This window comes from Stomoxys calcitrans, chromosome 2, assembly GCF_963082655.1.
Source record: "Stomoxys calcitrans chromosome 2, idStoCalc2.1, whole genome shotgun sequence".
Lineage (NCBI taxonomy): Eukaryota > Metazoa > Arthropoda > Insecta > Diptera > Muscidae > Stomoxys > Stomoxys calcitrans.
Genome location: NC_081553.1, coordinates 43,946,777 through 44,018,865, shown reverse-complemented (window position 1 = coordinate 44,018,865; position 72,089 = coordinate 43,946,777). Strand labels below are relative to the sequence as shown.

General features: G+C 39.7%; 5 protein-coding genes across 6 annotated transcripts; 1 reads left to right on the top strand and 4 right to left on the bottom strand.

Annotated features, from left to right (window-relative positions):
* Nucleotides 1–21,263: 21,263 nt before the first annotated feature.
* LOC106093045 (uncharacterized) lies at nucleotides 21,264–22,461 on the top strand. Of its 2 annotated transcripts, none has more exons than XM_013260019.2 (3): nucleotides 21,264–21,418; nucleotides 21,490–21,969; nucleotides 22,025–22,461. In XM_013260019.2, the coding sequence occupies exons 1-3, from the start codon at nucleotides 21,350–21,352 to the stop codon at nucleotides 22,412–22,414; spliced, it is 939 nt and encodes a 312-aa protein (XP_013115473.2). In that variant the 5' UTR covers nucleotides 21,264–21,349; the 3' UTR covers nucleotides 22,415–22,461. The 2 variants fall into 2 exon arrangements, with proteins under 2 accessions (XP_013115473.2, XP_059219276.1); XM_059363293.1 differs by having other exon boundaries at nucleotides 21,475–21,969.
* A 21,143-nt stretch (nucleotides 22,462–43,604) lies between these two features.
* Nucleotides 43,605–44,622, bottom strand: LOC106093047 (uncharacterized). The gene is made up of 3 exons (XM_013260021.2): nucleotides 44,532–44,622; nucleotides 44,045–44,476; nucleotides 43,605–43,978 (listed from the first exon to the last, which is right to left on the bottom strand). The coding sequence occupies exons 1-3, from the start codon at nucleotides 44,595–44,597 to the stop codon at nucleotides 43,649–43,651; spliced, it is 828 nt and encodes a 275-aa protein (XP_013115475.1). The 5' UTR covers nucleotides 44,598–44,622; the 3' UTR covers nucleotides 43,605–43,648.
* A 7,946-nt stretch (nucleotides 44,623–52,568) lies between these two features.
* On the bottom strand, nucleotides 52,569–53,577 carry LOC106093046 (uncharacterized). Its single transcript, XM_013260020.2, has 3 exons — nucleotides 53,456–53,577; nucleotides 52,953–53,384; nucleotides 52,569–52,892 (listed from the first exon to the last, which is right to left on the bottom strand). The coding sequence occupies exons 1-3, from the start codon at nucleotides 53,513–53,515 to the stop codon at nucleotides 52,569–52,571; spliced, it is 816 nt and encodes a 271-aa protein (XP_013115474.2). The 5' UTR covers nucleotides 53,516–53,577.
* Nucleotides 53,578–59,689: 6,112 nt separating this feature from the next.
* Nucleotides 59,690–60,707, bottom strand: LOC106093042 (uncharacterized). The gene is made up of 3 exons (XM_013260015.2): nucleotides 60,618–60,707; nucleotides 60,084–60,554; nucleotides 59,690–60,019 (listed from the first exon to the last, which is right to left on the bottom strand). The coding sequence occupies exons 1-3, from the start codon at nucleotides 60,672–60,674 to the stop codon at nucleotides 59,690–59,692; spliced, it is 858 nt and encodes a 285-aa protein (XP_013115469.1). The 5' UTR covers nucleotides 60,675–60,707.
* Nucleotides 60,708–64,613: 3,906 nt separating this feature from the next.
* On the bottom strand, nucleotides 64,614–66,368 carry LOC106093041 (uncharacterized). Its single transcript, XM_013260014.2, has one exon. It carries the CDS (start codon nucleotides 66,366–66,368, stop codon nucleotides 64,614–64,616), a length of 1,755 nt encoding a protein of 584 aa, XP_013115468.2.
* Between the last annotated feature and the right edge of the window lie 5,721 nt (nucleotides 66,369–72,089).

Here is a 72,089-nt window from a genome sequence, read left to right as displayed (position 1 = left end):
AGGTTTATTCGACTATCATGACTATATGAGACTCAAATGAAAGGTATTTGGAAGCAGATTACGAATATGATCAGAAAGTAGGAATAGGCTTTATAATTTATTAATAACGGAAGGGGGCGGCCCCTCCACCGTTACCCCAAAAACATTAGCCAAAATCAACAAGTAAAAAGGCGTTAAGTTCGGCCGGGCCGAACTTTGGATACCCACCACCTCGGGTATATATGTAAACCACCTTTCATCAAAATTCGGTGAAAATTTCATACCTTGTGTCCCATATCAGTTATATCAAAATAGGTTCCGATTTGGACCAAATACTAATAAGTATACTAGCTAAATCTAAAAATAAACCGATCTGAACTATATACGACAAGGATGTCGAAAAGCCTAATGTAAGACACAGTGTCAAACTTCAGTGAAATCGGATTATAAATGCGCCTTTTATGGGGCCAAGACTTTAAATCGAGATATTGCTCTACATTGCAGCTATATAAAAATCTGGACCGATTTGGGACAAGTTGCATAAAAATTTCGAAGAGCCTAATACAAAGCACTGTCCCAAATTTCGGCGAAATCGGACAATAAATGCGCCTTTTATGGGGCCAATACTTTAAATCGAGATATCGGTCTATATGGCACCTATATCCAAATCTGGACCGATCTGTGCGATATTGCAGAAATATGTCAAGGCCCTTAACCTAACTTACTGTCCCAAATTTTGGCGACATCGGGCAATAAATGAGCATTTTATGGGCCCAAAACCATAAATCAAGAAATCGGTCTATATGGCAGCTATAACCAAATCTGAGCCGATCTGGACCAAATTGAAGAAAGATGTCGAAGGAGCTAACACAACTTATTGTCCAAAATTTTAGCAAAATCGAATAATAAATGTGGGTTTTATGGGCCTAACACCATAAATCGGAGGATCGGTCTATATGGCAGCTATATCCAAATCTGGGCCGATCTGAGCCAAATTGACGGAGGATGTCGATGGGCCTAGCACAATTGACTGTCCCAAATTTCAGCAAAATCGGTTAATAAATGTGGCTTTTATGGGCCTTAGACCCTAAATCGGAGGATCGGTCTATATGGCAGCTATATCCAAATCTGGACCGATCTGAGCAAAATTGACGAAGGATGTTGTAGGGCTTAACACAACTCACTGTCCCAAATTTCAGCTAAATCGAATAATAAATGTGGCTTTTATGGGCCTTACACCATAAATCGGAGGATCGGTCTATATGGCAGCTATATCCAAATCTGGACCGATCTGAGCCAAATTGACGGAGGATGTCGATGGGCCTAACACAATTGACTGTCCCGAATTTCATCAAAATCGGATAATAAATGTGGCTTTTGTGGGCCTAAGACTCCAAATCGGAGGATCGGTCTATATGGCAGCTATATCCAAATCTGAACCGATCTGGGCCAAATTAATGGAGGAAGTCGAAGGGCCTAACACAACTCACTGTCCCAAATTTCAGCAAAATCGGTTAATAAATGTGGCTTTTATGGGCCTTAGACCCTAAATCGGAGGATCGGTCTATATGGCAACTATATCCAAATCTGGACCGATCTGGGCAAAATTGACGAAGGATGTTGTAGGGCTTAACACAACTCACTGTCCCAAATTTCAGCAAAATCGGATAATAAATGTGGCTTTTATTGGCCTAAGACCCTAAATCGGCGGATCGGTCTATATGGGGGCTATATCAAGATATAGCCCGATATAGCCCATCTTCGAACTTAACCTGCTTATGGACAAAAAAAGAATCTGTGCAAAGTTTCAGCTCAATATCTCTATTTTTAAAGACTGTAGCGTGATTTCAACAGACAGACGGACAGACGGACGGACATGTCTAGATCGTCTTAGATTTTTACGCTGATCAAGAATATATATACTTTATAGGGTCGGAAATGGATATTTCGATGTGTTGCAAACGGAATGGCAAAATGAATATACCCCCATCCTTCGGTGGTGGGTATAAAAATGGACCGATATGGACAATATGGGTATCAAACGAAAAGAGTGCGGGAGTAGATAACGAATCTGGCATACAAATTCATGTAGAAGTATAGGGGATTATCCCACACCCACAAAAACGCCCAAAATGAGCACATTACCCAATCACGGATATATGGGACTCAGCTTATTTGTTCCGTATAGACTAAAAAACGTCAGAACCGATTTTCTCGAAATTTTCGCATATTGTGTAGGATAATATGGAAGGAAATATAGGCTATATAATTTGTCGGTATCGGAAGACCATCCTCCTTATGTGAAAAACACAATCGAAAATCAAAAGTGGAATGATCGGGACAATAACGGCATCAAATGAAAGGTATTGGAGAGCAGAAACGAATATGGTATTGAAATTTGAGTCTAAGTACCCATCAGGTCGACCCAACCCCAAAACTCCACCAACAGACATATTTGACGTTCACTTCAATATGGGGCTCAAATGAAAAGTATTAGGCAGTTGATTACAAATATGGCATAAACAAGTAAAAAGTCGTTGGATACCTACTACCTCGGATATATATGTAAACCACCTTTCATCAAAATCCGGTGAAAATTGTATACCTTATGTCCCATAGCATTTATATCGAAATATGTTCCGATTTGAACCAAATACTAATGAGTACAAGTCATTTTTTAATTGTGTATTGTTATACACATATGGGTCTTTCTAGTAGCTATATCTAAAAATAAATCGATCTGAACCATATACAATATGGATGTTATATATGTGAAATCGGATTATAAATGCGCCTTTTTTGAGGCCAAGACTTTAAATCGAGATATCGTTCTATATGGCAGCTAAATCCAAATCTCGGTCGATCTAGACCAAATTGCAAAAATATGTGGAGGGAACCTAACTCTCTGTCCCAAATTATGGCAAAATCGGACAATAAATGCTCCTCTTATGGATCCAAGACCATAAATCGAGAGATTGGTCTATATGGCAGCTATATCAAAATCTGAACCGATCTGAGTCAAATAGAAGAAGGATGTTGAAGGGCCTAACATACTCACTGTCCCAAAATTCGGCGACATCGGACAATAAATGCGCCTTTTATGGCTCCAAAACCTTAAACCGAGAGATCGGTTCATATGACAGCTATATCCAAATCTGAACCGATCTGAGTCAAAATGAAGAAGGATGTCGAAGGGCCTAACACAACTCACTGTCTCAAAATTCGGCGACATCGGACAATAAATGCGCCTTTTTTGGGCCCAAAACCTTAAATCGAGGGATCAGTCTATATTGCAGCCATATCCAAAACTGATCCGATCTGGCCCAAATTAAAGAAGGATGTCAAAGGGTCTAAGACAACTCACTGTTCCAAATTTCAGCAAAATCGGATAATAAATGTGGCTTTTATGGGCCTAAGACCCTAAATCGGAGGATCTGTCTATATATCAGCTATATCCAAATCTGGACCGAACTGGGCCAAATTGATGAAGGATGTCGATGGGCCTAACACAACTCAATGTTCCAATTTCAGCAAAATCGGAAAATAAATGTGGCTTTTATGGGCCTAAGATCCCAAAACGGAGGGTCGGTCTATATGGGGGCTATATCAAGATATGGTCCGATATAGCCCATCTTCGAACTTAACCTGCTTATAAACAAGAAAGAATCTGTGCAAAGTTTCAGCTCAATATCTCTATTTTTAAAGACTGTAGCGTGATTTCAACAGACAGACGGACCGACATGTCTATATGGTCTTAGATTTTTACGCTGATCAAGAATATATTTACTTTATAGGGTCGGAAATGGATATTTCGATGTGTTGCAAACGGAATGACAAAATGAATATACACCCATCCTTCGGTGGTGGGTATAAAAAAGTTTCGATTATTCCGCTATGATATGATCTGCTCCAAAGGAACGTTCAAAAGATCACACAGATCACAGAAGAACCGCCTTCCGAGAAAGGAGAACCTGCGTCCCTGCTGATCCGAACATGAATATAACAAGTGCCCGATAATTACTTGCTCATCATCCAAGACAACTGCTGAAGAAGTCATTGTGCGGTACTCCCATGCGGCCTATGGTACATTTCACGGTTATGACCCCTATCAAGGTACTCATCGACATCATTTCAAACGTCAGTAACTTCTTCGTTCTCCTCCGGTCGATGACACGCTTATCGCGCCACCAACCTCGCTTTGGCCATCTCATTTACTATGTTCAGTAGCTAGACAAATGACATGTAGACAAGACCGGCGACTGGTTCGCCCGTCGCAGACGAACTCCTTCAGGCGCATTCGTCCGCCACTTTATTACCTGGAATCCTTTCATGTCCGGGATCCAATATAAGAGTCGCATCGTGGAGCGGGATTCAGGGACTCCTCATCGTCCTCGAACCCAAGGCCTTGAGCGCCGCCATACTGTCCACATATATCTTGACTTTTGAAGGCGATAAATCCCTTACCAGAATTTTTTGCGACTGCTGTAATGGCACATACCTCCGCCTGAACGACTGTACATTCGTCCGGTATTCTCAGAGACATACCGATATTGAGTGCGTCGGAATAGAACTCTAATCAAGTCCGTGACTTGATCGTGAAGATCGAGATCTCATCTTCCTCAAACACGGCATACGCCCGCAATTCAACCCTCTCGGAAAAACGAATCCTTAACGTCTTTATCCCAATCTGTACGGATGCTAGATAGTGACCTCCGCATCCATGACTTCAGAATGGAACTGTGACTGCACCTGTCCTCCTTCATCATGCCGGGTTCCATCAGCCTAAGAGCGACCTTGGCAGCGGAATTCTGAATATGAGCATATCCGCTACCAGTCTTGCCTGCGTTGCAGGCCTCTGTGGCTCCAACTCAGATCAGTCTAGGGACTCTCTCGAACTTCCTTCCAATCGGTAGCGATACCAGATATTCGAAGATCCTCCTCAGTCTACCTTCCGCATCAATAGAAACCCGAATTCTAACGGACATCCTCCTGCAGGAGCAAAAAGTGCAAAGTGCCTTACGGCCCATTTCCTTCGCATTCCTTTTCCAGGACAGCTTCGCATTGAGCACTATGCTCATTGTCTGTTTAACACCTCAGCTTAAACCATATAAAATTTCGTGAAGATATCTTTATCCGTTCGCAAATGGCAGACTTAGGACACCATAAAGAATATATATCCTTGATCGTCTTGACATTCTGAGTCTAACTAGCCATGTCCGTCCGTGGGTCGAAATCACGATAGCGGTCGAACTCGTAAAACTAATAGCTTGAAATTTTGCACAGATACTTAATATTAATGTAGGTCGGCGAAGATTGCAAATGGGTCATATCGGTTCAGCTTTGGATATAAACCGATATCCCGATCTGACTTCTTGAGGTCCTGGAAGCCGCAATATATGTCCGATTTGGCTGAAATTTGCACATAGCCTAGTTCTGTTACGACTTGCAATAACTGTGCCCAATACGATCCGAATCGGTCAAGAACCTGATATGGTAAGGTTAGGTCAGAGGGTGCAGATATTATTCCTCACCATGCCACTATGGTCATACCCCAAAGCCAGTAATCGGCTTGTTGTGCACTATAAAGTATCCTCTAAAAAGAAAATTTTATGTTAGGAATTCCGTGCTACTTACAAAATTCTTAATTGTTTTCAATATCACTCCCTAAGTTGGTTCATGTCTGATATTGTGTCTCCACCTAAGTATCGGTATCTGTTGGACGCGAAAGCCGGGCAATGACAAAGGAAATGCTCCAATGTCTCATCATCTTTCCCGCATGCCCTACACATGCTATCACTTGCCGCACCGATTTTACATAACTGAGCTCGTAGTCCTATGTGTCCCGTTATGATACCAATAGCTATACTGACCTCCTTCTTGCTTCCTTTCAGTAATAGCCTAGTCTTCTCACTATCTGAATCCCCCCATAGGATTTTCGCCGTCCTACCGACCGTTTCGCTGTTCCACAATGTTGCATGCGCATTCGTCGCCCACGACCTTAACTCAGACTGCGTCGACCCGAAAGGCTTCGGGTTAACCAAGTTTATTGACTGCAGTCCTCTGGCCTTCACCTCCAAATCGTCTGCCCTTTCATTTCCCCTTACTCCGTTACGGCCTGGAACCCAAACGATGCGGATTTTGCCATCCTCAGAGAAGGCGTTAATCTCCTTCTTTCACTGCAAGACGTTCTGTTTTACCGTAGATAAAGATGTTCATACTCGACGTCCTCGAGTTAGCACCACACCACTTCACGCATTCCGTAATCGACCGGATCTCCGCCTGCAGAACCGTATTACGTTCAGGCAGTCTAAAACAGATCTCAGTCCCTGGGATCTCAATGTAAACCCCCAGGCCCACTCTGTCCTCTATCTTTGATCCATCCGTGTAACATGATCTTCCAGATGGCAATTCTAGGGTTCCGTCAAACCAAGACTGTCCCGATGGCAGCAGTGTCTCGCATTCCACCTCAAGTGTCGTCTCAGGTATCCGATCGAAAACCTCTTCCCTTCCTTCCAGTTTTCCTAGCGTCGCCTCAATTATACCGCGATGGTATGAGCTGCTTCCATCCTCACTCCATTCTCCCATCGCCTTAAGTCTCATAGCCGCAGTGGCTGCCTCATACTTAATCTGTATGTCAATGGGTCGAATATCTAGAATAGTCTCCTGTGCCCTAGTGGACGTGGTCCTCATCGCTCCACCTATGCTAAGACAAGATATTCTCTGAACCTGTTTCATGGTCCTTAGGTTGCGCTTTTTCTCCATAGCAGTCCACCAAACTACTGAGGTGTAAGTAAGTATTGGTCTAATAACGCTGCTGTAGAGCCAGTGGACTATCCTAGGATTCAGGCCCCATTTCGAGCCTACGACCCGTCTACATAGGGCCCAACATCTGTGAGCCTTCTCGATACGCTCCTTAATGTGACACTTCCAATTCAGTTTCCTGTCAAAGATCACACCTAAGTATTTGACCTTGTCAGATATCGAAATCGTCTTATTGAGGAAACGTGGTGCGTTAAATTAACCCACCTTCGTCTTCCTCGTGAACAGGCATATTTCAGTCTTCTCTGGGTTAACATTAAGACCTCTCTGCAAGACCCTTTCGGCCCTTCCGCATAGCTCGTTCGGATCCTTACCCCTTAGAAGTATTATAACATCGTCTGCATAGAAGGGTTCAAATCCCTCCTCAGTCAGCGTCCGTAATAGGTCATTTATGGTGGTCACCCATAAGAGTGGCGACAAAATAATTTGATATAGCTCCCATACAAACTGATTCTAGGATTTGACTTCTCTGCCCTGGAAGCCTCAATTTTCATCCGATTTGGCTGAAATTTTGCACATAGTGTTCTGTTATGACTTCTAACAACTGTGTCGGGTACAGTTCAAATCGGTTTATAACCTGATATAGCTCCGATATAAACGGAACTCCCGATTTGACTTCTTGAGCCCCTGGAAGTCCCATATTTTAGCAGAAGCCATGGTGGTGGGTTCCCTAGATTCGGTCCGGCCGAACTTAGCATGATTTTATTTGTTTTTTATCCCACTGTGCGTCATCCACCTCCGCCGAGATCCAACAGTATTTCGTTCATCATTAGGTTCCACAGTATCGGCGAGAACACCCCTTCCTGAGGCGTTCCTTTTCTCAAATGCCTCCCTCCTTTGCATTAATAATCTTGCCACAAAGCATATTATTAAGACTCTGGGGGATAATAGGGTGGATCCCCTTACGGTCCAGTGCGGCGAATATTGATCCTATCTACACATCATTGTAGGCCCTCTCAATATCCAAGAAGACCGCCATAGTGTACTGCTTGACCTCTCGTAGCCATTTGTGAAGGATCGTCTACACCTACCTGCCTTTGAGTCAATCATGTTGTGCCCCACATTCATAGGCAGGTTGAGATCGATGATGGGCTATATTGGACTTCATGTTAATATAGACCGATCTCCCAGTTTAATGCTTGAGACCCATAAAAGCCCTATGAATAACTCGATTTTGCTGAAACTTTGGCCAGTGAGTTATATTAGGACCCTTGGCACCCGTACCGAGCATGGTCCAGATCGCACTCTATTTGGATATACATAGCTACCAAATACATTGATCTCCCGATTTATTGTTTTGAGTCTATTGAGGGAACATTTATTTTCCGGCTACGCTGAAATCTAGCACAGTGAGTTGTGTATAGCTCCTTGACTTCCGTACAGAGTATTGTCCAGTCAGTTATATTAGACAACACACATCCTTTCCGAGCATGGAGCAGATCTGATCACAATTGGATGAATCTTTCAAAAAAAACCGATCAACGGTCTTTAACCCATATAAGGCCCGTTTATTTCCGATTTCTGTTTTTTTTCATCCGGGACTTCCATCTTCCTTCTTTCTCCTCCAACACTTTTTCTCACAGAGGTGTCTCTCTTTGATACGGATATCTATCTCCATCTCTCTCCATTATGTTGGGCTACCCATCCAACATTACTCACTAAAAATCTACTCTCTCCCAAATTGTATATGCCAATCATCTGGCAACTCCCTTTGACCAAAACATTTTATCCAAGACTCCACGTTTTGGTTTGTGGCATAGAAATATCAGTTTTACATTTGCCACGACTTCCCGTGGCGGTGAACAACATTAGGGTGTAGGAATGTGTCCATGTCAGTTGCCTGTTTGTTTGATGTTGTTTTTTTAACAAATGCGAATGTGATCTTAATTTTTGGCATCGTTTTGGCCATTACCATTGGCCACTGTTGGAATAAAACAAATCGAAGAAATTCGTTACAAGAGTCACACATATGGTGATATAATAATTGCCAAAAACCTACGCTTGCATAGTTATCATTGCCGCATGAGTTTTGTGGTGCAATGACTTGTTTTCACTTACCAACAAGAGGGACATGGAAATATTTTCAAAGGGGATATGTAAGGAGTGGGGGGGGGGTGGTATAACTAGTTAGAAGTTTTAATTGCATGTTTAGCAATTATGCATTCTGTCAAAAAAGATTTTGTGCAGGATAATTTTATTTAGGCTATCATTTGCTGTGATATTTTCTGCAGTAACTGCATATAAAAAAAATAAAAGTGTGCTAAGTTATGTCGGGCCGAATCTTATATATCCTCCACCATGGATCGTATTTGTCAAGTTCTTTGCCCGATATCTCTTTATAGGCAAACAAAAGATAATGGATGATAATTTCTATGATATTGGAGCTATACCAAGTTACGAACCGTTACGGTGTCGTACTTGGTTTGGCTAGACATTGTGCAAAATTTCAGTTAAATCGGAAAAGAATTGCGTCCTATAGTGGCTCAAGAAATTAAATCGGGAGATCTGTTTATATGAGAGCTATATCAGGTTATGAACCGATTCGGACCATACTTGGCAAAGCTGTGGGTGTCAAAACAAACAATTTCATGCAAATTTTCAGCCAAATCGGGTCATAATTGCGCCCTCTAGCGGCTAAATATATCAAGATTCGAGAACGGTTTACTCGTATATGGGAGTTATATCAGGATATGAACCAAAGTGAACCATACATGACACCGTTGTTGGAAGTTAAAACAAAACACTTTATGCAAAATTTCAGCAAAATCGGTAAATTATTGCGCCCTCTAGCGGAATAAGAAGTCAAGATCCGAAATCGGTTTATATGGGAGCTATATCAGGTAATGAACCGATTTGAAATCGTACCCGGCACAGTTATTGGAAGTCATAGCAAAACACTTCATGCTAAATTTCTGCCAATAAGAATTGATGATCCGATAAGAATAGCGCCCTCTAGAGGCGGTTTATATGGCAACTATATCAAAATATAGACCGATATAACCCAGTTACAATTCCGACCAACCCACACTAATAGGAAGTATTCGTGCAAAATTTCACACGCTCTGATGGAGAAAATCAACAAAGGCAAAATTCATATTGCCTTAATTCAGGAGCCATGGGCGACCCGGAACAACGTTTGTGGACTGAAACATATCAACTACCAATTATTCTACACTAGTACTCGGAAGACAACCTGCGTTATTGGTCATACAAATTTGAATTATATATTTTCCCTAGAGTCGTCAACGTCGAATGCAACAGTGGTGTGACAGGGAGACGGAGGAGCATACCTGGCATCACTTTATCAGTCATTCGACTCTCTGTCACCGCCACCCACCTCAGAGCTGCAACGGCTGGTGAGGAAAGCAAAACAGACAGGAAACGGTGTACTAATAGGGTGTAAACTCTCACCTCATTTCGTGGGGTAGTACCAACACTAAAAAGCGGGACCAAGCCCTGGCTGAGTTCTTGAATAATAACGACCTAATATTAACACCTTAATATTGGTAACATAGCTACCTTTGTTAATAGGATTAGGAAGGAGGTATTAGATGACAGATAGATAGATTGTCAAAGCATTGAAGATATTGACGAAAATGTTAAAAGGATTACAACTGTACTGGCGGAGTCCTTCGAAGATAGTTGTCTTCTTCGGGAAAGGAAATCAGCGCAAGAAAAACCCTGGATGACTGGGGAAATTCGCAATATTGGGAAAGAGGTCCGCAGACTTTTTACCAGAGCACATCTCAACGGAAATGCAAATTTTGTCCATGAACATTCCAATAAGGAACAGGGGCAAACTTCCCATATATCAATGAGTACAGTCCGATTTAAATTAAAGCTCAATGATAAGGGGCCTCCTTTGTATAGCCGAGTCCGAACGGCGTGCCGCAGTGCTACACCTCTTTGGAGAGAAGTTTTACATGGCATAGTACCTCACAAATGTTGCCAGCATTAGGAGAGGAAAACATCCGCTGAACATTTTTCTTATGGTCTCGCCAGGATTTGAACCCAGGCGTTCAGCATCATAGGCGGACATGCTAACCTCTGCGCCACGGTGGCCTCAAGGAATACAATTAGATAACCAGAGCGGCAAGACATGCCTCCTGGAAGCTTTTCTGGGACAGTATTAATAACTCCTCCAAGATAAAAAGTTTCCCTCAAAAACACATGTCCAAACTGAAGCGACGACATGACAAAAAGACGACATGAGAGTGATAGGAGAACGGATGACATGTTGAGGCTTTTTATGAAAACCCATTTTCACAGGATACGACGAGACACCTGAATCTTAAAATAATGAGGTTGATCAAAGATTTAGCATAACGGAATTTATGGGCAAGGAAGCCTTGAGGGGCTTCAAACCATTTAAGTCACCCGGACCTGATGGAATATTTCCGGCGTTACTGCAGAAGGAGGCAGACTATCAAGCGCCCCACCTTCACAGCGTGCCTGGGACTTGCATATACTCCGAAAGCCTGTCAAGAGGCAATGGTGGTATCTATACCCAAGCCCGGCATGGCAAGTTATGCAACACCAAAGGTCTACAGACCTATAAGCCGTAAGTCCTTTCTACTCAAAACCATGGAACATATTGTGCACACCATTATAAAGAGTAGGACATCCAGCGAACTGCTCAAATACAGACATCATGCCTATGTCAAGGGAAGGTCGGTGGAGACTGGCCTGTTCGGGGTTATCTGTAAAATAGAAGAATCCTTCGATGCAAAAACGTACATACTGTCGGTATGGATTGACATCGAGGGGGCTTTTAACAACGTGAGGACCAACGCACTGATCCAATCCTTAGACCTTTACCGGGTGGACCCGGTCCTTAGAGACTGTATAAACCATATGCTGAAGACCAGGTGGATAAATTGAGGATCCCATGACATATATAAGAAAGTGGTACAGGGCATGCCGCAGGGGGCCATTTTATTGCCATTCCTATAGGTGACCACCATAAATGACCTGTAGTTTAGGAGATACAGCCATTTTAAGTTTGCTAAGTGAATTTTCGATTTAATGGATTTTAGATGGAGTCACGAATTAAGGCCCATTTCTCTCTACGACGCATATTTTAGGAGATACAGCCATTTGGAGTATTCCAAATGAAATTTCGATTTTTAATAGATTTTTGATGGAGTCACGAATCAAGGTCCTTTTCCCGTTACGGCGCATAGTTTAGGAGATACAGCCATTTGGAGTATTCCAAATGAAATTTCGATTTTAATGGATTTTTGATGGAGTCACGAATCAAGGTCCTTTCCCGTTACGACGCATAGTATAGGAGATACAGCCATTTTAAGTTTGCTGAGTGAATTTTCGATTTTTAATGGATTTTTGATGGAGTCACGAATTAAGGCCCATTTCCCTCTACGACGCATGGTTTAGGAGATACAGCCATTTTAAGTTTTCCAAGTAAAATTTCGATTTTTAATGGATTTTTGGTGGAGTCACAAATTAAGGCCCATTTCTCTCTACGACGCATGGTTTAGGAGATACAGCCATTTTAAGTTTTCTAAGTGAAATTTCGATTTTTAATGGATTTTTGATGGAGTCACGAATTTAGGCCCATTTCCGTCTACGGAGTTTAGGAGATACAGCCAAAGTCTTTGGCTACGCAGACGATGTTATATTTGGTTGCCCAAAAAGTAATTGCGGATTTTTTAAAAGAAAGTAAATGCATTTCACTTCTTGGGCAATCCAAAATTATTGTACTTCTAAAGGGTAAGGATCCGAACCAGCTATGCAGAAGGGTCGAAAGGGTCTTGCATCTGGCATATGACTGGTCTAGACCCAGAAGTTTCAATGTTAATCCATAGAAGACTGAAATATGCCTGTTCACGAAGAAGACAAAGGTGGGCCAATTTAACGCTCCACGTATCCTCAATTAGAATATTTCGATATCTGACAAGGTGTGATCTTTGACAGGTGTGATCTTAGGTGTGATCTTTGACAGGAAACTGAATTGGAAGTGTCACATTAAGGAGCGTATCGAGAAGGCTCACAGATGTTTGGCACTATGTAGACGGCCCGTAGGCTCGAAATGGGGCCTGAATTCGAGGATAGTCCACTGGCTCTACAGGAGCGTGTTAAGACCAATACTTTCTTATGCCTCAGTAGTTTGGTGGACTGCTATGGAGAAAGAGTGCAACACAAGGACCATGCAACAGGTTCAGAGAATATCTTGTCTTAGCATAGGTGGAGCGATGAGGACCACGTCCACTAGGGCACAGGAGACTATTCTAGATCTAGACCCATTGACATACAGATTAAGTATGAGGCAGCCACTGCGGCTATGAGACTTAAGGCGATGGGAGAATGGAGTGAGGATGGAAGCAGCTCATACCATCGCGGTATAATTGAGGCGACGCTAGGAAAACTGGAAGGAAGGGAAGAGGTTTCCGATCGGATACCTGAGACGACACTTGAGGTCGAATGCGAGACACTGCTGCCAGCGGCATAGTCTTAGATTGACGGAGACCCAGTATTGCCATCTGGAAGGTCATCTTACACGGATGGACCAAAACTACATTGAGAACCCATGGACAGAGATCTGTTTTAGACTGCCTGACCATAATACGTTCCTGCAGGCGGAGATCCGGGCGATCACGGAATGCATGAGGTGGTGTGGTGCTAACTCGAGGAAGCGGAGTGTGAACATCTTTACAGACAGTAAAATTGCCATAAGGGCAATAACAGCCAGGACGGTAAGGTCACGAACAGTCTTGCAGTGTAGGAAGGAGATTAACGCCCTGTCTGAGAATGGCAAAATACTCATCGTTAAGGTGTCGGGCCATAACGGATTAAGGGGGAAGGAAAGGACAGACGATTTGCAGTGAAGGCCATAGGACTGCCGTCAATAAAATTTAAGCCTTCGCTCGACACAGTCCGAGTTAAGGGTGCTGGCGACGAATGCGCATGCAACCCTGTGGAACAGCGAAACGGTCGGTAGGACAGCGAAAATCCTATGGAGAGATCCAGATCGTGAGAAGACGAGGCTATTACTGAAAGGAAGTAAGAAGGAGGTCAGTATAGCTATTGGTATCATGACGGGATACATAGGACTACGAGGTCACTGTAAAATCGGCGCGGCAAGTGATAGCATGTGTATGACATGCGGGGAGGATGGTAAGACGTTGGACGTTCCTTTGCCATTGCCCAGCTTTCGCAGATAAAAGACCGGTACTTAGTTGGGGACACAATACCAGATATAAACCAACTTTAGGGAGGGGCATGGAAAACAATTAAGGATTTCGTAAGTAGCACGGAATTCTTAAGTCAGATTTTCTTTGTCGAGGTTACTTTTTTTAATTTAACAAGCCGATTACTGACTTAGGTGTATGTCCATAGTGTCATGGGGCGAATTAATATATGCACCCTCTTTTTAACCTAACCTAACCTTAAAATGTTTTTTCTTAAAATTTTGTTTCTTTTTCGAAATAAATATTAAGTCAATATGAGACACATAACTAGTGAAGCCAAGTGTGATACATGCTTTGCAGCATACCATCACCACTGCACATACCCCAACAATAGGTTCGCTTTTGAAAAAAATATTCAAAATATTCTCTTTAACAATTGGCCTAACAAAAAGTAGCAAACCCAGCCCCTTGGCGCTGAAGAAGATGATGTTTGAAAAGACAAACTGAACCGAACCGAACCTTTCTCTTTAGTTTTCGTTCAGCTTGTTAGATACATGGGAAGGACCACACAAACAGTCGCTGTGGCTGGCAACAATGTTGATGGCCATAATGACAAACGTTGAAAAGTTAGGAAATTTGTGAGGTGCATTTTTGATTTTTCCTTTTTCCATTTTGTCTCTCACACAAAAACATGCCATCTCATTAGAAATATCAAAGCTGCAATCATACCATTGGCGCTTTTGTTCATTGGCAGGCAAATGCAAAACAAACCTACAAACAGATTAACAATGGTCCCACAAACGCCAGGAGCTATGATAGAAACTTTAAACCCAGCCACAAATTGTTTGAAATCAATAGAAATTTTGAAATTGGAGAATTGATATTGTTTTAATGTGAGTGAACGAACAAAGGCCCAAAAAAAAAAACAATAAAATAACATTGTTACTGCCACACCTTAAATGCAACTAAACACAATGTAGAATGGCAATTTATGCTTGTTGTTGTTATTGTTGTGTATACGCTACAATTTGCCACTAACTTTATGGCCCTTGCAGATAGGTTCTTATCAAACGAGTATCTTTAATACGAAGGCAAGCAAGAGGGTTAATATGAAAAAAATGAGTTTTACTGGGATTTTATAGCATACTTTTAGGCATATATATTAAGTACAGATTTATATCAAAGGGTGACCAAGTGTATTCGAGAAGTAGCATTTTTATAACCACCACCGAAGGATGGTGGTATATTCATTTTGTCATTCCGTTTGCAACACATCGAAATATCCATTTCCGACCCTATAAAGTATATATATTCTTGATCAGCGTAAAAATATAAGACGATCTAGACATGTCCGTCCGTCTGTCTGTTGAAATCACGCTACAGTCTTTAAAAATAGAGATATTGAGCTGAAATTTTGCACAGATTCTTTTTTTGTCCATAAGCAGGTTATATCGGACTATATCTTGATATAGCCCCCATATAGACCGATCCGCCGATTTAGGGTTTTAGGCCCATAAAAGCCACATTTATTATCCGATTTTGTTGAAATTTGAGACAGTGAGTTGTGTTAGGCCCTTCGACATCCTTCGTCAATTTGGCTCAGATCGGTCCAGATTTGAATATAGCTGCCATATAGACCGATCCTCCGGTTAAGGGTCTTAGGCCCACAAAAGCCACATTTATTAACCGATTTTGATGAAATTCGGGACAGTGAATTGTGCAAGGCCCATCGACATCCTTCGTTAATTTGGCTCAAATCGGTCCAGATTTGGATATAGCTGCCATATAGATCGATCCTCCGATATATGGTGTAAGGCCCATAAAAGCCACATTCATTATCCGATTTGAAATTTGGGACAGTGAGATGTGTTAGGCCCTTTGACATATTTCTTCTATTTGGTCCAGATCGGTTCAAATTTGGATATAGCGATCCTCCGGTTAAGGGTCTTAGGCCCACAAAAGCCACATTTATTAACCGATTTTGATGAAATTCGGGACAGTGAATTGTGCAAGGCCCATCGACATCCTTCGTTAATTTGGCTCAAATCGGTCCAGATTTGGATATAGCTGCCATATAGATCGATCCTCCGATTTATGGTGTAAGGCCCATAAAAGCCACATTCATTATCCGATTTCGCTGAAATTTGGGACAGTGAGATGTGTTAGGCCCTTTGACATATTTCTTCAATTTGGTCCAGATCGGTTCAAATTTGGATATAGCTGCCATATAGACCGATTTCTTGATTTATGGTTTTGGGCCCATGCTCATTTATTGCCCGATGTCCCCGAAATTTGGAACAGTGAGTTCAGTTAAGCCCCCTGACATACTTCTGCAATATCGCACAGATCGGTCCAGATTTGGATATAGCTGCCATATAGACCGATATCTAGGTTTTAGGTTTTGGGGCTATAAAAGACGCATTTATAGTCCGATGTCGCTGAAATTTGAGACAGTGAGTTTGGTTAGGCTCTTCGACGTCCTTCTTCAATTTTGCCCAGATCGGTCCAGATTTGAACATAGCTGCCATATAGACCGATCTCTGGATTTAAGGTTTAGGGCCCATAAAAGAGGCATTTATTGTCCGATCTCGCCGAAATTTGGGACAGTGCTTAGTGTTAGGCTCTTCGACATGTTTATGCAACTTGGCCCAAATCGGTCCAGATTTGGATATAGCTGCCATGTAGACCGATATCTCGATTTAAAGTCTTGGCCCCATAAAAGGCGCATTTATAATCCGATTTCACTGAAATTTGACACAGTGACCTATGTTCGGCTTTTCGACATCCGTGTCGTATATAGTTCAGATCGGTATGAGGTATATGAGCATAAGGAATGAAATTTTCACCGAATTTTGATGAAAGGTGCTTTACATATATACCCGAGGTGGTGGGTATCCAAAGTTCGGCCCGGCCGAACTTAACGCCTTTTTACTTGTTATTTATAAATTTTGCCCATGAACATTCCACTAAGGAACAAGGGCAAACTTCTCACATATCAATGAGTGCAGTCCGATTCAAGTTTATGCTCAATGATATGGGGCCTCCTTTTTATAGCCGAGTCCGAATGGCTTGCCGAAGTGCGACACCTCTTTGGAGAGAAGTTTCTGATGGTCTCGCCAGGATTCGAACCCACGCGTTCAGAGTAATAGGCGAACATGCTAACCTTAGCGCTACGGTGTGACAGTGTATATACTCCGCTACTGAACTATTCCAGATTTATATTTTGGGTCGTTATCCTGGTAAAATTACCGCACAGTAAATTATCCTTTAGAATCTGAAAATACATCTGTTTATCCATGACACTCGAAATAAAATCTAGATTTCTTGTACCAGCAGCCGACGCACAGATCCACACTATCGGCTTTTTAAATAAGAGCGCTACAAAAGTTTTTTTTTTTTTTTAAAGAAAATCGGTTGTGGGAATCAATAAAACTCTTTATTTATTGAAAGTTCGTTCGATGCCATTATGTATGGAACTCGATTTCTATTGCATGGCCACCACGGCTACGATTGCAAAAGTCTAGACACTGAACCCAATTTTCGTCATAAATCTGCCTATACTGCTGCAATTTCGCGTTCGATATTCGTTCGAAGTTCATCAATCATCGCTTGCTTGTTGGCATAGACCACCACGAGCACGCTTGCATAAGTCCAGACCCTGAACCCAATTTTCGACGGTCTTCAAACACAAATCGGCCGATAGTGCTGCAATGTCGCGTTCGATATTCATACGAAGTTCATCAATCGTCGCTGGCTTCTTGCCATAGACTTGACGTAGCCCCACAGGAAACAGTCTAAAGGCGTCAAATGGAACTACCGAGGCGGCTAACAGACTGGACCATTTTGTGAGATAACACGTTCTCCAAACTTGTCTTCCAATTAATTGATTAAGACATTGGCTTTGTGGATTGTGGCGCCGTCCTGTTGGAAGAACCTGTGTTCTCCAAGTCCATATCATCCAATTGGGGCCAAAAATATTCTGTTATCATTGAACGGTAGCGATTCCTATTCACAGTAACGTGTCAGTCTTGATCATCACGGACGAAGTACGGCCCAATGAAGCCGCCGGCCCATAAACCGCACCAAATCGTAATTTTTTCGGTGACTCATCGAGTACGTGTGGATTACTGTCATATTTTGCTTATTGAAGAAGCCATTCAGCCAGAAATGAGCCTCATCGCTGAAGATGATTTTTCAATAAAAGTCCGTATCATATGCCAGTTGTTGCTCAGCTCAATTCACGAAAATACGACGCATACATATACATTCATCATGAAGAGAAATATCAAAAGAGCGGCAAAAAACATGGCATCATTTGCTGTTCCTATCGACCTACTTTTGTAGCGTCCCTGAAAAAAAAAACCGGTATAACGATGCCACCGCCGTAATTACAATTGCTTTTAACATTCTTTATTGAGCTCCATAGTTGGGTTTCGCCATACGTAAATCATGCCATCCGAGCTTAATATGATGAGTTTTGACACTTCAGCAAAGATAACTGTGTTCTAGACTCCTCAAAAAACTCTAAACGGCTTTATCGGTATTTTGGGCTGAAAAAGGTTCTTTCGAGCATCTTGGTCATGAAAATCGTGGACCGGTAGAAGCTGGCGAACGGTTTCCACACTACATGCTTTTCCAAGTCTTTCTTTAACTTCGTTGCATAGCTTTGGGGCTTTGAATAAGAACTGTGTTGCTAATGGAGCTTTATCAAGTATAGTCCGATTCGGACCCTAAATGAATGCAGAACATTGTAGAATTCATTGTGCAATATTTCAGTTCATTCGGATAAAAATTGCACCTTGTAGGGGCTCAAGAAGCAAAACCTGGAGATAGGTTTATATGGGAGCATGAGAGAAGTCGTTGTACAAAATCGGATGAGAATTGTATCCTCTAGAGGTTCTAGAAGTCAAGATCCCAGATCGGTTTATATCGCATATATAACAAGGTTATATACCGATTTGCGCCATACTAAGCACTGTTATTGGAAGTCATATCAGAACACCTCATGTAAAATTTGATGAAAATTGCGCCTTCTATTGGCTCAAGAGGTCAGCTATATGACAGCTATATCAGGTAATGAACCGATTTAAACCATACTTAGCACAGTTGTTAGAAGTCATAACAAAATACTTCATGCAAAATTTCAGTCTAATAGGATAAGAATCGCGCCCTCTAGAGGCTCAAGAAGTCAAGATCCCAGATCGCTTTATATGACAGCTATATCAGGTAATGAACCGATTTGAACCATACTTAGCGCAGTTGTTGGAAGTCATAACAAAATACTTCATGCAAAATTTCAGTCTAATAGGATAAGAATCGCGCCCTCTAGAGGCTCAAGAAGTCAAGATCCCAGATCGCTTTATATGACAGCTATATCAGGTAATGAACCGATTTGAACCATACTTAGCGCAGTTGTTGGAAGTGATGCGAAAACACCACGAGTATAATTACAGCCAAATCGGATAAGAAGTGCGCTGACTAGAGTCAAGAAGAAGTCAAGACCCAAGATCGGTTTATATGGCAGCTATATCAGGTTATAAAACGATTTGAACCATACTTAACACAGTCGTTTGAAATGAGTATCAAAACACCATGTGCAAATTTTTTGTCAATTCGGAAGAGAAATGCGCCCTCTAGAGGCTTAAGGAGGGCACCGTAGCGCAGAGGTTAGCATGTCCGCCTCTGACGCTGAACGTCTGGGTTCGAGTTCTGGCGAGACCATCAGAAAAGATTTTCAGCGGTGGTTTTCCCCTCCTAATGCTGGCAACATTTGTGAGGTACTATGCCATGTACAACTTCTCTCCAAAGAGGTGTCGCCCTGCGGCACGCCGTTCGGACTCGGCCATAAAAAAGAAGGCCCCTTTTCATTGAGCTTTAACTTGAATCGGACTGCACTCATTGATATGTGAGAAGTTTGCCCCAGTTCCTTAGTGGAATGTTCATGGTCAAAATATGCAATTTGCATATCAAAAAAAATTACCGATAATTCCAACCCTAATAAGAAGTATTTGTGCACAATTTCAAGCCGCTAGCTTAACTCCTTCGACAATTAGTGTGCTTTCGACAGACAGACGGACGGACGGACATGGCTAGATCGACTTTAAATGTCACGACATTCACTAAAATATATACTTTACGAGGTCTTAGACGCATATTTCGAAGTGTTACAAACGCAATGACTAGATAAGTAGACCCCCATCCTGTGGTGGTGGGTATAGAAATACAGTTGAAACTGAGCAATGAAACGATACATTGAAATGACTGCATCAAATAAGCTGTGACATTGCTTTTTATACCCACCGCCATAGGATAGGTGTAACACCTCGAAATATTCGTCTTAGGTATATATATTCTTGATCCCCTCGATGTTCTGAGTCGATCTAGCCAAGCCCGTCCGTTCGTCTGTTGAAATCACGATAGCGGTCGAACATGTAAAGCTAGCTGCTTGAAATTTTGCACAGATTCTTAATATTGATGTAGGTCGTTAGGGATTGCAAATGGGCCATATCGGCTCAGATTTAAATATAGCTCCCATATAAACCGATCTCCCGATTGGACTTATTGAGCCCCTGGAATCCGCAATTTAAGTCCAATTTGGCTAAAATTTTCTGAAAATTTCTGTTATAACTTCCAACAACTGTGTTAAGTACGATCTAAATCGGTCTGTAACCTTATATAGCTCCCATAGAAACCGATCTTTCGATTTGACTTCTTGAAATTTTGCTCGCAGTGTTCTGTTATGACTTTTAACAACTATGCTTAGTACGGCCCAAATCGGTCTATAACCTGATATAGCTCCCATATTTAGGCAGAATCCATGGTGGTGGGTTCCCAAGATACGACCCGGCCAAACTTAGCAAGTTTTTACTAGTTTTTGGGTGTAATAATCATTGATAATAGCACAACGTCTCTAATGGCCATTTTCAACAGTTTACCTTCTCATTTCAAAGTTATGGAAATTGGAATTAGAAAGTAGGCATACACTGCATAACATAAGGTGTGACCCACACACAGTATACTTGTAGGCTAGTGTTATTACAAGGGATTTTTATGAACATATCTCCTCCAATATGTTATCTCTATTCGTTTATTATGAAATAATGCTACATATTTGTAAACATCATAGGATTTTTTTGCATGTGTAACATCTACTACATGTGCTAGTATGAAAAGTCATGCTTATCAATGTAGGAACAATGCGTAAATCACCCTCTGTATTAGATGTGCCAGGAGTGAGGTTTTTCTTATCATCGTTAAAAGAAAAACATTCTCATAATAATTATGAACTTGAACATGTAATTTGTGCATATAAAACTTAATGCAGTCACATAAACTGAATTTATTCAATAAGTATTTCTAACTCGAAGTGGAAACAAGTATTGAACAACTAGAAAAGGGGAAACATGCAATTAGTACTGGCAAATATTGCTATAGTCCTGATCATAATGGCAGGATCTAGCCGGGGAGTGGAGGTAAGTATAGTAAAGAGTTAAAAAAAAATCCTTTCTTAACAAATTACTACAAAAAGGATAAAATCTCTTAGAGCAATATAGTTCTAATGCCGGAAGCGCGTTTCGAAACACCCTCCAAAGTTGAAAATTACATTCTACAACATCAACGTCAATTTGAAGATCACATTAGGGGTATGGATCGAGATTTAAATGATGTTCGCAGCAAATACGAAATGCGTTTGGAAGTGATTCAATTCTACAGCACCGTGGTAGATGTTAAACTGGATGACCTACAGGATCGTTTTGACCCCATGGAAATGTTGGGCGGCATCCATGATTATTGTGTGCAAAAATATCGTGCCAAAATTCCTGCAGAGGGTGTAATGCAGGAGACCCTTAAGACTTGCATCAGCAAGGCCAAGCAATCATTTGTTCCCCTACTGAATAGTGCAGAGAATACTTTGAGAAATATTAAAAATCATTTCAACAATCAATTTATCAATTCCATGAAGGAATGCAAAAAGAGGCATGAGAAAAATGAGACGAAATATCACAGTTGTGCTGCCGAAGGGGTAAATTAAAAATTCTTTCTACATGAATGCTTAATGGAAAAAATTCCTTTTTCAGATTAAGAAAACCTCCACCTTTTTCACCTCCAATACCAATATCTTCCTCAGCCAGATGACCATTGCCGAATGTAGTGCCAATACTAAAATCGATGAAGCTTTCGATTGTTACTCCACCAATGTTTATCAGACTTTCACTTCGATCGGTGAAGTTACGGGTTTAATAGAGAATTGTGTGGCTGGCCACGAAGTTTGTCCTCCCTGTGCAAATGAAGATCCCAATTCGATTAAGGGTCGCTGCCCTTATCAAATGGCTTGGCATTTGGCCGATGATGATTTGACTGGTGAGAAAATTGTCAACCCCTTTAAGGGTGTGAATAATACTACACCTTGTCTTCAGATAAATTTTATAATTAAAGATTTGGATATTGAAAAGGTAGCATTGGTGTAGAGCATTAAATCTTTTCCTAATTAATGTAAATGTATGAGCTAAGGTATATGGGTATGTAAATATATGTTTTAACACATTTTTCACATAGTTTTAGTAAAAAATATCTAGTTAAATTATATTTCCTTTCTGTTGTTGTTTTGTAAGAATTTTGTAATATAAGCTACAGCTACACCAATTAAAAATATTTTCATCATTACTACACAACAGCAAGATCTACTGAGAATGCAGCATACAGAAACAAGTAAAAAGGCGTTAAGTTCGGCCGGGCCGAACTTTGGATACCCACCACCTCGGGTATATATGTAAACCACCTTTCGTCAAAATACGGTGAAAAATGCATACTTTATGCCCCATAGCGGCTATATCGAAATATGTTCCGATTTGGACCAAATACTAATAAGTACAAGACATTGTTCAATTGTGTATAATAAAATATTGGTCTTTTAAGTAGCTATATCTAAAAATAAACCGATTTGAACCATGTACTACACGGATGTCGAAACGCTTAGCATAAGTCACCGAGTAAAATTTGAGTGAAATCGTATTATAAATGCGAGACTATAAATCGAGATATCGGTCTATATGGCGGATCTGGACGGATCTGGGTCAAATTTGAAAATGAGGTCGAAGGGCCTAACACAACTCACCGTCCCAAATTTCGGCGTCATCGGACAATAAATGCGCCTTTTATGACCCCAAAACCTTAGATCAAGAGATCGGGCTATATGGCAGCTATATCCAAATCTGAACCGATCTGTGCCATATTGCAGAAGTATGTCGAGGTGCTTAATTTAACCCACTGTTCCCAACTTCGGCCACATCGGACAATAAATGCGCCTTTTATGGGCCCAAAACCTTTAATAGAGAGATCGGTCTATATGGCAGCTATATCCAAATCTGGACCGATCTGGGCCAAATTGACAAAGGATGTCGAAGGGCTTAGCACAACTAAATGTCCCAAATTTTAGCAAAATCGAGTAATAAATGTGGCTTTTATGGGCCTAAACCCCTAAATCAGGATATCGGTATATATGGCAGCTATATCCAAATCTGGACCGATCTGGCCCAAATTAACGAAGGATGTCGAGGGGGCTAACACAACTCACTGTCCCAAATTTCTGCAAAATCGGATAAAATATGTGGCTTTAATGGGCCTAAGACCCTAAATCGGAGGATCGCTCTATATGGCAGCTATATCCAAATCTGGACCGATCTGGGCCAAATTGACGAAGGATGTCGACAAGCCTAACACAACTCACTGTCCCAAATTTCAGCATAATCGGATAAAATATGTGGCTTTAATGCGCCTAAGACCCTAAATCGGAGGATCGGTCTATATGGCAGCTATATCCAAATCCGGACCGATCTGGGCCAAATTGACGAAGGATGTCGAGGGGCCTAACATAACTCATTGTCCCAAATTTCAGCAAAATCGGATAATAAATATGGGCCTAAGACCCTAAATCGGAGGATCGGTCTATATGGGGGCTATCTCAAGATATAGTCCGATATAGCCCATCTTCGAACTTAACCTGCTTATGGACCAAAAAATAATCTGTGCAAAGTTTCAGCTCAATATCTCTATTTTTGAAGACTGTAGCGTGATTTCAACAGACAGACGGACAGACGGACGGACATGTCTAGATCGTCTTAGATTTTCACGCTGATCAAGAATATATATGATTTATAGGGTCGGAAATGGATATTTCGATCTGTTGCAAACGGAATGACAAAATGAATATTTCCCCATCCTTCGGTGGTGGGTATAAAAACCTGAAGTGCGGTAGAAGAAACTGGAGGAATATCTGAAGATTATACGGAGAGATGATACAATGAAGTGCGAGCGAATCGAAAAGCTCAAGCGTCCGAAATGAAGTAGAACAAGTAAAAGCGTGCTTAGTTCGGCCGGGCCGAATCTGGGAAACCCACCACCATGGGTTCTGCTAAAAATTTATACAAAATAATTGTAGTTGTAGGGCATAATTTTACTCTGGAAACCAAACTATTGGTTTGCCCAAAAAGTAATTGCGGATTTTTGAAAAGAAAATAAATGCACTTTTAATAAAACTTAGAATAAATTTTAATCAAATATACTTTTTTTACACTTTTTTTCTAAAGCAAGCTAAAAGTAACAGCTGATAACTGACAGAAGAAAGAATGCAATTACAGAGTTACAAGCTGTGAAAAAATTTGTCAACGCCGACTATATGAAAAATCCGCAATTACTTTTTGGGCAACCCAATAATAACAAACTAGCAAAAGTTAAAGCTTCTAGGAACCAAACAAAGATGATCGAGAAACCGGTTTGCATGGGAGCCATATCAGGTTATAGACCGATTTAGACTGTACATGATACAGTTGTTGGAAGTTATAACAAAACACTTCATGATAAATTTCAGCCAAGTTAGACAAAAATTGCGTCTTGTAAGGGCTCAAGAAGTCAAATCGGGAGATCGGTTTGTATGGGAGCTATATCTAAATCTGAACCGATATGGCCCCTTTGCAATCCCCAACGACCTTCATCAATATTAAGTTCCTCTGCATAATTCCAAACGGCTAGCTTTACGCGTTTGATCTCTATCGTGATTTCGACAGACGGACGGACGTGGCTAGATCGATTCAGTACGTCGAGACGATCAAGAATATATATATATATGTTATCGTGTCTTAAACAAATATTTCGCGGTGTTTCAAACGAAATGACTAGATAAGTATACCCCCATCCTATAGTGGTGGGTATAAATACATGCAGAGTTCGGCCGGGCCGAATCGCGAAAACCCAACACACAGCGATTTGTTGTATTGGGTTGCCCAAAAAATAATTGCTTTTTTTTAAAGAAAGTAAATGCATTTTTAATAAAACTTAGAATGAACTTTAATCAAATATGCTTTTTATACCCACCACCGAAGGATGGGAGTATATTCATTTTGTCATTCCGTTTGCAACACATCGAAATATCCATTTCCGACCCTATAAAGTATATATATTCTTGATCAGCGTAAAAATCTTAGACGATCTAGCCATGTCCGTCCGTCTGACCGTCTGTCTGTTGAAATCACGCTACAGTCTTTAAAAATAGAGATATTGAGCTGAAATTTTGCACAGATTCTTTCTTTGTCCATAAGCTGGTTAAGTTCGAAGATGGGCTATATCGGACTATATCTTCATATAGCCCCCATATAGACCGATCCGCCAATTTAGGGTCTTAGGTCCATAAAAGCCACATTTATTATTCGATTTTGCTGAAATTCGGGACAGAGAGTTATGTTAGGCCACCCGACATCCTTCCTCAATTTGGCCCAGATCGGTCCAGATTTGGATATAGCTGCCATATAGACCGATCCGCCAATTTAGGGTCTAAGGCCCATTAAAGCCACATTTATTATCCGATTTTGCTGAAATTAGGCTACTCGACATCCTTCCTCAATTTGGCCCAGATCGGTCCAGATTTGGATATAGCTGCCATATAGACCGATTCGCCAATTTAGAATCTAAGGCCCATAAAAGCCACATTTATTATCCGATTTTGCTGAAATTTGGGACAGAGAGTAACGTTAGGCTACTCGACATCCTTCCTCAATTTGGCCCAGATCGGTCCAGATTTGGATATAGCTGCCATGTAGACCGATCTCCTGATTTAAGGTCTTGGGCCCATATAAGGCGCCTCTACTGTCCGATTTTGCCGAAATTTGATTAAGTCCGTTAAGTTAAGCCCCTCGACATCCTTTTTCAATTTTGCCTAGATCGGTTAAGATTTGGATATAGCTGCCATATAGATCGACCTCTCGATTTAAGGTTTTGAGCCCCTAAAAGGCGCATTTATTGTTTGATGTCGTCGAAATTTGGAAGAGTGAGTTAAGTTAAGGCCTTCGACATACTTCTGCAATATGGCACAGATCGGTCCAAATTTGGATATAGCTGCCATATAGACCGATCTCTCGATTTTAAATTTTGGGGCCATAAAAGGCGCATTTATTATCCGATGTCTCCGAAATTTGGGATAGTGAGGAGTGTTAATACCTCCGACATCCTTCTTCAATTTGGTCCAGATCGGTCCAGATTTTGATATAGCTGCCATATAGACCGATCTCTAGACTTAAGATTTTGGTTCAATTAAAGGCGCATTGATTGTCCGATGTCGCCAAAATTTCGGACAGTGAGTTGCGTTGGGCCCTTCGACTTTCTTTTTCAATTTGGCTTAGATGGGTGCTGTTTTGGATATAGCTATTATATAGACCGATCTCTCAATTTAATGTTTGGGGCCAAAAAAACGCGAGTTTAAATCCGATTTCATCAAAATTTGGGACAGTGAGTTGTCCCAAATGTCCCGGCATCAGAAACTTTCATTTTATATCCACCACCGAAGAATAGGGGTACATTCATTTTATCATTGCGTTTGCAATACATCGAAATATTCATTTCCGAACCTATAAAGTATAAATATTCTTGATCGTCGTAAAAACCTAAGACGATCTAGCCATGTCTATTCGTCCGTCTGTATGTCTGTTGACATCACGCTACAGGCTTTATAAATCAAGGTAATTGGCTGAAACTTTGCACAGACGGACTATATCAGGCTACATCTTGATATCGCCACCATCCGATTTTATCCGATTTTAGGTTTAAGGCCCATTAAAGCCACATTTATTATCCGATTTCGCTGGAATTTTGCACAATGTTATACGTTAGACTCCTCGACATTCATACTCAGTGTGGTCGGGCTATCCGCAATTACTTTTTCAGCAACCCAATATTTAGACCAATGTTAGGCTTTCTGAAATCCTTTCCCTATATAGTTTGGTTTAAAGTAGAATATAGCTGCCATATATTCCGATCTCCCGATTTTAGCTCTTGGACCCATAAAAGCAGCCTTTATTACCCGATTTCGCTGAAATGTGACACAGTATGCATTATTAGGCCCTACGACATCCGCCTTCAATATGGCCTCCATCGATCTATATTTGGATATTGCTGCCATATAGAGCAATATCCCTTTTTAAGGGTCTGGGCCCATAAAATACGCACTTGTTATCCGATGTCGCTGAAATTTCATATAGTGACCTATGTTAGGCTTTTCGACATTCGTGCCCTATATGGGCCAGGCCGGTCTATATTTTGAGATAGCTATCGTATTGATCAAAATTCTGTTTTAACAGCTTGAATTGTGAATTGTGAATTTTATTTATAAGACCCCTCGACGGCCATGTCGAGTTTGGTCTAAATCAGACCATATGTAAATATAGCTGCAATGAGTTTAAAAATGATGCATTGTTCTCCGGATTATGACGAAAGGCGGTTAACATATCTACCCAAGGTGGTGGGGTGGGTATCCAAGATTCGGCCCAGCCGAACTTAGCACGCTCTTCAATTGGGTATGTCTGAACATTTGTGCCATTAGCCCAACTTAAAATAGATTTCCAAGGTCTTCGATCTTTGGCGATCCTTCTCCAATCTCTGACACCAAGTCCAGATTTGGATATGGCTGTCATATGAACTGATCTCTCGATTTAAGGTTTGGGGCCCATAAAACTCGCATTATTTATACGATTTCGCTGAAATTTGACACTGTGACTTATGTTAGGCTTTTCAACATTCATGTCGTTTATGGTTCAGATCGGTCTGTATTTGGATATAGCTGGCAAAAGACCAATATTTTGCTCTGCAAAATCCAACAGTGACTTGTATTTATTAGACCACTCAATTCCGTTCTGAATTTAGTCCAAACCGGATTATATTTCGATATAGCTGCTCTGGGTGTATTTTTCACTGGGGGTCTTGGGTATCCGTAGGGTATCTGTTCGGCTGAACTTAACGCCTTTTTACTAGTTTACAAGTTTTTTTGATTCTATCCCACTGTGCAGCTTACCAACCAGCACTAAACAACTAGCAAGAGGCCGATTCAAGTTTAGCTCAATGATAAGAAACCTCCAATTTGTGTCCGTTCCCCATAACGCTGCCTCAAAAATTTCCCTAGCATTAATGAGGAAAGAGCAACATCTAATTTTTTCCCGCTGGATTAAGTGTCCATGCTAGACTAGTGTGGCTTCTTATAAGGTTACCTTAGACCTTCAAAAACAAGACTTATCTGAGCGAGAGGGAGAGAAGAAGAAATTTGCACTTAGCCAATTATTTCGATTTAGTTTAAATAGTGCGTCCCAAAAAGCATGCGGCATATGAAATAGACCTGCTGCTGATGTGAAAACCCCGGCTATGACATAGTTGCTCTATGGTTAAGATTTTCGATTAACAACAAAATTCATTGAATTTTCATATTTTAGACTTACCATGGAAACACAAAACTAAACCTCAACTTTACAAAATCCAAATCATTTCCATTTCTTTATCATTTTTTCAGCGTAAACACATCTTTAAAGCTTAAACCAAATTAATAGTCATACAACTAATCGTTTCATTACTGTTGTAGAAAGGATTTGTCATGGTTTGATTTGCATAGTCAATCAAATTTGCGGGGATTTCATGCACATTTTCACAGGCAAGTTTACGCTCACAAGGAGTACATTCCGATGCACTCTGAGAGCATCTGTCGATCATAACATTGGTGGCGGTAATCAAGGCAATGGTAGTACTCTGAGCCACAAAGCTACAATCCAAAGCCATTTTTATGTACGTATTGCCGGAACAATTGGCGGCATCCAATTCAAAATCGAAAGTCTTGCGATTGCTTACTGTGAAAGCACCGGAGATGGAAACCTATATTTTGTATGTATATTTCTACATATTAAAAAGGTCACAGATCTTCCACACACATGCATGCTTACCACATCCTTCAGACACTCGATGGTTTTCTCTGCCTCTGAAGTTTTCTGTGACTCCGAAGGGGTTATGCATTTTCCAAATTCCTGCAGCAATGTTTCATCATAATACGTACTCAAAGCGTTGCGAGTTTGCATGACTGGAGCCAATAAGCCTTCCAATTGACTGTAGGCTGTGGCGGAACAATTCACTAACATATCCTTAACTTTGGTCAACGAGAGTTGCAGTCTATGTTGATGGGCACATTCCTTGGTCACATCACTTAGAAGTTCAAAGGCCGCCAAACGATCACTGGAATGTTGCATGGCAGCTAATAGAAATTCTTTTTGAATATCTATGGTGCCCACACGCCCATTATAGAGATCCTTGAAGGACTCAATGCGACTATCGTATTCCTTGATATGTTCATCACATGATTTCTTATTTGCTGCTATGAAATCTTGCACATGAATCTCTGGATTTTCTCGCATTTCCTGAAATTTAAAAGAAAGTTCAGAACTTCTCTAGCCACACAGAAATGCCATATACAAACCTGTCCAAGTGCTAGGCTTAAAAATAGAGAAAGTGTAAAGAACTTCAGCAAAGCCATATTCAACTATCCGTGTTTCTTAACTGGTCGACTATTCAAATGATACTGCTAGGCATGAAATGGGGCATGAATAGTTTTATACCTATTTAAAATAGAAGAATCCCCAAAATAGTAGAATAATTTATTCATTTATTTAAACTATGTAATAGAATAAGCCTATCTCGGTTGAGTTGATAACGCCTTAATGTAGCCAGTTTTTATCAACAGAACAGAAGACCAATATAACTTGAGCTGCATATGCTCTTCAGAAACCTGTCAGTGTAGGGTATCTGATGTCTTTAAAATCGAAACTTAAAAAATTATTCATGACTTTCATTAGGGAAATTGGCCTATATTTTATTTCACTTCTCATACGAATCATCATGAAATTCTTTAGTGTTTACATCTGTCTTGTTGTTTGAAAATCAGTTGCTTTGTGATGTCAGAAAGACATCTTCATATTATAAACAAGAAGGGTTGGGCAAAATTCTGGCTATGATGACTACAAAATACCCTACACCTACCCTATAAGTATAAAATAGGCGATATCAATATTTGGACAAGTTAATGCCACATCGTCCAATTGGCATCATTTGCTCCCAATCTATATTTATTCTGCCCGTTCTCTGCTATTCAAAACATGAGAGCAGTGCAAATACCGAGTAGTGAGATTCACAATTTATATTAGCCGGTGTTAGTGTGAAACTCACCACTCAGATGAGTAAGTAAGCCTCCATTAGTTGTATTACAATAGATAGCAAACTTTTGGTAGGAGGGTTCAGTTGTTAAATTCTCGACAGAATGACCCTCGCAAGACCAAAGGTCCTCGGTGGTGCTTATAACCGGTGCGATTATTGACACCAGTCAATTTATAGTTGATCGGGAACTTTCGGTGGGCTTGGCGAAAGGCTTCAGATGTTGATGCCGACATCGAAAGGTGTTTGGGAAAGATATCTAGGTGCATGTAATGTTCTGTAAAGACTTCTAAAAACTGAGCCAAATACGGTCCAAATCGGTCTAAAACCTGATATAGCTCCCATGTAAACCGGTCGCTCGATCATCCTTGTTCGGTTTCTGGCAGCTTTAATTTTTGCTGGTTTGACTGAAGTTTGGTATGTAGAATAAAATTATGCCCTTCAACTAAATTTATTCTGAATAAATTTTTAGTAGAATCCATGTTGGTGGGTTCCCAATATTCGGCCCGGGCTATCTAAGCACGCTTTACCCTTCACCATAGGATGGGAGTATTCTAATCTAGTCATTTCGTTTGTAACACATCGAAATACTAGTGTGACACCCCATTCTTGATTGTCTCGACTTTCTGAGTCGATCTAGCCATGTCCGGCCGTCCTTCCGTCTGTCGAAATCATGATAGCCGTCGAACGCGTAGAGCTTGACAGTTGAAATTTTGCACATATACTTAATATTAATGTAGGTCATTGGAAATTCCAAATGGGCCATATCGGTTCAGATTTAGATGTAGCTGAAATTTTGCATGTATTCTGTTATGGCTTTCAACAACTGTGTCAAGTACGGTCCAAATCGGTCTTCAACCTGATATAGCTCTCATATAAACCGATCTCCCGATTTGACATCTTGAGCCCTTACAAGCCGCAATTTATGTCAGAATTGGCTGAAATTTAGCATTCAGTGCTTTGTTACGACTTCCAACATTTGTACCAAATACGGTCTAAATCAGTCTATAATCTGATATAGCTCCCATGTAAACCGGCCCCTCGATCATCCTTGTTCGGTTTCTAGCACCTCTAATTTTTGCTAGTTTGACAGAAGTTTGGAACGTAGAATAAAATTATGCCCTTCAACAAAATTTATTTTGTATAAATTGTAAGCAGAATCCATGGTGATGGGTTCCCACGATTCGGCCCGGCTGAACTCAGCAAGCTTTTACTTGTTTTTATACCCTCCACCATAGGATGGGGGCATACTAAATTTGTCATTCTGTTTGTAATACCTCGAAATATGCGTCTCAGACCCCATAAAATATATATATTCTAGGTCGTAATTTTAAGTCGATCTAGCCATGTCCGTCCGTCTGTCCGTCCGTCCATCCGTCCGTCTGTCGAAAGCACACTAACTTTTGAAGGAGTAGAGCTAGCCGCTTGAAATTTTGCACAAATACTTCTTATTGGTGTAGGTCGGTTGGGATTGTAAATGGGCTAAAGCGGTTCATGTTTTAATATAGCTTCCATATAAACCGATCTTGGGTCTTGACTTCTTGAGGCTCTATAGGACGCATTTCTCAACCGATTATCGTCCGATAATTTTGCACGTGGTGTTTTGGTGTCACTTCCAACAACTGTGCTAAGTATAGTTCAAATCGGTTCATAACCTGATATAGTTGCCATATAAACCGATCTTGGGTCTTGACTTCTTGAGCCTCTAGAGGGAGCAATTCCAATCCGACTTGGCTGTAATTTTGCACGTGGTGTTTTGGTCTCACTTCCAACATTTATGCGAAGTATGGTCCAAATCGCTCCATACCCTGATATAGCTGCCATAAAAACCGATCTGGGATCTTGAGTTCTAGAGCCTCTAGAGATCGCCATTCTCATCCGATTTGGCACAAATGTTGTACAACGCCTTCTCCCATAGCTTTCAACATACGTGTGCAATATGGTATGAATCAAACATAGCTCCCATATAATCCGATCTCACGATTTTGTTTCTTGAGTTCCGAATCGGACTATAACTTGATACAGCTCTACCTCCTCCTCCGTCCTGTTCATTATTCTTTGTTTTCCTAAAAAGAGATACTGCGCACAGAACTCGACAGATGCTATCCATGGTGGAGGGTATATAAGATTCGCCCGACCAAACTTAGCACGCTCTTACTTGTTATACCCACCACCGAAGGATGGGGGTATATTCACTTTGTCATTCCGTTTGAAACACACCGAAATATCCATTTCCGACCCTATAAAGTATATATAGTCTTGATCAGCGTAAAAATCTAAGACGATCTATACATGTCCGTTCGTCTGTCTGTTGAAATCACGCTACAGTCTTCAAAAATAGAGATATTGAGCTGAAATTTTGCACAGAGTCTTTTTTTGTCCATAAGCAGGTTAAGTTCGAAAATGAGCTATATCGGACCATATCTTCATATAACCCCCATATAGACCGATCCGCCGATTTAGGATCTTAGGCCCATAAAAGCCACATTTATTATCCGATTTTGCTGAAATTTGGGACAGTGAATTGTCTTAGGCCCTTCGATATCCTTCGTCAATTTAGCCCAGATCGGTTCAGATTTGGATATAGCTGCCATATAGACCGATCCTCCGATTAAGGGTCATAGGCCCATAAAAGCCACATTTATTATCCGATTTTACTGAAATTTAAGACAGTGAGTTGTGTAATGCTCTTCGACATCCTTCGTTAATTTGGTCTAGATCGGTCCAGATTTGGATATAGCTGCCATATAGACCGATTTCTTGATTTATGGTTTTGGGCCCATAAAATGCTTATTTATTGTCCGATGTCGCCGAAATTTGGGACAGTGAGTTCCCTTGGCTCCGTCGATATCCTTCGTCAATTTGGCCCAGATCGGTTCAGATTTGGATATAGGTGCCATATAAACCGATTTCTTGATTTAAGGTTTTGGGCCCATAAAATGCGCATTTATAGTTCGATGTCGCCGAAATTTGGAACAGTGAGTTAAGTTAAGCCCCTTGACATACTTTTGAAATATGGCACAGATCGGTTCAGATTTGAATATAGCTGCCATATAGACCCATATCTCGGTTTTAGGTTTTGGGACCATAAAAGGCGCATTTATTGTCCAATGACGCTGAAATTTGAGACAGTGAGTTAATTTAGGCTCTTCGATGTCCTTCTTCAATTTGGCCCAGATCGGTCCAGATTTGACTATACCTGACATATAGACCGATCTCTCGAATTAAAGCTTTGGGTCCATAAAATGCGCATTTATTATCCGATTTCACTAAAATTTGACACAGTAACTTATGTTAGGCTTTTGTATTTTTGGATATAGCTACTGTACTTATTAGTATTTGGTCCAAATCGGAACATATTTCGATATAACTGCTATGGGACATAAGGTATGAAATTTTCACCGAATTTTGATGAAATGTGATTTGTATATATACCCGAGGTGGTGGGTATCCAAAGTTCGGCCCGGCCGAACTTAACGCCTTTTTACTTGTTTTTATTTGACGCTGCTTCAATCACGAAAGTGATTATAGTGATTGAATTACTTTTGGAAAAGTAATTCAAAACATATTCAATATAAACAAGACCCAAGATCGGTTTATATGGCAGATATATCAAACCAATGATCGGCCCATTTACAATCCCAACCGACCTACACTAATAAAAAGTATTTGTGCAAAATTTCAAGCGGCTAGCTTCACTCCTTCGAAAGTTAGCGTGCTTTCGACGAACGGACATGGCTAGATCGACTTAAAATGACATGACGATCAAGAATATATGTACTTCATGTGGTCTCAGACGCATATTTCGATGTGAAACAGAATGACGAAATTAGTATACCCCCATCCTATGGTGGAGGGTATAAAAATTGCATATCCAAATAAAACAAGAAAAAGGGCATTAAGTTCGGCCAGGCCGAACTTTGGATACCCACCACTTCTGGTGAAAATTGGATAATTTATGCATCCAAATTCGACTAATAAATATAAGTCACTGTTGAATTTAGTGTTTCAAATTCCAAAAAATATCGGGTAATAAATAAAGCTTTTATGAGCTTCATACCCTTAACCGGCATATCGGTCTATATGACAGCCATATCTAAATACATATTTGAGTCGTATAGCATGTGGCCTTAAACCACTCACTGTTTTAAATTTCAGCAAAGTCGGATAAAAAATAAACCTTTTATGGCCTTCAGACCCCTTATCGGAGGATCGGTCTATATGGCAGCTATATCTAAATATAGTCCGATATAAACCGTATTTAGGTCAGATGTCGGGATGTTTAAAATAACCCGATGTTTTAAATTTCAGTGAAATCGGTTAAAAATTACATTTTTTATGGGCTACATATCAATCTGGACCGATCTGAGCCAAATTAACGAAGGACGTTGAAGGGCCTAACACAACTCACTGTCCCAAATTTCAGCAAAATCGCATAATAAATGTGGCTTTTATGGGCCTAAGACCCTAAATCGGCGGATCGGTCTATATGGGGGCTATATCAAGATATAGTCCGATATAGCCCATCTTCGAACTTTGAAAATTTTAATGAAATGTTTTTTAAATTTTGTCTTTAAAAAACATTTTATTAAAATTTTGTTTTTTTAAATTTGTATTACAATTTTTCTTAAAAATAAACATAATTTTGAGGAGGAAATGTTGCCTTTAAAAACATGTTCATTAAAATAATGTTCTCAGTGACATTTTTTTGAAATTTTGTCTTTGGAAAATTTTTATTGAAATTTTATTATTGATGTTATTGTAGTAAATTTTGTTTTAGAAATGTTTTATAAAAATCTTGTCTTAAAAAAATATATTGAAAGATTTTAACCAAACAAGTAAAGAAGCATTAAGTTCCGCCGTGCCGATCTTGTTATGGATATATTTATTATCAAAATTTATTATAACACTACTATATCCATATTAATATCCAAACATAGTCCGATCTTAGTCATATTTAGTTTAGGTGCCGAGAAGCTCTATACCAGTAACAATTCGAAATTTCAGCGAAATCGGGTAATAAGTGCGCCGTTCATGTGATTAAGCGGTAATTCTATTGATCGTTCTATATGACAGCTATATTTAAAAGAGGTACGATCTGAACCATATTTGGGTTGGATGTCGGGTGCCATAAAGCACCTCGCTGTTTTTCGTTTTTCGATTCTATCCCACTGTGCAGCGACCAGCCAAGACCGATCCACTGTCAAGAGGTTATGCTGCCCTATTCAAGTTTTATCTCAACAATAAGAAACCTGCAATTTGTTTCAATAACATTAATGAGGAGAGAGCAACATCTAAGTTCTTTCGTATGGCCCCCATGGATTAAGTGTCCAGGCGTTGAGATAGGCGGACATCCTAGACTACTGTGGCTTCCTATAAGGTAACTTTAGACCTTCAAAAACAATACTTGTTTGAGGGAGAGTGATGCCCTAAAGCATGCGGCATATATAAAATCAATTTGTGTTTGTTTGTACATTTGTTTGTTTGTTTGTAGGTTTGTTTGTTTGTATTGCATGTTTGTGTGATCCTTATAGACTCAGAAACGACTGAACCGATTTTCTTGAAATTTTCACAGATGGTACATAATGATCCCGTGGTGAAAATAGGGTACTACATTTTTTGATATCTGAAGGGGGCGCGGACCCTCCCTCTTACCCTAATTTTCAGAAACGTCAGATCTCGGAGATGGGTGGTGCGATTTAAGCGAAATTTTGTGTGCTCTCATATGCAAATTTGCAAATTTTGCCCATGAACATTCCACTAAGGAACACGGGCAAACTTCTCACATATCAATGAGTGCAGTCCGATTCAAGTTTAAGCTCAATGATAAGGGGCCTCCTTTTTATAGCCGAGTCCGAACGGCGAGCCGCAGTGCGACACCTCTTTGGAGAGAAATGCCCTAAAAATAAAAATTTGGTATCCAAACTTCGGATGGGGTACCTAGGGGGGCTGCCCCACCCTAAAACCTACCAATCATATATTTACACCAATCACGACAATATGGGACTCAAATGAAAGGTATTTAGAATAAGAAAACGTATCTGATATCCAATTGTCGGACCATGTGCTAGGGGGACCACCCCAACCCCAAAACACCCCCAAATCGGACGTTCTTACCGACCATAGCAATATGGGACTCAAATGAAAGGTATTTACGAGTAGAATACGAATCTGATATTCAAATGTGGAACCACGTTTCTGGCGGTCCACCCCTTCCCCAAGACACCCCCAAGAAGAACTTATTAACTGACCAGGGCTTAAATAAAAGGTATTTGAGTGTAGAATTAGAATCTGATATCAAAATATGGGACCAAGTGTTTGTGGGGCCGCCTCTCCCCAAAAACATCCCCCAATGGGGACAAATTTACGACCATAGCAATATGGGGCTCAAATGAAAGGTGTTTGGAAGTAAAGCACGAATCTGATATAAATATTCGGGAAAAGTGTTTATGGGGCCACCCCACCCCTCCAACACCACCCAACTAGGAAGTATTTCCTGACTACTGCAATATGAGGCTCAAATAAGAGGGTTTTTAGAGTAGAACACGAATCCTATATATTTTTTCAAGGCAAACTCACTGAGTGGCCGCCATTTCCTCAAAACACCCCCAAGCAGGTCATGTTTGCCGACTATGGAAATATAGGGCTCAAAATAAAGGTATGTGGGAGTACACCACATATCTGATATCAACATTAGGGGCCAACTGTCTAGCGGACGTCCCACCACCATAACAACCCCCAAATAGTAAATATTTGCTCACCAAGACAATTTTGGGTCTTAAAGAGAGTGAAACTAAATATTCATTGTTTTTAGGGCCAATACCCCAAACCGGACATATGTGCTGACTTTTGCGATGAGGAGTTTAAATGAGATTAGAAAACGAATTTGATATCTAATTTTGAGGGCAATGGCAATATGGGGTTCAAACAAATGATATATAGATATATGAGAATAGAGCACGTTGCTGATATATTTTCAGGGCTTAGAATTTGGGGGACCACCCCAGTCGCCAAAACACCCCTAAATCGAGCATATTTACCGACCAAGACAATGTGGGGCTTAAATGAAAGGTATTGGGGGGTCAAGCAAGAATTGATACCAACTTTCGGGACCAATTTTCTTGGGGTCTACTCCTTTCCCAAAATACCCCACAAACAGCAATTTTTTACTAACCATCGCAATATGTGGCTCAAATATAGGTATTTGGAAGTAGAATACGTATTTGATATCCAAATGAAGGACCATGTATTTAGGGCATCATCCCTTTCCCAAAACACCCACAAAGGGAAAAAATATTTCGACCATGTCAATATGTGGCTCAAATGAAAGGTATTTGAGATTATAAAACGAATTTGATAACCTATTTTGGGGTACGCCTCATCCTGTGAACTCCTCTTCAGCAAATGGCAATATGGGGTTTAAAAAAATGGTATTTGAGACAAGAGCACGATGCTGATATTTTTTCAGGGCCAAGTACTTGGGGTACCACCTCTCCCCCGAAAACACAACTAAATCAGACATCATGAGAATATCGGGCTGAAATGAAGTATTTTAAGAATGGAGTACACCTTACATCCAAACTTAAATTCGTAGACCAATAAAGATCATATGGGATTCACATAAAGGCACTTATATTGTTAAACTGGTAGTCAAGTTAGCATGGTATTTCACTAAAAGATCTTTAATTGTCGAAAATAAATATGCCAAGGAAACTTTTGTTCCATATAAAGTAAAAGAAGGCGCAGCGGAGCGGACCGGGGTCAGCTAGTGAAATATAAACCTCGTCTAAGGTATATAGTTGCTCTATGGTTAAGATTTTCGATTTACAACACAATTCATGGAATTTTCATCTTTTAGACTTACCATGGAATACACAAGAAAACCTCAAACTTACAAAAACCAAATCATTTCCATTTCTTATAATTTTTTCTGTGTAAAAACATCTTTAAAACTTAAACCAAATTAATAGTCATACAACTAATCGTTTCATTGCTGTTGTAGAAAGGATTTGCCATGGTTTGATTTGCATAGTCAATTAAATTTGCTGGGATTTCATGCACATTTTCACAGGCAAGTTTACGCTCACATGGAGTACATTCCGATGCACCCTGAGAACATCTATCGATCATAACATTGGTGGCGGTAATCAAGGCAATGGTAGTACTCTGAGCCACAAAGCTACAATCCAAAGCCATTTTTATGTACGTATTGCCGGAACAATTGGCGGCATCCAATTCAAAATCGAAAGTCTTGCGATTGCTTACTGTGAAAGCGCCGGAGATGGAAACCTATATTTTGTATGTATATTTCTACATATTAAAGAGTTCACAGATCATCCACACACATGCATGCTTACCACATCCTTAAGGCAATCGATGATTTTCTCTGCCTCTGAAGTTTTCTGTGACTCCGAAGGTGTTATGCATTTTTCAAATTCCTGCAGCAATATTTCATCATAATACGAACTCAAAGCATTGCGAGTTTGTAAAACTGGAGCCAACAACTCTTCCAATTGACTGTCGGCTGTGGTGTAACAAGCCACTAACATATCCTTAACTTTGGTCAATGAGAGCTGCAGTCTATGCTGATTGACACATTCCTTGGTCACATCACTTAGGAGTTCGAAGGCGGCCAAACGATCACTGGAACGTTGCATGACAGCTAATAGAGAATCCTTTTGAGTGTGTATGGTGCCCACACGCCCATTATAGAGATCCTTGAAGGACTCAATGCGACTATCGTATTCCTTGATATTTTCATCACATGATTTCTTATATGCTGCTATGAAATCTTGCACATGAATCTCTGGATTTTCTCGCATTTCCTGAAATTTAAAAAAAAGTTGAGAATTTCTCTGGCCACAAAGAAATGCCATATACAAACCTGCCCGACTGTTAGGCTTAAAAATAGAGAAAGTGTAAAGAACTTCAGCAAAACCATATCCAACTATCCGTGATTCTTAACTGGTCGACTATTCAAATGATACTGAATGAAATGGGACATGCATAGTTTATACCTATTTAAAATAGAAGAATCCCCAAAATGGTAAAATAATTTATTCATTTATTTAAACTATGTAATAGCATAAGCCTATCTTGGTTGAGTTGATAACGCCTTAATGTAGCCAGTTTGTGTCGACAGAACAGAAAACATATGTGAATTCAGCTGCATTATGCTCTTCAGAAACCTGTCAGTGTAGGGTATCTGATGTCTTTAAAATCGATACTTAAGAGTTATTCAAGACTTTCATTAGGGAAATTGGCCTATGTTTTATTTCACTTCTCAAAAGAATCATCACAAAATTCTATAATGTTTACATCTGCCTTGTTGTTTGAAAATGAATAGCTTTGTGTTGTCAGAAAGACATCTTCATATTATAAACAAGGTAAGGCGAAATTCGGGCGGAACTGACTACAAAATATACTACCCATACCCTGTCAGTTTAAAATGGTCGATATCAATATATGCACAAGTTATTGGCATACCTACCAATTGGTACCAATTGCTTCCACTCTATATATATATCCTGCCCATGCCCTGCGATTTAAGCATGAGAGCTGTGCAAATACTGAGTGGTGAGATTCATAATCCAAAACAATTAAGAGCGTGCTAAGTTCGGCCGGGCCGAATCTTATATACCCACCACCATGGATCTCATTTGTCGAGTTCTATGCGGGGTATCTCTTTTTAGGCAAACAAAGAATAATGAATAAGAACTGTTATGATATTGGAGCTATATCAAGTTATAGTCCGATTCGGATGATAAATTAATTGAATGCTGAGCATAGTAGAAGTCATTGTTTATTATTTCAGTTCATTCGGATAAGAATTGCGCCTTGTAGGGGCTCAAGAAGCAAATTTGGGAGATCAGTTTATATGGGAGCTGTATCAAGCTATTGATCGATTAAGACCATATTAGACACGTATGTTGAAGGTCATGAGAGAAGCCGTTGTACAAAATTTCTGCCGAATCGGATGACAATTGCGCCTCTAGAGGCTCAAGCAGTCAAGATCCCAGCATGGTTTATATGACAGCTATATCAGGTTATGAACCGATTTTCGTTATACTAAGCACAGTTATTGGAAGTCATAACAAAACACCTCATGCAAAATTTCAGCCAAATCGAATGAGAATTGCGCAATCTATTGACTCATGATTTTAAGATCCAAGATTGGCTTATATGACAGCTATACCAGATTACGAACCGATTTGAATCATAATTATCACTATTAGTTGCTGGAAGCAATACCAAAACACCACGTGCAAAATTTCAGTCAAATCGGACGAGAATTGCGCCCTCTAGAGGCTCAAGCCAAGACCCAACATCGGTTTATATGGCAGCTATATCAAATCATGGACCGATTTGAACCATACTCATTCTAGTTGTTGGAAGTGTCACCAAAACACCACGTGCAATATTTCAGTCGAATCGGAAGAAAATTGCTCCCTCTAGAGGCTCAAGAAGCCAAGACCCAAGATCGGTTTATATAGCAGCTATATCAAATCATGGACCGATTTGGCCCATTTACAATCCCAACCAACTTACACTAATAAAAATATTTGTGCAAAATTGCAAGCGACTACCTTTACTTTACTTTACAGCACTGACTGACACCAGCAATGTAGTATTCGGCTACAGAACTAAAAAAGGGGGAACTGGTCTGTGGTTATTGTGACGGCGTCCTATGATTCGGTGGTAGGGAAAGGCATTTGTGCTTTATACTTATAACGACATAACTTTACAGTCGGGATTTTATGTATCGCTACAACCAAATCTCTGGGACAACACGATCTTTAATAGGGGAAAATATGTGATAAGAAGCTATCTGTCCGAACAAGTTGTTTCGATTGCGGACACTACCAATTATCGACTGTAGCCTTTCCTTAATCAGGAATACGGAGTACATATTGATGGAAGCAAAGACCCAACCAATAACTCTGATTGAATGGGATTTATTTCCAATCATTGGAAAATAATGCAAACAATCAATTAAACTCTCAATGTCGTAACAAATTTAAAAGGTTTCCATATTCTTTGATTATACAATACATTGATGGAGTTGTTATGGGTATACGAATCTTATAGAAGAAGGTTACGATAACGGACAAGCTCGCCTAAGAATCGTAGACGATTCCCCCGTCTTGAGGAGTTGTGTCATCAAGACGAATCTCGTCTGGGCGAGTAACAAATAGCCGTTTTACAATATTTATTTAATATTGTTCTAAAATATTTGCGTGTTATTCGTTTAGAAGATCTAACAATGCATATCAAAATTAGATTGTTCATCGAGATAGTAACAACAACGAAAGAAAACTTAAAAAAAAGCCAGTAAAGGGAGGCTAAAGTCGGGCGGTGCCGACTGTTAAATACCCTACATCTAGCTTAAAAGTACAAAGTGAGAGTTATATCTGATTCTCAACCAATTTTGATGGACCTTGGCGGATGTTTTCAGACGGGTAATTGAAAAACCCGTTTCAAATTTCGAGCAAAATGTAGATGGGAGCTACATCTAAATCTAAACCAATATCGACCAAACTTTTATACCCACCATAGAAGGATGGGGGTATATTCATTTTGTCATTCCGTTTGCAACACATCGCTCTATCCATTTCCGACCCTAGAAAGTATATACATTCTAGAACGTCGTAAAAATTTAAGACGATCTAGCCATGTCCGTTCGTCTGTCCAACTGTCTGTTGAAATCACTCTACAGTCTTAGAGAATAGAGACAATTTGCTGAAACTTTGCACAGATTATTTTCTTGTCTATGGGCAGGTAAAGTTCGAAGATGGGCTATATCGAACTATATCTTGATATAGCCCCCATATAGACCAACCCGTCGATTCAGATCGGTCTATATTTGGATATAGCTACCAAAATGGCGAATATTTTATTCTACAAAATTGTATAATGACTTGTTCTTATTAGACCACTCAATATCCGTGCCGAATTTGATAGGAGTTACATCCAAATCTGAAGCAATAATGGGCCATTAACAATCCTCAACGACCTACATCTATAAGAAGTATCTATGCAAAATTTTAAGCGGCTAGAAAATTTAAGATAGCGACTTCGACCGCTATCTTGATTTCGACAGACGGACGGACGGATATATATTTTTTTGAGGTCATAGATCAATATTTCGAGGTGTTACATATGGAATGACTAGATTAGCACCATCCTATGGTGGTGGGTATAACAATAACGAAAAGTTAACTCATTTGATTAGTAAACAAACCTTCTGGACGAGTATGACGCAATGGGTTGCGCAATAATCGTACGGAAGAGCTGCTTAAACTTCCGCACATGCAATGAATTGCCCAACGATAACCTAGAAGAGTGTTTCACGATTCATAAAGAAGATTATTACGCATTTATATGGGAGCTACATCAGGCTATGAACCAAACTTGACACAGTTGTTGAAAGTTAAAACAAACCCTTTTATGCTAAATTTTAGTCATATTGGATAAAAATAACGCTCTCTATAGGCTTAAGAAGTATAATCAGGAGATCGGTTTATATGAGTGCCATATCAGAACATGGATCGATGTGGCACATTTATAATGCTAACCGAACTACTCTAGTAGGAAGTATTTATTTGTGCAAAATTGCAAGTGCCTAGCATTATTCATTCAAAAGTTATAGTGCTTTCGACAGACAGAAGGACATTGCTAGACCGACTTAAAAAGTCATAATAATCAACAAGAAGTCAAGATCCAAGATCGGTTTATATGGCAGCTATATCAAAACATGGACCGATATAGCCCATTTACAATCCCAACCGACCAACACTAACAAGAAGTATTTTTGCATGTTAATTTCAAGTGGCTAGCTTTACTCCTTCTAAAGTTAGAATGACAGACGGACGGATATGGCTAGATCGTTATAAATGTTATAAAGATCAACAATTATATATACATTAGGGGGTCTTAGACCAATATTTCGATGTGTTGCAGTATATCTGTTCCAAAATTGAAGACGTTCGGATGAAATTTACGACCTGTAGTGTGTACACAGAAAGAAAGACATAGCATAGTATCAGAAAGTGATTCCGAGTCGTTCCGTAATCTTAAGAAAGAGACTCCTTCCATTCTGGATGGATTGAAGTAATCCAAGGTTCGGCCCGGCGAATTTAACTAGAGAGTTAATTCTTATTACACCTCTTCACAATCTAAACTTTTATTTGTGCCTTTCAATTTATCTGCCACAATACACAAGTAACATTATCACTACGTTCATAGAATGGGTTAGGTACTGTTGGCTTCGAACTGTTGACCATATAAGAAGAAATTTCATCAACATTTTCACAAAAGCTTCCAGTTTTAGGTATGCAGTCAGCATGTTGAGCACATCTATCGATTAGAGTTTTAGTGGAGGCTATTAAGGATACGGCATTACTTTGGGCCTTGAAACTGCAATCCAAAGCGGTTATAATGTAGCCATTGGCTGTATGAGTTGAAGTGGCCATTTGTTTATTAAAGGTCCTGCGACTTTCAGTCATAACCATATTGGTTTGAGAAACCTGGAGAAAAGTTTTTAAATTTTAATATTCTTTTGTTAGCAGCATAATAGAAAAGATTCCTCTTACCACATTGCTGACACAAGCTTCATTATTGCAGTTGGCAACATTCTCTTCGAAATTGTTCTCAAAATATTTTTTCAAATCCCGACGAGTCTCTTGAAGATCCTTTATTAAGGAGGGCAAAAAACTGTTGGCAGTGGTAATGCAGACGTTCATCATGACTCTGGTTGCCACTTCTTCGGGTAGAGCAGATTTGTATTTGGTAATGCATTCTTTGTTCCAATTACCCAACAATTCCATGGTATACAAAGTTTCATCGATTTCCTTGAGGCTGTCCATTAAGAAATTCAATTGGATGTTTACGATGTTCACCCTTTCCAAGTAGAAAGTTTTAAAATTCGCTATTTGATTATCGTAGTCCTGAAGAAGGGCATTTTGGTTACGCCTATTTGCCGTAAGGTAGTCATCCATATGGGTGGTGGTATTGTCAAAAATATCCTAAATAGGATATTAAATGTTTTATTTTCAAAGAATTGCGGAAAGTCTTTCCTACCTGCGCCATTGCGGTAGCCGCAATTAGCAACAATGACAAAAACTTGCAGCAAATCATTTTCAACATTCTTATCGCAGTAACTTCCCTAGAACTACTAACAATTTTGAAGAGACGGTTTGCCATTTATATCAAGTTTTCCCTTTCTTGGTACAAATTTTCAACCACTTACGATTGAAAAGAAGTTCATTGCAATCGCATACTTAATGACACTTGGAATAGTACTTGATTTTTAATTTTTTCATTATAAAAGATGAATTTTCAAGTGGATGCACCAACTATGGATAATTAACTAGACGACAAATTCTACACCCTTTAAGTTGGGAAAACTATTGATTTCTACAGGGTCAACTTTATCTTCAAGGCTAGAAAATGAGTCGTCAAGTTAATGAAGAAATTTTCAACTTCCTTGTAGAATGTCACAAAGAAATGGGGCAAACGGATAAGGGGAAGTGTGCTTAAATGACCAAATCAAGTGGAACAAGTAAGAGCGTGCTGCCAAATCGAATGAGAATTGCGCCCTCTAGGGGCGCAATGTATCTTAGAGAATACATTCAGTGTAAATAGCGATAGTTTCGACAGTGCCATCGATATTTTGCCAGCTCTACACGTATGCTGAAGGTCATGGGAGAAGCAGTTGGGCAAAAGTTCTGCCAAATCGGTTGAGAATTGCGCACCCTTGAGGTTCAAGAAGGCGAGATCCAAGATCAGTTTATATGGCAGTTATATCAGGTTATGTTTCGATTTGCGCCATACTTAGCACAGTTTGTGGAAGTATAACAAAACACCTCATGCAAAATTTCTGCCAAATCGGATAGGAATTGTGCTCCAAGCGGCTTAAGAAGTCAAGATCCAAGATCATGAATGATATGAACCGATTTGATTTGATAGTCAAATCGCCCTCTAGAGGCTCAAAAAGTTAAGACAGACAGACGGACGGACATGGCTAGATCGACTTAAAATGTCATGACGATTAAGAATATATATGTTATATGGGGTCTTAGACGCATATTTCGAGGTGGCACAAACAGAATAACGAAATTAGTATACCCCCATCCTATGGTGGAGGGTATAAGAAGGTAATTTTTGTAGCCAAAATGCGGTCCGATTCAATAAGGGACCTTCTCGATGTAGCCGAGCCTGAATTCGGACTTTATGTTGAAGTAGATAGCGCCGTTTTTGGGTCTTAGGTCCATAAAAGCCACATTAATTTTCCGATTTTGCCAAAATTTGAAACAGTGAATTCAGTTAAACCCTTCGACATACTTCTTCATTTGGCCCAGATCGGTCCAGATTTGGATATAGCTGTCATATAGCCGATCTCTCGATTTGAGGTTTTGGGCCCATAAAAGGCGTATTTATTGTCCGATGTCTCCAAAATTTTGGACTGTGAGTTTTGCTAAGCCTCTGGAATATGGCATAGATCGACATACCTCTGTAATATGGCACAGATGGGTCCAGATTTGGATATAGCTGCCATATAGACTGATCTTTCGATTTATTGTCCGATGTCGCGAAATTTGAGACAGTGAATAGTGTTAGGAGGCCACCGTTGCGAAGAGGTTGGCATGTCCGCCAATGACGCTGAACGTCTTGGTTCGAATCCTGACGAGACCATCAGTAAAAATTGTCAGCGGTGGTTTTCCCCTCCAAACGCTGGCAACATTTGTGAGGTACTAAGCCATGTAAAACTTACCACCAAAGAGGTATCGCACTGCGGCCCGCCGTTCGGACTCGGCTATAAAAAGGAGGCCTCTTATCATTGAACAAAAACTTGAATCGGACTGCACTCATTGATATGTGTGAAGTTTGGCCCATAAAAGGCGCATTTATTGTCCGATTTCGCCGAAATTAAGGACAGTGAGTCGAAGTGAGTTTGAAACTTGGCCCAGATGGGTCCAGATTTGAATATAGCTCTCTCGATTTAAGGTTTTGGGCCCATAAAAGGCGCATTTATTGTCCGATTTCGCCGAAATTAAGGACAGTGAGTTGTGTTAGGCCATTCGAAATTTTTCTTCAATATGGCTAAGATCGGTCCAGATTTGGAAATAGCTAACATATAGATCGATCTCCCGATTTAAGGTTTTGGGCCCATAAAAGGCGCATTTATCGTCCGATGTCGCCGAAATTTGGCACAGTAAGTTGTGTTAGGCTCTTTGATAATTTTTGAAACTTGGCCCAAATCGGTCCAGATTTAGATATAACTGCCATATAGATCGATATATCGATTTAAAGTCTTGGCCCAATGAAAGGCGTATTTATATTCGGATTCCACTGAAATTTGACACAGTGACTTATGTTAGGCTTTTCAGTATCCGTATTGCATATGATTCAGATCGGTTTATTATACCCTCCACCATAAGATGGGGGGTATACTAATTTCGTCATCCTGTTTGTAACTACTCGAAATATTTGTCTGAGACCCCATAAAGTATATATATTCTTGATCGTCGTGACATTTTATGTCGATCTAGCCATGTCCGTCCGTCTGTCCGTCCGTCCGTCCGTCTGTCTGTCGAAAGCACGCTAACTTCCGAAGGAGTAAAGCTAGCCGCTTGAAATTTTGCACAAATACTTCTTATTAGTGTAGGTCGGTTGGTATTGTAAATGGGCCATATCGGTCCATGTTTTGATATAGCTGCCATATAAACCGATCTTGGGTCTTGACTTCTTGAGCCTCTAGAGTGCGCAATTCTTATCTGAGTGGAATGAAATTTTGCATGACGTGCTTTGCTATCAAATCGGTCTATAACCTGATATAGCTGCCATATAAACCGATCTTGGGTCTTGACTTCTTGAGCCTCTAGCGTGCGCAATTCTTATCCGATTGGAATGAAATTTTGCACAACGTGTTTTGTTATGATATACAACAACTGTGCCAAGTATGGTTCAAATCGGTCCATAACCTGATATAGCTGCCATATAAACCGATCTTGGGTCTTGACTTCTTGAGCCTCTAGAGTGCGCAATTCTTATCCGATTGAAATGAAATTTTGCACGACGTGTTTTCTTATTATATCCAACAACAGTGCCAAGTATGGTTCAAATCGGTCCATAACCTGATATAGCTACCATATAAACCGATCTTGGGTCTTGACTTCTTGACCCTCTAGAGGGCACAATTCTTATCCGATTTGAATGAATTTTTGCACGAAGTATTTCGTTATGATATCCAACAACTGTGCCAAGTATGGTTCAAATCGGTTCATAACCTGATATAGCTGTCATATAAACAGATCTGGGGATTTGATTTCTTGAGCTTCTAGAGGGCGCAATTCCTATCCGATTTGGCTGAAATTTTGCATGACGTATTTTATTTTTACTTTCAACAACTGTGTCAAATAAGGTTCAAATCGGTTCATAACCTGATATAGCTGCCATATAAACCGATCTGGGATCTTGACTTCTTGACCCCTAGAGGTCGCAATTATTATCCGATATGCCTGAAATTTTGTACGATGGATCCTCTCATGACCATCAACAAACGTGTTTATTATGGTCTGAATCGGTCTATAGCCCGATACAGATCCCATATAAATCGTTCTCTCTATTTTACTTCGTGAGCTGCAATTCTTATACGAATTGGCTGAAATTTTACACAGGTCTCCAACATATAATTTAATTGCGGTCCGAACCGGACCATATCTTGATATCGTTTTAATAGCAGAGCAACTCTTTCCTTATATCCTTTTTTGCCTAAGAAGAGATGCCGGGAAAAGAACTCGACAAATGCGATCCATGGTGGAGGGTATATAAGATTCGGCCTGGCCGAACTTAGCACGCTTTTACTTGTTTTCAGATATAGCAAATAAAAAGACCAATATTTTTGTTGTACACAATTGAACAATGACTTGTACTGATAAGTATTTGGTCCAATTCGGTCGATTTCGATATCGCTGCTATGTGGCATAAGGTATTCATTTTTCACCGGATTTTGATGAAAGGTGGTTTACATGTATACCCGAGGTGGTGGGTATCCAAAGTTCAGCCCGGCCGAACTTAACGTCTTTTTACTTGTTTAATGTGCATTTTGTGTTCACAAAGGGCTTATTCTTTCGATTTCCATGAATATGCTGAGTATGGTTCACGGACGTTCAAGGCCAAGTCCCTATTTTTAGTCAGTAAAAGGTTTACAACAAAAATTTGATCCGGCTAAATTTAACGCAATTTTTACGTGTTCTAGTGATGGGCAAATGCTGTTTTTGGAAGTATCATCTTCATCTCTGGAGCTGAATTTACTATATTCTGGTGGAATTTATTGGTTTATATCATTGATAATATTAAGGAAATACTCTTTTTCTTTTCTTCAGTCTTCGAATACATATAATGAAAAATGGTTATTCTCGAATAAGTACCAAATGTTTCGCGGGGGTACCATGGTACTTTCGATGTTCAAAAAGTATCAAAAAAAAAGTACCAAAATATCAATTATTCAATTATCATCCTTGTTTCATTAAAACTATTTTTAGTACGATTTACAAACATTGTTCTCTTTGAGGTGTTTGAGTTCGCCAGTAAAAGCCGGTTATGACTTCCAGCTATATCCATCACGAATGTCATTCTTTTGTGGATTGACTAACACAATAGTCAGCTACCCTATAAGTGCCAAAAATTAGGAAAGGAGTTCAGAAGACCTTGACTTTTGAAAGTCTATTGTGATGTCGATGTCGCGAAATTTGAGACAGTGAATAGTGTTAGGAGGCCACCGTTGCGAAGAGGTTGGCATGTCCGCCAATGACGCTGAACGTCTTGGTTCGAATCCTGACGAGACCATCAGTAAAAATTGTCAGCGGTGGTTTTCCCCTCCAAACGCTGGCAACATTTGTGAGGTACTAAGCCATGTAAAACTTACCACCAAAGAGGTATCGCACTGCGGCCCGCCGTTCGGACTCGGCTATAAAAAGGAGGCCTCTTATCATTGAACAAAAACTTGAATCGGACTGCACTCATTGATATGTGTGAAGTTTGGCCCATAAAAGGCGCATTTATTGTCCGATTTCGCCGAAATTAAGGACAGTGAGTCGAAGTGAGTTTGAAACTTGGCCCAGATGGGTCCAGATTTGAATATAGCTCTCTCGATTTAAGGTTTTGGGCCCATAAAAGGCGCATTTATTGTCCGATTTCGCCGAAATTAAGGACAGTGAGTTGTGTTAGGCCATTCGAAATTTTTCTTCAATATGGCTAAGATCGGTCCAGATTTGGAAATAGCTAACATATAGATCGATCTCCCGATTTAAGGTTTTGGGCCCATAAAAGGCGCATTTATCGTCCGATGTCGCCGAAATTTGGCACAGTAAGTTGTGTTAGGCTCTTTGATAATTTTTGAAACTTGGCCCAAATCGGTCCAGATTTAGATATAACTGCCATATAGATCGATATATCGATTTAAAGTCTTGGCCCAATGAAAGGCGTATTTATATTCGGATTCCACTGAAATTTGACACAGTGACTTATGTTAGGCTTTTCAGTATCCGTATTGCATATGATTCAGATCGGTTTATTATACCCTCCACCATAAGATGGGGGGTATACTAATTTCGTCATCCTGTTTGTAACTACTCGAAATATTTGTCTGAGACCCCATAAAGTATATATATTCTTGATCGTCGTGACATTTTATGTCGATCTAGCCATGTCCGTCCGTCTGTCCGTCCGTCCGTCCGTCCGTCCGTCCGTCCGTCTGTCTGTCGAAAGCACGCTAACTTCCGAAGGAGTAAAGCTAGCCGCTTGAAATTTTGCACAAATACTTCTTATTAGTGTAGGTCGGTTGGTATTGTAAATGGGCCATATCGGTCCATGTTTTGATATAGCTGCCATATAAACCGATCTTGGGTCTTGACTTCTTGAGCCTCTAGAGTGCGCAATTCTTATCTGAGTGGAATGAAATTTTGCATGACGTGCTTTGCTATCAAATCGGTCTATAACCTGATATAGCTGCCATATAAACCGATCTTGGGTCTTGACTTCTTGAGCCTCTAGCGTGCGCAATTCTTATCCGATTGGAATGAAATTTTGCACAACGTGTTTTGTTATGATATACAACAACTGTGCCAAGTATGGTTCAAATCGGTCCATAACCTGATATAGCTGCCATATAAACCGATCTTGGGTCTTGACTTCTTGAGCCTCTAGAGTGCGCAATTCTTATCCGATTGAAATGAAATTTTGCACGACGTGTTTTCTTATTATATCCAACAACAGTGCCAAGTATGGTTCAAATCGGTCCATAACCTGATATAGCTACCATATAAACCGATCTTGGGTCTTGACTTCTTGACCCTCTAGAGGGCACAATTCTTATCCGATTTGAATGAATTTTTGCACGAAGTATTTCGTTATGATATCCAACAACTGTGCCAAGTATGGTTCAAATCGGTTCATAACCTGATATAGCTGTCATATAAACAGATCTGGGGATTTGATTTCTTGAGCTTCTAGAGGGCGCAATTCCTATCCGATTTGGCTGAAATTTTGCATGACGTATTTTATTTTTACTTTCAACAACTGTGTCAAATAAGGTTCAAATCGGTTCATAACCTGATATAGCTGCCATATAAACCGATCTGGGATCTTGACTTCTTGACCCCTAGAGGTCGCAATTATTATCCGATATGCCTGAAATTTTGTACGATGGATCCTCTCATGACCATCAACAAACGTGTTTATTATGGTCTGAATCGGTCTATAGCCCGATACAGATCCCATATAAATCGTTCTCTCTATTTTACTTCGTGAGCTGCAATTCTTATACGAATTGGCTGAAATTTTACACAGGTCTCCAACATATAATTTAATTGCGGTCCGAACCGGACCATATCTTGATATCGTTTTAATAGCAGAGCAACTCTTTCCTTAAATCCTTTTTTGCCTAAGAAGAGATGCCGGGAAAAGAACTCGACAAATGCGATCCATGGTGGAGGGTATATAAGATTCGGCCTGGCCGAACTTAGCACGCTTTTACTTGTTTTCAGATATAGCAAATAAAAAGACCAATATTTTTGTTGTACACAATTGAACAATGACTTGTACTGATAAGTATTTGGTCCAATTCGGTCGATTTCGATATCGCTGCTATGTGGCATAAGGTATTCATTTTTCACCGGATTTTGATGAAAGGTGGTTTACATGTATACCCGAGGTGGTGGGTATCCAAAGTTCAGCCCGGCCGAACTTAACGTCTTTTTACTTGTTTAATGTGCATTTTGTGTTCACAAAGGGCTTATTCTTTCGATTTCCATGAATATGCTGAGTATGGTTCACGGACGTTCAAGGCCAAGTCCCTATTTTTAGTCAGTAAAAGGTTTACAACAAAAATTTGATCCGGCTAAATTTAACGCAATTTTTACGTGTTCTAGTGATGGGCAAATGCTGTTTTTGGAAGTATCATCTTCATCTCTGGAGCTGAATTTACTATATTCTGGTGGAATTTATTGGTTTATATCATTGATAATATTAAGGAAATACTCTTTTTCTTTTCTTCAGTCTTCGAATACATATAATGAAAAATGGTTATTCTCGAATAAGTACCAAATGTTTCGCGGGGGTACCATGGTACTTTCGATGTTCAAAAAGTATCAAAAAAAAAGTACCAAAATATCAATTATTCAATTATCATCCTTGTTTCATTAAAACTATTTTTAGTACGATTTACAAACATTGTTCTCTTTGAGGTGTTTGAGTTCGCCAGTAAAAGCCGGTTATGACTTCCAGCTATATCCATCACGAATGTCATTCTTTTGTGGATTGACTAACACAATAGTCAGCTACCCTATAAGTGCCAAAAATTAGGAAAGGAGTTCAGAAGACCTTGACTTTTGAAAGTCTATTGTGAAATTGGCTTATGGATTCAACGGTGACAACTAAATAAGTAGTTTAGAAAGTATTTAATACAACTTTTTTACACTGTATATTTTAAAGAAAATTCTTCATCATTTTATTTAAACCAACATTTGTGACAAAAACAGAGTTAAACAATTTCTTCAATTGTAAAGAATTTCAACAAATTTCCAATTTTCTTTTAAGATTTAAAATTTCCTTAATTTAATATATTTGCCACAATAAGCAAGAAGATGTTTCATTTTTTCCATAGAAAGGATTATCCACCATTGGTTTTGTGTAGTTAACCATATGGGAGGAAATTTTCTCAACATGCTCACAATAGCCGCCAGGCTTACAATCGGCTTTCTGTGAACATCTATCGATCAAAGTTTTCGTCGATGCCAACAAGGACAAAGCATTACTTTGAGCTGTAAAACTGCAATCGAGAGCAGTCTTTAGCGAGCCCTTGCCCAAACAAGTTGCAGTGTCCATTTGGGTTGCGAAAGTTTTCTGATTAGTGGCAGTAAAAGAATTTGCTTTGGAGACCTAGAAATGAATTAGAGGATTTTTATATCATTCAAAAGCATATTTTCTATATAAACTTACCACATTGTTAACACAGGTCTCATTGTCGCACAAGGTAACATCAGTTTCAAAGGTTCTTGCATAATAATCCTTTAAATTCATGCGTGTTTCCATAAGATCCTCCTCCAGAGAGGGCAGACGTTTGTAGGCACTGTAGGAACAAGACTGAACCAAGGCTTTGGTTACTTCCTCTTCGGGCAATGAAGGCTTGTATTTATTGACACATTCCTTGTTCAATTCATTCAGAAGCTCCAAAGTATTTAAAGCTTCTTCATTTTCTCGAATGGCATTGACAAGGAATTCCAGCTGAATATCTATGGTCTTAAGACTTTCATTGTAATTGGTTTCGAACATTTCCATACGATTTTCATAATCCTGCAGAATGGCATTGTGATGGCGACGATTTGCTTCAATGTAGGCATCCAAATGTGTGGTGGTGTTGTCAAAGGCGTGCTATATAACAAAGGAAAGTTTATTATATTAAACCGATTTTTGTTATATACAAAAAAAAGTAAACAATTTACCTCGGCCAATGTGCCAGTCACAACAACCAGCAAAAGTGAAAATAAACTGGTGAAACCCATGTTTTCTAGTCTATAGCAACAAATCTCTTACAACCACTGATAATAAAGACTCTAAAATTTTTCCTTTTATACTAAAATTTCCAATTAAAATTTGATTTAAAATATTTCATTTAAGTATTTGGTATAATTATAACACTTTACTTGTAGCATTTGAAATTTCGTAGAATTTGTTTGTTTTTAATTCCTAAGATATCAAAAGTACCCCTTAGTTGTCATCAGCAACCATTATTGGCAATTCAGTAGACAATGAGCATTACACTACTTGAAATTAGACAACACGAATTGGAAACAGCACTTACTTGTAACTTCCTAAGAATGGGAAAAGTATGACTAGATGCATTACAATTATATGAAAGAAATGTGATTTTCTGTAGATTTTTAACAAAATTTAGAATTGGTCAAAATCACCAGGGATCCAATACAATCATACCTTTTATATTCTTTGTACAGTTGAACCTTGATTATCCGGCTCGGTCGGGACAAAGCCATGTCCGTCCGTCCGTCTGTCGAAACGATCGAACGTGTAAAGTGAGCCGATTGAAGTTTTGCACATATACTAATTATTGATGTAGATCATTGGGGATTGTCAATGGACCATATGGTTCAGATTTAGATATAGCTCCCATATAAACCAATCTCCAGATTTGGCTTCTTGAACCCTTGCAAGCCACAATTTTTGTCCGTTTAGCTGAAATTTGGCTTGTAGTGTTCTGTAATGAATTCCAACAATTCTTTCCAATACGGTCCAAATCAGTCAAGAATTGGATATAGCTCCCATATAAACCGATTTCACGATTTGACTTCTGTAGCCCCTGGAAGCCCCAATTTTTGTCCCATTTGTCTTAAATTTTGCAGATTGTGTTCTGGTATGACTTCCAACAACTGAGCCAAGTACGGTTGAAACCGGTCTGAAACCTGATATAGCTCCTATATAAGCTTTAATATTTGCTTATTTGACAGAAGTTTGGTATGTCGAATAAAGTTATGGCCTTCATCAAAATTTTTATACCCACCACCGAAGGATGGGGGTATATTCATTTTGTCATTCCGTTTGCAACACATCGAAATATCCATTTCCGACCCTATAAAGTATATATATTCTTGATCAGCGTAAAAATCTAAGACGATCTAGACATGTCCGTCCGTCTGTCTGTTGAAATCACGCTACAGTCTTTAAAAATAGAGATATTGAGCTGAAATTTTGCACAGATTCTTTTTTTGTCCATAAGCAGGTTAACTTCGAAGATGGGCTATATCGGACTGTATCTTGATATAGCCCCCATATAGACCGATCCGCCGATTTAGGGTCTTAGGCCAATAAAAGCCACATTTTTTATCCGATTTTGCTGAAATTTGGGACAGTGAGTTGTGTTAAGCCCTTCAACATCCTTCGTCAATTTTGCCCAGATCGGTAAAGATTTGGATATAGCTGCCATATAGACCGATCCTCCGATTTAGGGTCTAAGGCCCATAAAAGCCACATTTATTTACCGATTTTGCTGAAATTTGGGTCAGTGAGTTGTGTTAGGCCCTTCGACATCTTTCTTCAATTTGGTTCAGATCGGTTCAGATTTGGATATAGCTGCCATATAGACCGATTTCTTGATTTATGGTTTTGGGCCCATAAAATGCTCATTTATTGTCCGATGTCGCCGAAATTTGGGACAGTAAGTTAGGTTAAGGGCCTTGACATACTTCTGCAATATCGCACAGATCGGTCCAGATATCTCGATATCTCGATTTAAAGTCTTGGCCCCATAAAAGGCACATTTATTGTCCGATTTCGCCGAAATTTGGGACAGTGCTTTGTATTAGGCTCTTCGAAATTTTTATGCAACTTGTCCCAAATCGGTCCAGATTTGGACATAGCTGCAATGTAGAGCAATATCTCGATTTGAAGTCTTGGCCCCATAAAATGCGAATTTATAATCCGATTTCACTGAAGTTTGACACAGTGTCTTACATTAGGCTTTTCGACATCCGTGTCGTATATAGTTCAGATCGGTTTATTTTTAGATTTAGCTAGTATACTTATTAGTATTTGGTCCAAATCGGAACCTATTTTGATATAACTGATATGGGACATAAGGTATGAAATTTTCACCGAATTTTGATGAAAGGTGGTTTACATATATACCCGAGGTGGTGGGTATCCAAAGTTCGGCCCGGCCGAACTTAACGCCTTTTTACTTGTTTTTGTATAAATTTTTAGCAGAATCCATAGTGATGGGTTCCCAAGATTCGTCCCGGCTGAACATAGCACGCTATTACGTGTTATACCCTCCACCATAGGATGGGGTCATCATTCTGTTTGTAACTCTTCGAAATGGGCATCTAAGACCCCATAAAATACTCTTGATCGTCATGGCATTTTAAGTGTCGCTCTGCGGCACGGCGTGCCGTGTGGAGAAGTTTGTATATGGGTGCCATACCACTTGATACGGTTCCTCCCAAAAATGTCGTTCCACCGCTTCCACATATATGTTCGTTCGATTTGGACTAAAATTACAATAATTTGGTAATTTGTTAACCGATTCCCACGAAATTGTGCACGAAGCATACCCTTACGACTCCCGTCATTGCTGACTAATTTCACAGAAATCGACTGAGATGTTGATATAGCTCCTGTACGGACCAAACATCATACCCATACCCAGAGCATTAAAATATGGGCTTTGTTCGAATTTAGCACGTCCTTACTTGTTATACCCTACACCACCACTGTGGTACAGGGTATTATAAGTTTGTGCATTTTTTTGCAACGCTAAGAAGGAAAAGAACAAGACCCATTGATAAATATACCGATCGACTCAGAATCACTTTCTGATTCGATTTAGCCATGTCCGTCTGTCCGTCTTTGAGTCAACGAATTCTTGTAATCAAAGTGCAGGTCGTACTCATTCATTACGAAATTTTGCACATATCACTTTTTTGGCCCAAGTATGAACACTATTCATTTTGGTAAAAATCGGTTCAGATTTAGATACAGATCACATAGATAGATCACATATATATGTATCACCCGATTTGCACTTTAATGGCCGTAGTAGCTACAATTTTCATCCGATCTGCACAAAATTTAAAACGGACTGTTTTGTTACTCATTTTAGCGTATGTGTAAGATGTCATCAAAATCTGTTCAGAATTAGATATAGCTCCCATATATATGTATCGCCCAATTTGCACTTAAATAACCGTAGTAGCTAAAATTTGCAACCAATTTACTTTTTTGTGAAAGTGACATTTTTTACTTTGGTTCTTTACAAATTTGCAGTTATTACTATCTTTGTGATAAATCAATATCGAATGATGCTGCTTCTTTTCTTATACACTGTAAGGCTTTTATCCATTAAGTATATGAGTTACGCTATCCGCATTGGTGAGTGTCTATGCTAAGAATTAGGTAGTTGTACTAACCACCAGCAGATGTCGCATTAAAACCTCTTAAAGGAACTGGCCGAATAAATATTGGCTCATTTCCGTCCGTCTTTAAATCGGTCTTTAAAAAAATATAGCCCTCATATAAACCGAACACCGGATTTGAATGCTTCAGCGCTTAGAAGCCTAAATTTTCATCCGATTTGACTGAAATTTGGCCCAAAAACTTATCTTATCTTACCGAATCGGTCAAGATGGTGATATAGGCCCATCTAACTACCGATATTTTGATATGACTGAGACGAAAACAACTAAAAATGTGCTAAGTTCGGCCGTACCGAACTTTGGGTATATTAATCTCTTATATTATTATAACTTATTATTATAATTATATAAATATTTATTTTCGAAGATTTTTTATTTTCGAAGATTTTTTATAAGTGCCTTTATCTGAATATATAGATCATATGGGATCTTTATTGGTCTACGAATTTAAGTTTGAAAGTAAGGGGTACTCCATTCTTAAAATACTTCATTTCAGCCTGATATTCTCATGATGTCTGATTTAGTGGTGTTTTCGGGAGAGAGGTGGTCCCCCAGATACTTGGCCCTGAAAAAATATCAGCATCGTGTTCTTCTCTCAAATGTCATTTATTTAAACCCAATATTGCCATTGGCTTACATGATGAGGCGTCTCCCTAACACATGGCCCCAAAATAGGTTATCAAATTCGTTTTCTAATCTCAAATACCTTTCATTTGAGCCACATATTGGCATTGTCGAAAACTTTTTTTGCTTTGGGGGTGTTTTGGGAAAGGGGTGATGCCCTAAATACATGGTCCTACATTTGGATATCAAATTCGTATTCTACTCCCAAATGCCTTTATTTGAGCCCCAAATTGCTGTTTTTGGGGTATTTTGGGAAAGGCCCCCAGAAAATTGGTCCCGAAACTGGGTATCAATTCTTGCTCTTTCCCCCAATACCTTTCATTTAAGCTCCACATTGACATGGTCGGCAAATATTCCTGATTTGGGGATGTTTTGGGGATTGGGGTGGTCCTCCAAACATTAAGCCCGGAAAATATATCAGCAACGTGCTCTATTCTCATATATTGTTATCATTTATTTGAAACCCATGTTGCCATTGCCCTCAATTGAATGTCAAATTCGTTTCCTAATCTCATTTAAACTACTTATTGCAAAAGTCAGCTAATATGTGCGGTTTGGAGTATTGGCCCTAAAAACTATGAATATTAAGTTCCACTCTCTTTAAGACCCAAATTGTCTTGGTGAGCAAATACGTCCTATTTGGGGGATGTTATAGTGGTGGGACGTCCGCTAGACAGTTGGCCCCTAATGTTGATATCAGATATGTGGTCTACTCCCACATACCTTTAATTTGAGCCCCATATTTCCATAGTCGGCAAACATGACCGGCTTGGGGGGTGTTTTGGGGGATGGGCGGCCACTCAGTGAGTTGGCCCTGAAAATATATATCGGATTCGTGTTCCACTTAAAAAACCCTCTTATTTGAGCCTCATATTGCAATAGTCAGAAAATGCTTACTATTTGGGTGGTGTTGTGTGGGTGGGGTGACCCCATAGACACTTTTCCCGAATGTTGATATCAAATTCGTGCTTTACTCCCAAAGACCTTTCATTTGAGACCCATATTGCTATGGTCGTAAATTTGTCTCCTTTAGGGGGAGGTTTTTAGTGAAAGGCGGCCCCCCAAACACTTGGTCCAATATTTGGATATCAGATTCGTATTCTACATTCAAATACCTTTTACTTAAGCCCCATATTTCCATAGTCAGTAAATAAGTCCAGTTTGGGGGGTGTTTTGGGGAAGGGATGGACCCCCAGAAACGTGGTCCCACATTTAGATATCAGATTCGTATTCTACTCGCAAATACCTTTTATTTGAGTCCCATATTGCCATGGTCGGTAAATATGTCCGATTAAGGGGTGTTTCGTGGCTTGGGGTGGTCCCCCTAGAACTTGGTCCGACAATTGGATATCAGATACGTTTTCTCATCCTAAATACCTTAAATTTGAGTCCCATATTGTCGTGATTGGTCAAAATATATGTTTGGTAGGTTTTAGGGTGGGGCAGCCCCCCTAGGTACCCCATCCGAAATTTGGATACCAAAATTTCATTTTTAGGGTACTATATGAGAGCACTTCTCTCCAAAGAGGTGTCGCACTGCGGCTCGCCGTTCGGACTCAGCTATAAAAAGGAGGCCCCTTTTCATTGAGCTTAAACTTGAATCGAACTGCAACTCATCGATATGTGAGAAGTTTGCCCCTGTTCCTTAGTGGAATGTTCATGGGCAAAATTTGCAAATTTTCATATGAAATTTCGCTTAAATCGCACCACCCATCTCCGAGATCTGGCGTTTCTGATAATTAGAGTAAGGGGGAGGGTCCGCTCCCCCTTCAGAAATCAAAAAATGTAGTACCCTATTTTCACCACGGGGTCATTATGCACCATCTGTGAAATATAAGATTACTTGTTCTCATTCCGTTTGCAGCACATTGACGTATCCATTTCCTATGCTAAAAAAATATTTAAACGAGTAGGTGGTCTCCTGTTCCTAATGGGAAATTTAGTACTCTTAGGTCGTCCTGTATTTCTAAGACGATTTCGCAATGTCCATCCATGTGTCTGCAGAATTCACGCTACAGCCTTTAAAATTTAAATTGTATATTTTGACCCCTCAAAACAACGAATTTTTTGCACACACAATTTCTGTTTATTATTGCTTAGATATATACATCTTTTTTAAAGATACATTTAGACAATATCCAACATTAAACAAGCATAAGTTTCATTACGGCCATAGAAAGGATTCGGCATTGTTGCATTGGTGCTATTGACCGAACTGGCGGGAATCGTTTCCGAATATTGACAATGATAGCCTGAGGTAGGGGCGCAATCCAGACCTTTCACACAACTATTGATATGGGTTTTGGTGCCAGCAATGTCCGCCTGGGCTTGGCTTTGAGCGGTGAAGCTGCAATCCAAAGCAGTCTTAACATAACCATCGGCGGAACAGCTGGCAGCAGCCATTTGAGCTTCGAAAGTTTTGTGATTAATAATGGCAAAGGTATTGGCTTCAGAAATCTAAATGTTAAAGAAAATCCAAATGAAAAGATTCGAAGATCTATTGATCTCGTTTACCACCTACCACAGTTGTAACACACAGAGTGTAGTTCAGTTGATTGGTGGCATTGGAACTATTGCTGATACCATTGCAGTTGCTCAGTTTCATTTCGAATGTGGTATTCAAATAATATTCCATTTCATTGCGTGTATCGATGGGGGCAGCTACCAAATGCTTATAATGGCTCATGGCGGTATCAGAACAATTGCGAATCACAATTGTGGTATTCGTCTCACCGGGTAGCTGATGTTTATAATTCTTAACACATTGTTGGGTAAAATCACTTAACAACTCCAAGGTACTTAACTCCTCTTCAACTTCATTTAAGCCATCCATTAGGAAGTCCAATTGAATGTCTATGGTGTGAATGCGCCCAGAGTAGACAGCCTCAAATTCATGCAACTTTTGATCATAATCCTTGACCATCTCTCGGTAATGGCGTCGATTAGCATCGATGTAATAATCAGAATGTATGGTGGAATTATCGGAGATACTCTGAAGAAAATAGAAGAAGACCTTGGGTGTATAACTCATATTAGCATAAAGTGGATTTCAAACCTGTGCTGCTGCAACAACCACAACTCCCAAAAATATCAACAACTTGGCAAAACCCATTTTTTACAAAAAAAACAAAAAACCTCTGAAGCGTACAAATATTGTGAACCGACTGATTGGTAATTTGCCAATTATTGGTTTTATACTCTCTTATTTTGTTAATTATTAAATAATGTCAATAATGTTATCTCCAGCCGGCATCTCTACAAGAGATCAGCTTACATTTTGAAGAGCTTCTTCAGCGTGTTATGGCGTTAAACACAAAACATTTAATTGAAACTAATTGAACTGTTCTGGCCATATCAGTTGGGAGTACCCTACAACCCATTGTCACCTAACTTTGAAATTTTTAATTAGACCAACAACGTTTTTGGGGTGATATCTAATCGTGGGAAAACAAAGAAACAAACACTTTGTTGCACCCACAGTTACAAGCTTGCACTGGATGTATACAATTTGGGGGGGGGGGGGGTGGGTATGATAGGTTTGCAGAGGATGACTCCAAAATTTATGTCTTAGCATTCGCATAGGCCATCATGTGACCCATTGTGATTCCTCGTAAGACCAGCCTAGAAGACAGATTTCAATACACTTTCTCTTACCACTTTGCCGTTTCTATGAATGCCTTGTATTTGACTGGGTTAACGCCTCTGAGTTCATCTACTACCTGATAGAAAACAAGTAAAACGGCATAAAGTTCGGCCGGGCCGAACTTTGGATATCCACCACCTTGGGTATATATGTAAACCGCCTTTCGTCACAATCCGATGAAAATTGGAAGTTTATAGGGAAGCTGTATCAGGCTGAAGACCGATTCAGACCATATTTGGTTTGAATCGGTCTCATACAAAATTTCAGCCAAATCGGACAGGAATTGCGCCCTCTAGTGGGTCAAGAAGTCAAGACCTCAGATCGGTTTATATGGCAGCTATATCAGGTTATTTACCGATTTCAACCATAATTGGCACAGTTGTTAAAAGTCATAACAAAACATCTCATGCAAAATGTCAGCCAAATCGGTTGAGAAATGCGTCCTTTAGTGGCTCAAGAAGTCAAGATCCCTGATCTGTTTATATGGCAGCTATATCAAAACATGGACCGATATGGACCATTTACAATACCAACCGACCTACACTTATAAAACGTATTTGTGCAAAATTTCAAGCGGATAACTTTACTCCTTCGAAAGTTAGCATGCTTGCGACAAACAGACGGACGGAAAATCGGCCTATATATGGTCCGATTTGACTCGTTCAAGAACTTAACCATCATGCATCAAAAAGACGTATCTGTGCCGAATTTCAGCGAAATCGGTTAAAAATAAAGTTTTTATGGCCTTCAGACCCTTTATCGAGAAATCGGTCTATATGGCACCTACATCTAAATATAGTCCGATCTGAACCATTCTTAGGTCAGATGTCGGGAGGCTTAAACTGGGAGGCACTGTTTCAAATTTCAGCGAAATTGGGCAATAAATAAAGCTTCTATGGGCTTCAGACCCTTTATCGGCAGATCGATCTATAGGCAGCTATATCTAAATATAGTCCGATCTGAACCATATTTAGGTTCGAAGTTGAGAGGCCTGAAACTACTCACTGTTTCAAATTTCAGCGAAATCGGTTAACAATAAAGTTTTTATGGGCTTCAGACCCTTTATCGGCAGATCGATCTACATGACACTTATATCTAAATATAGTCCGATCTGAACCATATTTAGGTTCAAAGTTGAGAGGCCTGAAACTACTCACTGTTTCAAATTTCAGCGAAATCGGTTAAAAAATAAAGTTTGTATGGGCTTCAGACCCTTTATCGGCAGATCGGTCCATATGGCAGCTATATCTAAATATAGTCCAATCTGAACCATATTTAAGTTCAAAGTTGAGAGGCCTGAAACTACTCACTGTTTCAAATTTCAGCGAAATCGGTTAAAAAATAAAGCTTGTATGGGCTTCAGACCCTTTATCGGCAGATCGGTCTATATGGATAGGAATTGCGCCCTCTAGAGGCTCAAGAAGTCAAGACCCCAGATCGGTTCATATGACAGCTATGTCAGGTTATTTACCGATTTCAACCATAATTGGCACAGTTGTTAAAAGTCATAGCAAAACACCTCATTTTCACCTCAATTTCAGCCAAATCGGTTGAGAAATGCGTCCTCTAGTGGCTCAAGAAGTCAAGATCCCTGATCTGTTTATATGGCAGCTATATCAAAACATGGACCGATATGGACCATTTACAATACCAACCGACCTACACTTATAAGAAGTATTTGTGCAAAATTTCAAGCGGATAACTTTACTCCTTCGAAAGTTAGCATGCTTTCGACAAACAGACGGACGGAAAATCGGTCTATATATGGTCCGATTTGACTCGTTCAAGAACTTTACCATCATGCATGCAAAAAGACGTATCTGTGCCGAATTTCAGCGAAATCGGTTAAAAATAAAGTTTTTATGGGCTTCAGACCCTTTATCGGGAGATCGGTCTATATGGCACCTACATCTAAATACAGTCCGATCTGAACCATACTTAGGTCAGATGTCGGGAGGCTTAAACTGGGAGGCACTGTTTCAAATTTCAGCGAAATTGGGCAATAAATAAAGCTTCTATGGGCTTCAGACCCTTTATCGGCAGATCGATCTATAGGCAGCTATATCTAAATATAGTCCGATCTGAACCATATTTAGGTTCAAAGTTGGGAGGCCTGAAACTACTCAATGTTTTATATTTCAGCGAAATCGGATAAAAAATAAAGTTTTTATGGGCTTCAGACCCTTTATCGGGAGATCGGTCTATATGGCAGGTATATCTAAATATAGTCCGATCTGAACCATATTTAGGTTCGAAGTTGAGGGGCCTGAACTACTCACTGTTTCAAATTTCAGCGAAATCTGTTAAAAAATAAAGCATGTATGGGCTTCAGACCCTTTATCGGCAGATCGGTCCATATGGCAGCTATATCTAAATTTAGTCCGATCTGAACCATATTTAGGTTTTAAGTTGAGAGGCTTGAAACTACACACTGTTTCAAATTTCAGCGAAATCGGTTAAAAAATAAAGCTTGTATGGGCTTCAGACCCTTTATCGGCAGATCGGTCTATATGGCAGCTATATCTAAATATAGTCCGATCTGAACCATATTTGGGTCTGATGTCGGGAGTCCTAAAACTACACACTGTTTCAAATTTCAGCGAAATTGAATGAAAAATTAAGTTGGTATTAGTGCAAATGTTAATGCCGATCCTTTTGCTCCCGAAACTAGCAGTTCCTGGAACGAACGGATTTCGGACAGCTCGAAGCATATTCCACACTTTGATGCGGCAATCACGGTAAAATCCAATGCATCTGTGTCATAAAAACATCGCATCCAACAACCTAGCCGTAAACAGGAAAACCAACGACACCTTTTCAAGGCAAATATCCCTTGTTATTTTGCATGAGTGAACGGTGTTATTTTCTTATGTGTAATAACTCGGGCTAGGCATCTACGGCCATCCTGAGAGGGATAAGTTGCTCAAGGACCAAACCTATTGCCACGTGCGGCTGATACTACACCCGGAGGTACTTGTGAAAGTAGAGAAAGTAATAGGAGTGTTTGAAAAAATATTCTTCAGAAGATTTCGCAAATATCGGCTTTGTATGACAACATAGACATAGCAAGTCAAAAAAAAAATACAAAGATGTCGTTTACTTTGAAATGTTGTCAGAATGAATGAAGAAATTTTATTTGAAAATACATACATAAATCTGATGGTAAACACAGAAGGGGAAAATGGAAACTCCTGTGAAAAGACTAAGTCTTAAAATATCTCTTTAAAATAAATGTCACAAATTGGCGAAGGACCATCGAGGCACCTGGAAATCCATTCCGAGTTCAGGTAGTAGAAAAACGTTCTATTATAGCCCACTAGATAAGTAAATACGATTAATAATGCAATTGTTATTGAACATTATTTATTAAATGAATGACATGGACATTTCTTCAATTAATCAATTCATTCATTGTGGTTTATTAAAAACAGTTATCGCAAATTTCTTCAAAATATTCCTTTGATAAATTTCACACAAAAATACCATGAAAGCACCAAAGAGTCCCATAAACCACAACAGAAACCCATATTGAAAAGTGGCCAAAACCAAGGAACGGTGCTGTTGCTCCTCACGAAAGAACTGAATGTCACCACTCATAATACCATCCATCTGGCTATCGGCTATAAATTTATTTAAGATTCCGCTCTGTTTTACATAGCCCAAATACCTATTGAAATGATCTATCCATGGCATACGATGTAGTATGGGTATAAAAGTTGGTTGTGTATAAAATGGCTCTGGTATATATGTGGCAATGGGTCTCTTCAAGTAGATCTGTTGAAAGAGTAAATACTGAATAATGTCTCCAAAACCGGAATAAATATAAACCATATTAAGTTTGCCTCGATTTACAAATAAGGCCGTATTATTATCACTGATAAAACGTTCGAAAATTATGGGGGGAATATTTTCTAAAGTATCATACAAGCTTAAGTCCTCCGCATGGACCAGAAATTTCAAATTAAGTTTCTCTATATCCTGAAGAAGCTTTAATTCGGGTTCGTATATGCGCAATGAATAAATGCTGTATAAACTGCAACTATACAAATAGGTTACAAACAATCCGGTGAAAAAGAATATACATTTCAATTGGTAATTTAGCAAAGTTCTATACTCGAAGCCCTCAGGCGTAAGGAATATTATAACCTTCAAAGCTGCAATAAAGGATTTTACCAAATTACCGGATTCCATGGAACTTCTATATCTAACGAAATATATTAACATGGCGAAAATTACCAAAAGCACTCCGGTAATAATCCATAGCTGTTGATTGAATGAGAGCAATATATACAGCGATTGATGAACTTCATTACTCGATGGCACCATTAGATAAACGTTGCCCAAGTCAATGGTATCACTGCGTATATATTGTTCGCTGACTCGAAACCTGCTCGCAACAAAGTCAAATCTGTTGTTTCGCACACTCTCTAGAATTCCTTGAATAAAGTTACTGCTCCACATATCCTTGAAATCATGTTGAATGCTGCCATTATAAAACCTTATGAAGTTCTCTATTAGCTTGTAGTAGTATCCAGTCCTAATGAGTTGGCCCTGACGGTTGAGAAAGCTGAAGCATCGAGGCGGAAAATCCACTACTATTACACGAATGGGGTATTGCTGAAAATTCGTTAACAGTGAAAAATTTCTCCAATGCCACAAGTCATTCACTGGTACAATTGTTATGGTTGGGTAAGGTTTGAAGGTGTACAAAGTATTCTGCCACCATACCACTACATCTGTATAACCCTGTTGCCAACATCTTCCGAAGAGTTCATACAGCATTTGAATGTCCTCATTTTTGGTTTCATACCAAATTATAATGGGAGTAAAATGTTTTTTCCAAAGCAACAAATCCATTAAAGCCATTGTGGAGTTAAGAATTTCCTCATCTATTACGGCTATAGTCAAACATTGCATGTTGAAGGATTTATATAAATGTCTCATCTCTGTATGATTGAAGTTTATTAACAATTTAGGATGCTGGATTGTAGCAACAATATCCTGGAATTCCAAATTTGGTGGCTCCATTAAATCGATAATAATGTTTAAATTGATTCGCGATTCCTTATAAAAATCAGTTATCAGTTCTTCAACAATGTGTCCTTGACTCTTTGTCACAAGCCTGACGTATATAACAGCAAAAAATATCTTCAACGCTTTCATGGTACGCCTCAACTCAAAAGAACTGTTAAACTGACAGACTAATACGAGTAGCAATGAAACATTTAATCTGTCGCTACAACGAGTAATTGCCCAAATGTTTGGTCATACATATTGTATGCTATGAAAATACTTAATAATATGTATTTTGCCTAAGTTGTTTGTGAATCAAACGGGGTTAGGGGCATTACATATTGAAGGTATATTCCCAGCCCATTTTGATGTTGCATGTAGAGCTTCCTGAGGTATATCTCTTAGAGTGCTGGGAAACTTTCCCTTAACCGCAATTGCCACGTCATCAGCATACGTGACCTCTTTTACGCCTTTTTCTTCTAGAGACTAATATATTTATAATATATTGTTAATGGCTATATTCCAAAGTAGAGGAGACAGTACACCTCCTTGAGGTGTTTCTCTGCTGACCCATCTTTTTAGATCCACTGATCCCAAGCCCGTCGTAATGCATATTTTAGAAAGTAAGTTATTAATAAACTTTCTTACGGAAGGAGTTGGAGTTTCGGACAACGTGGCGTCGGAGGCTATTAGGGAAATTGTGTCTGAGCCGAAAATCCTTTGGGCGATTAGAAGTTTCGACTCCTTTACGTCGCCAGGCCTTGATGATGTATCACCGGTTGAATTACAAGCTGTGTCTGATAGACTGGTTCCTTGGCTTAGGGAGATATACTCTGCTTGTATCAGAATGTCATATATACCTGTGGGATGGAGGGACACGAAGGTCATTTTCATTCCGAAAGCAGGAAAACCCTACCACACTAAAGCGAAAGATTTTCGTCTTATAAGTCTGTTGTCCTCTATGCTGAAGACTCTTGAGAGGTTGATAGAAACACACCGTAGGGCAAAGATCCCTGGAGATCGCCTGTTGCGGTAGCAGCTTGCATATAGTAAAGGCAAATCCACTGAAACAGCCCTTCACGACCTAGTCGGATACATAGAGGTTTCTCTAGCCGTTAAAGAATATACAATGGTAGCATTTCTTGATATTGAAGGTGCTGTCAATAATGTAAAACCGGCGTCAATCATGAAGGAGTTTCAGTGGGCTGTTTCAGTGGATTTGCCTTTACTATATGCAAGCTGCTGCCGCGACAGGCGATCTCCAGGATCTTTGCCCTAAGATATGTTTCTATCAACCTCACAAGAGTATTCAGCATAAAGGATGACAGACTTTGTATCGGCCTCGATAACCTCCTGCATCCTCACAAACTCGAAGAAACCCAGGAAACTCCGCAAGGACATCGGAGTATACTGATGACAGTCCATTGATTACCCCACTCCAATTATTCCTAGGAATGCAGCCCCGTTCTTCTCCCTTGTCGACAACTGCCATCACCAAACTGTCTCTAGCGACATTAGCAAAGGTTCTTGAACCTATCTTACTGTTGTTCGCCCTATTTCTTTTAGGCATAGGATGCCCTCCAGGTGACCGCAGCCTTTTGGCGGACTGCTGTGCAGTTTCCGAATCTAGACGTGTAGTCTTTCGGGTAGCCTGTGTCTCTTAGGATCATTCGCATCAAGCCTCTCAATAAACCTGAGAGTGATGCGTCTTCTATTATTCCAACCTCTTAAAGAGCGTGTTGGTTTGCCGGGAAAGGCTGATGGCCTAGGCAAATTATAGGCATGCGAAGAAAGAATAGGTTCGGCCTTGTCCTTGAGACTCGAACCAGATGTCTTCGTCAAAATCCCCTGCCAACCAGTCGACTGTCGGCTAGTGGGGCCTGGAGCAGCCGCTCCACCAGTCGAGGTTTCAATAGCATACAACATGCTACGGCCTGATACCACCATCGCAGCCATGGAGCCTATTCTCGGGTTCTAGATCTGCTGTCCACTGGAAACAGACGCAGATCATCAACCACCTAATGGATACCTCTATCGCAGCTATTGAGTGCCTTAAATTTTTCTTTCAAAATTATGACCTATTACGAGTTACAGGAAATATCTTGCGGAGTGAAATAACAATTCGTCGGCTCCACTCAAAGGTTCAAACAAGAAAGCCCATTGGGTAGCGAAATTGGGTTGTAATTGCAAAATAAAGTCAGTATATCATCAACCTCAAAGCTATTTGCATCTTCTCCTTCCGAAATTGGTTCTTCGAGTCTTAACGGATTTTCCTCCAGCCACAGCAAGCATCTCTATAGAGGTACGGCACTATGAAAAGGAGAATGAAGCAGCGATAAAATTCCTAATTTACAGAAGATCGAATCCTACGACTAGAAGAAGAACGAAACAGCAAAAAAAGGCGACAATGAAGAAAGTAACGAAGCAAACGGCATTAATCCTACGATGAACGAAGCAAGGGATAAAAAATCTTACGACGCAAAGAAGAATGAAGTAGCGGAAGCAAATCCTGCTTCGGAAAGAAAAACGAAGCAGAGGATGACATCCTACGACTAGAAAGAGTACGTAAAGGCGGGAAAAAATCTAGTAATGATTAGAAAAATTATCTAACAAAATAAGCTTCTATGATGGCGAAGAGAAGAACGAAGCAGTATAAAATAAAAAAACCTACGATGAACGAAGCAGCAAAAAAAATTCTACGTTGATGAGAACGAAAATAATCCTACTTTGATGAGAACGAAGAAAATCCTACAAGGAGAATAAACAAAGCAGCGGAAAAAATCCCACGATGAACGAACCAGCTGGAAAAATCCTACATCAAAAAGAAGAACGAAGAAGCGGAAGAAAACTCAACAACGAGAAGAAGAACTAGCAGCGGAAAAAAATACAACGACGAAGGGAAGAAAGGAGCAGCAGAATAAATCTTAAGATGTACGCAGAAGTGGAAACAAATCTTACGACGAAGAGAAAAACGAAACAGTGAAAAAATGATACTACAAAGAACGAAACAGCTGAGACAATTTCTACTACAGAAAGAAAAGCGAATCATACAAAAAAAAACCCATATGACGAAGTAAATAGAAAATTTTCTCATGAAAAGAAGAATCACAAACAAAATGAAGCAGAGGAAAAATTCTACGAGCAAATCATCGAAAGAAAATCCTACAACGAATAGAAGAACGAAGCAGCGGCAAAAATCCTGTGACGGATAGAATAATGAAACCTTGGAAAAAGTAACAAGTAAAGCTAAAATAGACGAGGAGATAAAATCGATTGTAAAGTGCTGCTTGGAATATACATATGTACGAGTATCATAGTTGAGCCGAAGAAGGAAAATGAGGAAGATTACTTATGCACGATCGATAAATCGAACAAACTATTGATGGCGTTTCACCTTGTCCACGCAGAACCAATGGATTCGACGAAGATGATGTCCAACCACGTATTTGTTGTAGTAGACGCGTTTTCCAAATTTCTCTGGTTGTATCCCTCGAAGAGCATCGGTGCGGAGAAAGTTGTTGCTAGGTTGGGGAAACAGGGGGCCGTTTGGGCAATCCGGTTACAGTGATAATGGACAGAGGGACTGCGTTCACCTCGTACTGCAATAGCAGTATAAAGGAATATAGCGAACTAGAGAATATTCAACATTTGTTTATATGTAGCGAAAGGGGTGCCGAGGGGAAATATACACGTAGAAAGAATTTACTAAATCCTTATAGCGATGTTAGAAAAATTATGCTCAGGCAAGTCGGGTAAGTGGTATAAATATGTGGACCAAGTGCAACAATTTATTAACAATACGCCAAATAGAAGCACGCGAAACACTCTTTTCAGAACAATTACTGATATCGAAATGACTATCGAAGAGGATTTAGATTTTCGAAGAATATAAAGGGTGACTTTTTAAGAAACATGCATGAAATCTTTATTTGAATCGATAGTACGGTCCGTATATTTTTAATACTTGAAAATAATTTCATGCCAACGTTGAACGTGACTGCGCCTCAAATGCTCCATCCGCTTAGTCCAATTTTGTCATACTCTTTTCAACATTTCGGCCGGTATCTCGCGAATAAATGCTTCAATATTGTCTTCCAATGCGTCAATTGCAGCTGGCTTGTTTATATAAAGAGATCACTAAAAAAATGTTAAAAAGCGTTAAATCGCATGATCTAGGCAGCCAATTGACCGGTCCCGAACGTGAAATAAAATGATCAACGAACTCGCCTCTCAATAAGTCTATTGTTACGCCTGCTGTGTGGCATGTGGCACCATCTTGTTGAAGACACATGTCGTACAAGTCAATCTCTTGCATTTTGAGAAAAAAAAGTTGAATATCATCTCACAGTTACGTTACGATTCGCATCATCTTTGAAGAAGTACGGTCCAATGATGCCACCAGCCCATAAACCGCACCAAACTGTGACTTTTTCTGGATGCATTGGTAGCTCTTGCTATGCTTCTGGCTGATCTTCACTTCAAAATCGACAATTCTACTTATTTAGGTACCCATTGAGCTAAAAATGAGCCTCATCGTAAACTGAAAGAAGCGCGCGATGAACTTTCTTAACAGAGCACGTATTTTGATAGTAAAATTCAGTAATTTGCAAACAATGTTCGTTTGTAAGACGATTCAGGGTTAAATTATAGACCAAACTTAAGATTTTCGACAGTGAAACAAAACACGAAACGTGCGTTAGGTTTTAAAACCAGTGTTTCGACAAATATATAGCCAAAAAATCACCCTTTAGAAGATTTGAATAACGAAAGTCATAAAATTCGTTTAAAATTATGCAGAAATATCAGAAGCGAGCAGCAAGAAAATTCGGAAAATTTTGACTATAAAAGGGAAGCTGGGAACGAATATAGAATTGGAGATGGCGCAGGCATGAAACTTCGTCCAAAGTTCCTGGATCCCTTCAAGGTGACGAGAAAGTTGAATCACGGAAGATATGAGGTGGAGAAAGTAAGGCGGAATTGTACAACGGTTGTGGAATTCATGAAGCCATGGGATTCGGCTTCAAGATCGAAGTATAGCCGAATGTATTGTAGGAATGGAAGAACACATGTTACCGCTACTGCACACACATGGATGATAATCTGTGGTCGATGGGTTGACGACGAGAAGAAAAGCACAAAACGAGTAAGTGTTAGACGAAAGATCGGAAAGTAAAGACTTGCGGATTAAGACGGGTGCTTGTCGACAGCAAGAACCATTCTTTTATTTTAAGTAGGTAAAAATGTATAGCTGTGTTGTTCATCGTACAAGTGAATGTAACAAAATTCTGCTTCATATATTATAAAAAACTTTTTATTATACCCTCCACCATAATTTCGTCATTCTGTTTGTAACTACTCGAAATATTCGTCTGAGACCCCATAAAGTATATATATTCTTGATCGTCGTGACATTTTATGTCGATCTAGCCATGTCCGTCCGTCTGTCTGTCGAAAGGACGCTAACTTCCGAAGGAGTAAAGCTAGCCGCTTGAAATTTTGCACAAATACTTCTTATTAGTGTAGGTCGGTTGGTATTGTAAATGGGCCATATCGGTCCATGTTTTGATATAGCTGCCATATAAACCGATCTTGGGTCTTGACTTCTTGAGCCTCTAGAGTGCGCAATTCTTATCCGATTGGAATGAAATTTTGCACGACGTGTTTTGTTATGATATCCAACAACTGTGCCAAGTATAGTTCAAATCGGTCCATAACCTGATATAGCTGTCATACAAACCGATCTTGGGTCTTGACTTCTTGAGCCTCTAGCGTGCGCAATTCTTATCCGATCAGAATGAAATTTTGCACGACGTGTTTTGTTATGACATCCAACAACTGTGCCAAGTATAGTTCAAATCGGTCTATAACCTG

Excerpts from the sequence above, each read along its gene's own strand:
- LOC106093046 (XM_013260020.2), bottom strand. The coding sequence starts at position 53,515 with ATGGGTTTCACCAGTTTATTTTCACTTTTGCTGGTTGTTGTGACTGGC. Across the intron at positions 53,385-53,455 it reads TGACTGGCACATTGGCCGAG|CACGCCTTTGACAACACCAC; the intron begins GTAAATTGTTTA and ends TTTGTTATATAG. Across the intron at positions 52,893-52,952 it reads AGACCTGTGTTAACAATGTG|GTCTCCAAAGCAAATTCTTT; the intron begins GTAAGTTTATAT and ends ATTCATTTCTAG.
- LOC106093042 (XM_013260015.2), bottom strand. The coding sequence starts at position 60,674 with ATGGGTTTTGCCAAGTTGTTGATATTTTTGGGAGTTGTGGTTGTTGCA. Across the intron at positions 60,555-60,617 it reads TGGTTGTTGCAGCAGCACAG|AGTATCTCCGATAATTCCAC; the intron begins GTTTGAAATCCA and ends TATTTTCTTCAG. Across the intron at positions 60,020-60,083 it reads CTCTGTGTGTTACAACTGTG|ATTTCTGAAGCCAATACCTT; the intron begins GTAGGTGGTAAA and ends TTTAACATTTAG.
- LOC106093045 (XM_013260019.2), top strand. The coding sequence starts at position 21,350 with ATGCAATTAGTACTGGCAAATATTGCTATAGTCCTGATCATAATGGCA. Across the intron at positions 21,419-21,489 it reads GATCTAGCCGGGGAGTGGAG|AGCAATATAGTTCTAATGCC; the intron begins GTAAGTATAGTA and ends AAAATCTCTTAG. Across the intron at positions 21,970-22,024 it reads ACAGTTGTGCTGCCGAAGGG|ATTAAGAAAACCTCCACCTT; the intron begins GTAAATTAAAAA and ends TTCCTTTTTCAG.
- LOC106093041 (XM_013260014.2), bottom strand. The coding sequence starts at position 66,368 with ATGAAAGCGTTGAAGATATTTTTTGCTGTTATATACGTCAGGCTTGTG.
- LOC106093047 (XM_013260021.2), bottom strand. The coding sequence starts at position 44,597 with ATGTTGAAAATGATTTGCTGCAAGTTTTTGTCATTGTTGCTAATTGCG. Across the intron at positions 44,477-44,531 it reads CGGCTACCGCAATGGCGCAG|GATATTTTTGACAATACCAC; the intron begins GTAGGAAAGACT and ends TATCCTATTTAG. Across the intron at positions 43,979-44,044 it reads AAGCTTGTGTCAGCAATGTG|GTTTCTCAAACCAATATGGT; the intron begins GTAAGAGGAATC and ends ACTTTTCTCCAG.